This window comes from Oratosquilla oratoria, chromosome 13, assembly GCF_046742065.1.
Source record: "Oratosquilla oratoria isolate Oo_2021 chromosome 13, ASM4674206v1, whole genome shotgun sequence".
Classification (NCBI taxonomy): Eukaryota; Metazoa; Arthropoda; class Malacostraca; order Stomatopoda; family Squillidae; genus Oratosquilla; species Oratosquilla oratoria.
In genome coordinates, this window is record NC_134789.1 from 61,861,588 (window position 1) to 61,933,676 (window position 72,089).

General features: G+C 41.7%; 1 protein-coding gene across 6 annotated transcripts; it reads left to right on the forward strand.

Moving 5' to 3' along the window:
- The first annotated feature begins 9,977 nt into the window (after nt 1–9,977).
- Nucleotides 9,978–52,952, forward strand: LOC143032461 (membrane-associated guanylate kinase, WW and PDZ domain-containing protein 1-like). Of its 6 annotated transcripts, XM_076197282.1 has the most exons (18): nt 9,978–11,758; nt 12,664–12,897; nt 14,497–16,719; nt 19,066–19,423; nt 19,576–19,784; nt 21,681–21,812; nt 22,873–23,058; nt 23,419–23,607; nt 25,283–26,699; nt 31,708–31,855; nt 33,308–33,506; nt 33,923–34,042; nt 34,792–34,959; nt 35,161–35,195; nt 36,298–36,387; nt 38,343–38,510; nt 41,674–41,812; nt 51,503–52,952. In XM_076197282.1, exons 1-18 carry the CDS (start codon nt 10,117–10,119, stop codon nt 51,904–51,906), a joined length of 8,061 nt encoding a protein of 2,686 aa, XP_076053397.1. In that variant the 5' UTR covers nt 9,978–10,116; the 3' UTR covers nt 51,907–52,952. The 6 variants fall into 6 exon arrangements, with proteins under 6 accessions (XP_076053397.1, XP_076053396.1, XP_076053395.1 ...); XM_076197277.1 differs by lacking the exon at nt 14,497–16,719 and having other exon boundaries at nt 9,987–11,758; nt 21,684–21,812; XM_076197276.1 differs by lacking the exon at nt 14,497–16,719 and having other exon boundaries at nt 9,988–11,758.
- Nucleotides 52,953–72,089: the final 19,137 nt, after the last annotated feature.

Below are 72,089 nucleotides of genomic sequence, written 5' to 3' on the forward strand. Positions count from 1 at the left end.
ATATATATATATATATATATATATATATATATATATATATATATATATATATATATATATATAATTTATCAGCAGTGTGGCCACTCCTTGTTTTTTCCCAAGATCTTGGGATTTTTGCCACCGTCTTGGAATCTTGGATATAAATTGGAAAAAGAAAAATGAACAAATCTTTGCGAAAAAATCCAAGACTTATTATTATTATTATTATTTACAATTTATATCCAGAATTCTAAGATGATGGCAAAAATCCCAAGATCTTGGGGAAAAAAACAAGGAGTGGCCACACTGTTTATCAGTTTCAGTTCGTGGGATCAGACTTCCCCTTGGTCACGGTCCCCGGGGAAGATGAAGCTCGGTTGCATTGCGTCGTGTCCATAGGGAATCTACTGCCGTGTATTGGTTATTGTTTTATAGCCCGCGATCTGTGTTAAATGCCACTGAAAACACACCGTAAACACTGCATTTTCTCAATTTCATTCTGCCAAAATTAGCCTTATATGTTACTGAATATTTTCTAATGCAGATTTCATTGAATTGAGGGTTTTGTGGTTTTCTAACTTCATTGAGTCTGTGTGTACAATTCGGCAATATTTCTTTCATCAGCGGCCGATGATAGAATTTTCCTTCCTTATTTCATATACCTCCGCCAGCTTAAAATGAACAGGGTGCATAGTTGAAGAGAATGCCTTTTTGACCGGAAGAGTTGACATACTTCGGGGCTCGTTTTGAGGTTAAGCCGGCGTGTAATGGCAGCTGATGACTGTGTCAGTAATAGTAGTGGTAATGCCAGTAGACGTAGCAATAGGAGAAGTGGTGTTAGGAACAGCAACATTAGACAACGATTTCCTGGATTGTACCTGACCGTCATTGGTCTCCTGTGTTCAGATATAGTTTTGTTATGATGTAATGGTAGTGGGGGTGGTGTTGCTGTTGGAAATAGGGATGGTGGTGGTGGTGGTAATGGTAGAGGAATAGGATGAGAAAGTGATGGTGGAGGAGGAAGTCTCGTGGTGGCGTCGGCGGCTGGGGTAGTGGTAGCATAAAAATAGGTCAAATTTAGAAACGGGGACTAAATCTTTACCGGAACGTACTTGAATCAAAGAAACGAATAACGGAAGATGAAAAAAATACTTCTCGGTAATCTTGCTCACTCAGATTCTTAAACTTTGTTTTACAAGATTGGAAGAAAACCTGTTATTATCGTCCAATTAGATCATTAAATGTATGTATAGGAAGTGTTTTTGAAAATTCTTACAAATAGATCAAGTAAAAATTTAAAAGAAAAATCAACCAAGAAAACAATTCGGATTTCATAGAGGTTATGCAACGATAGACCATTTGCAGACAGTGAAATAAACTAATCGAGAAAATTACGGAAAGAACCCATGTATTTAGTTGTTATTGATTACAAAAAGATCAGTAGAACAAACGGCAGCACTAAACTATACGCAGACGGTGCAAAAAGAGATATACAAAACATTTAAAGAAAGGCACTACCTGAAAGATCAAGATCTAAGAAGGAGAACGGCAAGATAATACAACTTTGCCCAAGCTACACCTTGTTTTGCAGAAGTGGTAAAGGGGTGGAAATGGAATTGATCAGACAAGTAGCAGCCATAAGAGAGGATGTCATAAGGACCACGTGTGGACTGGATGCCTCACTGTGGAAGTAGGGGACGAGACAGGTGGAGAGACGATAGAGAAGTTCGCGGGGGTGGCTTTCCGCGACTCATGAAATATATTAGGAGGAACCTCTGAATGACTGATCGGTTCTGCACACCCGAATCTGACACCCTTGTTATATCAGACCTTCATTATGCAAATATACTTCTGGTTATTGTCGGATTGATATTATTTTCATGACAAAAAATTGTAGTATGAGAACAATAGATAATATACAAAGTACTAGATAACGAAATATATACCCGGTATATACTGTCTATACATTGTTCTCATGTGGATGGGGTTCGTGTGCCCTCGTTAATATGGAGACCTATATACAATCCCCCTGAGTGAATTTTCGGCGTCGGCCACGCCTGCTCGGGCCGACGAGGTCCCCGTGAAGTCCCTTGGGGGACCTACAATGTACTGGTTACGTGTAAGCAGGCAGTACCTTGCAGTACCACCACCTCGCTTCTGCTGGCGATGGGAGACTTCCGTTGACCGTAGGCGGGGCGTTTGCCCTCCGTGATTATGACCTAGAACATCGGTGCGCCTCGTTTTTCTAAATCGCTTTGCAGCCTATATTTGGCTTTTTTTTCTTTCTTTCTTTATTTTTTTTTACCGGCCTATGCTATCCACCTCTTCTGCCGCCACAGTTCTCTGGTTGTTAGGCCATGTTCTTCGACGTCTTTAGAATGTGCTAGAAGGCTTTCTCGTTTTTTAATGTTAATGCTGTTTGCATGATGTAGCAGAGTCGAGAATAAGTTGGCGTGGATGTTTGGTTTTCTCGTAAACACTTCTCATTGTTATATCCTCTTGTGTTAGCCCGGAGAGGATTATCATCATCATCACCATCATCATTATTATTATTTTCATCATCGTCATCGTCGTCGTCGTTGTTGATGGTGGTGATGTTGTTGTTGGCCGCATCACGGTCCCTCATTTTTTATTTATTCTAATTTCCTTGTAACATATTTTTCTCTTTTTCTCACTACTGCGGCGGAGTTTTTTTTTTCGCTCGGGTGAATAAAATCACCCGGCGGCAGCCAGTGATTAAATGCATTTCACAGACATAACAATTCATTTTTTACGTAATTGACAATTATGTAATATATTCGCCTTACATGTCTGTAAAGCGCGAAAAGCAGCAGAAAAGTCAAACGAGACTGGTTCCCTTCGCTGTCCATGGAGGGAGGGGTTCCCATTGGCTGAATAAAGTCGCCTGGTGGTGGCCAGAACCACTCGACAGCGATATTTTATTCTTTGATTTTGTATTGTTGGCTTCGGTTTGGCTGCCTCTTTCTTTTGTTTCATCCCACGGGAACGTATTTTGATTAATTCTGTTTTGACCACTGACTAGCCAAGACGATTCTGTTTCATTCAAGGCGCGTTGCAAAGGACCTTCCATCCTGGGTGATCATCCGTGGAATGGATCAAAGTGTTCAATGTTAACCAGAAGAAGTAAACGGATAAAAAGAATAAACTAGAGTGGCGATGGGTTTCTGCTCTTCCTCCATGCGTCGTCTTTGTTTTGTTTCGGGTCCGGTTGTCAGAACTCGTTCGCTCTCGTCTGTCTCGAGTTTTGAGTTCAGGGTCGGATTAAGGGTTGTGGTGTGTGGATGTGTGGGCGGGGGTTGCATGGGCAGCACACTGAATGTCCCCGAACCTTCCCACGGTTTTAAAACTCCTTTGTTGAGCTGGCGACACAGGACATTGTTTAATGATTTTCTACATGTTAAACGGTCACTATTCGGACCAGACTGCGAATGCATTAGTGCCTATTGATAAATTGAATTTATAACTATTACTGTCCAGTAATGTCGTTACACATTAGTAATTGCACTAAAAACCCACTATTATTTGGATTTAAGAAAAGAAGGAAATAACGAATTTCCGTATATTTCGATCACTTGCTGTGATCCTCTTCAAGCGGAATACATAGACAAGAGAACATACATATCTTATATACAGATGAGAGAGGTAGTTAGGGAACATGGACAAGACATCTCATGTGGCATCTATATTGTTGCGCGAGTTTTGTGGCAAATCATATATATATAGTGTTATAACTATTAATTTATTTTGTTCGTTTGTAATGTTTTAACTCGTGAAGACTGCTCTTGCGTGGGTCCTGGGTTATCACCCCTTCCCCATCTGGGTGGTCTCTATGGGAGGAAGTGGGGGTAAGCTTGTTATCTTATCTTGTGTGCCCGTTGGGCATCGTCTCCCACTGGTTATCCGCTCAAGTGTGATTCTTGGAACCAAGCTTTTGTTTACGACGTGGAGTTTGAATGGGCCGCGGGCGATTCTCTGATTTCGGTGGAGGCATGGGTGAACAAGTGAATGAATGAATGAGATGAAGGCATAGGTGGCCAGTGTTTTGCTTGACACGTGTTACAACTGTAATAAGTGGGTTTTTTTTGTGTGTTTTTGTTTGATGATAGAGTAATGTTTCAAAGTTGATTTTGGTGTGAATGAATGAAAGAATGAGTAAGTCGTAATTGTATCGGTCATTTCTATGTCTTTGTTGATTCATTGCCTTTGTGATGCTCAAATGGTTCGGTAGTATAGAAAAAAGGCTGGGGCTGATGATAGTTATGCCAGTGTATTCAGTTGAGAACGGGAACATATTTGGTACTACTACATAAACAAATAGATGCATCAAGTAACGTAGATGTCGTAACACAAGAGTAGAATAAAATTTAAACCCACTCTTCGTAACTGCTGAAGAGGACCACAGTTAGTGGTCGAAATATACGGTTTACTCTGTATCTCAGCTTATCTTTCTCCGAAAGTGGGTTTAAGTTTTAAATAGATGCATGTTTGATTCATGTACATGTTTGTACGCCAGTTGACAGTTGCAGCTGGATTTTTGTTAGTGTTTGCTGGATTTCCATTCGTACAAGATACGACAAATTAGCGTTTAAGAATTCACTGTAATTTGTATGTAAGGCTTATGATTAAGAAGTGCAGATGAGAATCCTGACCAACTAAAAATAGAAATGTAAATATACAGTGTTTGAAACGAAGAGATCTGAAACCTAGAAAATTCCGTTCCGAATGTGAGATTTCTTAGATTCGCATTAAAGAAAAAGATATGCAGAGAACGAAATCCCACAACGGAATAAAATCGTCTGTTTTTAACCAGAATAAAGCTTGGGAAGTCTGTCATCGTAGCCAACAACATTGGAACGCGTGCAATCAAATCGTTACTTTTGGCGATGTTTTAGGGAGATCATTTCATAGTCTCACCACAGTTAATCAGCTATCTATTGGAAGTTAATCGTCAATATTATATGAATGAGTTCACCCGGCGATTGTATGAGTTGAACATTTGATACGCGGTAGGTTGAAGGGATAAATGTTTTAAGGTCAGCATTAATTGGCAGTAATGGTATTGTCACTGCTTCCCTTGCTGACGACAGTGATTTCTCCAGTGCTGTCAGCATTAATCCAGTGCGCTGAAGGTCTCTGTCTAAGATGTAAGGGTGTCATCCTGACGCGGCTAGTGTTAACTTGTGGATGGGTTCCATGGAGCATCGTGCGTCGTTTGATTACAAAGGTGGAGCATGCCGACAGGAGACCTTTTGGTCCATAGCTAGGTCGGATGCGAAAAAAATATAATGATAAATAAATAAATGAAAATATAATATAAATAATAATAAATCAAATAAATAAATGCATAGGTATAGTTATATAATAAACGAACAGGTAAATAGTAAATAATAATAAATTGACATATAACTAATAATAAATTGACATATAACTAATAATAAATTGACATATAACTAATAATAAATTGACATATAACTAATAATAAATTGACATATAACTAATAATAAATTGACATATAACTAATAATAAATTGACATATAACTAATAATAAATAAGAATCGAGCAAATTATAATAAACAAACAGACAAATAATAACAAAACCGGGAGTATGCGCAGAAGTTTCTCGTACTTTATCTTGGTCAGTCATGCCACTAAACAGGTGCAGTCGTGCATCGTTTCATGGGTCGAGGAAAATAGATTCTCGCAAACACGCTTTATCGCATAGTTATCTCGGGTGGGGGTGGGGTGGAAGGATTTGTTGATTTTTTTTTTCTCTGAATGCCACGTGAGAAGGTGAGGGAGGTGGATTACACCGTGAACCCATTTTGATCAACCACGACCGTACCTGGCGGTTCTTGAACTTCCGGGCTGTTTGGTTTGTCACTGTGGCACTCCGTTCGGCAAGGAAGGTGTGCCACCCACCCGCTAGAATCCGGGACCATTTTATGGGCTGAATGGAGATGGGGCGGCGCCTTGATACCTGAGGGCAAACGGGGTGAAAAAATATAATACAAATTCGAGTTTTGGGGATGACAGATGGTAATAGGCGTCGAACTGCCTAATGTAGGCCTTATGGTCTCTTGCAGTCTCCTTCATTTTTATGTTCTTTTGTTAGATGATGTTATTTCACCACAAGTCGGAAGTGAGGCGGGAGGGGGACTCCGGGCAAATCGGTTGTGGTGGCGCGTTAATGTTCGCGTGTAGGGCGATGTGGATCAAGGTTCGAGTCGGACGGAATACCCCTCTCGCTCTCCCCTGCCATCCTGTCTGTCTGTCTGTCTTTAGTCTTAACACCTGGCAGTTAATATTCGGGTGAGGGAGAACCTTCGCTCTGGTGCGTGTTTGACTGATACGCTATGTTGTTGGTTAACTGTGTCTCGTTCTCTCTGCCACACTTCAGTTGCAACCTTCGCTTAGAATAAATTGTCCCCGCCAGTCTCCCATCCCATCCTGCGCTCCTCTCCGTATCACCGTAGAACGACAAGAGGACATAAGAAAAAATAATAAAGAAGTCTGACTGCCTGAAGGATGTTAAGAAACGTAACCTTTCGCATAGATGCTTTAACTAGTGGATCAAATTAAAATAAATATTATGGGTGGACAATATGGAAATATAGAAGCGAGACCTCATGAGCATAACTCTCGAATGTTAAATATTACAATTAGGTGAATGCATACTTAAGAAATACACGCAGGGAAAGTTCCGCTCTTTACTGAAGGGGTTAAGAGCACAACCACACACTCATCCAGAGCCACCACAATCACCATTAAAATCACCACCACCACCACCAACAACAACAACCAACTAACAGATCGCCACCCCACCTCCACGCTTCTCTCATCTCTCCCCGTCTCTTTCTGCACGATTCAATCTTCACCCTTCTTAAAAGTTTGTCTCTCCCCAAATTTCATTTGTATTTTACACTCTTCCCCAAATGAAAAAGTACTCAATTGGGGGGTAGGACAAATGTTCACAGGACAAAAGCTCACTGGACAAATGTTCACAGGACAAAAGCTCACTGGACAAATGTTCACAGGACAAAAGCTCACTGGACAAATGTTCACAGGACAAAAGCTCACTGGACAAATGTTCACAGGACAAAAGCTCACTGGACAGTCAGCCATTCCCTCACTTGCTGAGATGATGAGCGAATAACGGAAATCCCTCTGAAATGATTGGCTCGGTCAAGTTGCGGTCACTAGTTAGCCATCGAACGCGATCCTTTTCATCCGCGAATCGAGATGCTCGCCATGGTGGAAGTGCGGATTGGGCGGCGGGTACCCAACATAACCCTAACGTAATTAAACCTAACATAACATAACCTCGGGACAGATGTTTTGTGTGGGTATTTTGAAATGAAAATAAATAAATAAATTAAAAAGGTAAATAAAATGGCGTGTGCGTGGACTGAGAAACCCCGGACAACGTTTTGAGTGAGGTCCAGGCGTGATGGTCTGGTTGTGCCCCCGTGGGGCCCAGGTGACCTGTCGTGACCTCCGATGACGCTGTCTTGACCTCATTGTGACACGGCGACCCAACCCAGGTCTTGGGGATAATTTCCTTTACCTCAGGTAGAAAGCGCTCTCGTACAAATCCATGCGTCTGTACTTATGCACATCTGCACAAGGGTTAACTGTGCACTTGTATTTAAGTTAGGTCGAATACATGGTAGGTGGATATACACACATGAGCATGCGCGCGCGCGCGCGCACACACACACTTGATCACGAGTCCAACACGTGATCCAAAGACCAAGGTGAATCACACAAGCATGCGCGCACACACACACATGATAACTTAGAGAATGAGAGACCGTGCCCCACGAGCGTTGCTCCTTTCCTGTGTACTACAAATAGGTAAATACATACTCTACACAGTTTGGGTTAGTAAGCATCTTGACCTTCCACTGGGGAGGTCAGAGATCGAGCTCCGCTCAGAGCTTGAAAGCGTCACTAACACCACAAGCCTTTGCTGTGCCCTTTGGGTAACGGGATAGGACGTGTCGAATGTCAAAGCGCTCCCCGTAGATCTGTCAATGCACGAGCTTTAAGGGTAATAATTTTCAATCAGGTGGTCCGAGATCTTGGTGATTCATATGCGCGCACGCACGCACACACACACAAACAAACAGGGGTTTCTCGGTCTTTACACAACTCGTAGCGCAGTTGGTAGAGTTTCCGGCTGCCACTACGGCGGTCCGGGTTCGAATCCCATCCAGGGCTAGAATAATTTCAGAATCGTTGCGCTGCGGGTTGTTACTCCAACTCTTGTGGGCGGGGAGGTGGGTGCGTGTAAGGTCACAGCATTACCCATAGATCGGTCATATATGAGCTCTGAGCTCTTTTGCGGGAGGGAAATATCTGTCGATCACGAGTCCAACACGTGATCCAAAGACCATTGTGAATCACACACACACTCTTCATATATGAGCTCTCTTCTGGGAGAGAAATAGCTGTCGATCACGAGTCCAACACGTGATCCAAGACCATGGTGAATCACACACACGCGCGCACCTCATATATGAGCTCTCTTCCGGGAGGGAAATATCTGTCGATCACGAGTCTAACACGTGATCCAAGACTATGGTGAATCTCACACACACGCGCGTGCGCGCACACACACTTCATATATGAGCTCTGAGCTCTTTTCCGGGAGGGATATAGCTGTCGATCACGAGTCCAACACGTGATCCAAGACCATGGTAAATCACACACACACACACAGTTTAATGAGAGGGGGCAGAGACAGGACCACATAATCACTACTGCAACTAAGTGTTTACTTGCTGAAATATAACTAGGTAAATACACACGTTTTAATTTTATTTCAGGATAAAAGTCCACACGTGTATTTACCTAGTTGTGGAATACACGAAAGGAACAGCGCTTGTGGTGTCCTGTGCAATTCACGCATAGTCGTGGATCACATTTTGGACTCGTAATCGGCAGCCATTACTTCACGGATGAGAGCCGAGCCCATATATGGCCCTAATGTGTGTGTGTGTGTGTGATTCACTATGGTCTTGGATCACGTGTTGGACTCGTGATAGACAGGCAATTTCCCACCCGGAAGAGAGCTCAGAGCTCATAATGAAGTGCGTGCGTGCGTTTGTGTATTTACGTAGTTGTATTTTACGAGAAGGGGAGCTATGCTCGTGTGTCCCGTCTTCATATCTCGTTATTGTGTGTGTGTGTGTGTATGTATGTATGTGTGTGTATGTATATGTGTGTGTGTGTTTAGCTAATCGTAGTATACAGGAAAGGGGCAACGCTCGTAGGAATCTTGTGTGTGTGTGTGTGTCTATTTTCGTTCGTGACTACGAAGTATTAAGTTGCATTATGTGTGATGAAGCAAGAGGATGATTATGCTCTCGTCTCTGGTCCCCCGGTTCTGCAGTCAGTCGTTCAGTCCCTGTTGGCAACGAGGACCTGGGTTTCCTGCTGCTGGTGCGAGTCCTCGGGCTGATGGACTTCATTCCACTCCCCGACCCGACCCAGCCCCGTTGCCGTTGTGACCTAGCATGTGGTTACGTGCATTAGCCCTTTATGTGACCTCACTTAGGTCCAAGGTCATTACTGGACCACTTCCAGTCCGTTGGTCAGTCGCGTTCCTGTGCAGTTCGTGGTTGGATCGTCACCGCGAATTTCTTTGCGGTGACCTAGCCGGAGTGACCCCCCGCCGATTCTTCGGCCTCAGTCGAGTGGCAGGTCGGTTTCGACCACCCTTCGCGGGTCCGCGTTCGAATCTAACAGTGTCTTTATTTTTGCCTCGGGGATGCGAGTATATTGGGTGAAGGTGACGACTTTGGTCGCAGCTAAGTGCCTCCTGGGGTAAGATTCCCCGCCTGCAGACGAAGGCTGACTAGAAATTGCACGTAGTGTGCAGTGGTCAAAGCACGGTAATGTTGAGTATAGGTGTGTATCATATGCGGGTTGACAAATTTTGTGTGACGTGATGTCGGAATAACACTTGTATTATTGCACAGGACTTCAGAATGTCTGCGAATCGACCCAAGTGAGACTTTAAACTTCGAAAACTTTACGAGTGAGCCACTTCTTTGAGGAGGACTCTAATCGAGTGGCTCGGCGAGGAAGGACGGGCACTGGTGTGGGAGTACGATGCCCCTGGCTACGGCGAGTCTGGTGTGGAGGGGGGGAAGGAAGAAGAGGAAGGAGGCGGAGAGGGGAGGCGGCAGCGGTCTCAGCAGGGCCGCCACCTGCTCTGCGTTGTTTCGCAAAGCGACCTCCAAGGTGCACCTGCGTCTTCGTGGACGGAGCGAGAGCCCGACCAACGCCGGCGCCATCATCACCTGCTCCTCTTGCGATGCCCTGGACTCCCTCGAACAGGACGACGAGTTCGTCTTCCATGCGGGCACCACTGGCAAGTGGTCGACCGTTCCCGGATGCTACGATGACCTGATCTTCAATCAAGCGCTCAAGACCACCCGAGCTCGAGGGAGGAAGAAGAGCGAGACGCTCAAGACTAACAATCAAGTGAAGGAGAGGCAGTCTTGGCACGAAGACTATCGCTACCGGGGAGTACCCAACTCCTACGTCGATTATCGCGATCTGCCTTCGCCGGGGTGGCAGTTCCTCTACCCTACTTTACCTGTGCTGGGAGGGGCCGCCCGCAAGGCGCGTAGCTTGGGAGAACACGGGACCAAGACCACGCTCCCTGGTACCGAAGGGATGACCAAGGGGCAGAACCTTGATAAGGATCCCTCCCGCTCCAGTTGTGCTTCTCTTGTTCCGGCGGATTCCAAAGGTCGTGTTGCGAGTCTGGACCATCTGGAACAGGTTCCTACAGGATGCCGTGCGTCTCCTGCAGGAAGTGCTGATGAAGAAAGGGGTGATGTCAACCCGGAAAACGCATGCGGCGGCGGCGGCGGCGGGACTGAAGGAAGTGTTCGTCCGCCTTCTGGCACTCCTTCCATGTTAACTTCGTTACCGCAAGATACAGCATCATCCCATCCCAGTTCGGAATCGCCTCCGCCCTACTCGCAGCATCCCCCACCGACCCTGTTACCCGCTCTTGCCCACCAAGAAAATACCCCGAAAGAATCCGTTCAGCTGGACATGCATGCAACCAGTGGTTCCCCACCCCCAGAGTTACCACCTCGACGGCCCACGAAAGCTTATATTACTGACGCAGACTACTTGAAAAGTATAGACAAAGCGTCTCACATCAGTTGTGTCAACCTTTTCCCTCCTCCTCCCCCTCTGCCTGAGAAAGGTTTCAAGGATGTGGTTGGCAGTGAATTAGCCACACCTGCAACAGGAACACCGTGGACTGTACCCCGCTCCAGCAGCTTATGTTTGACTACATATCCAAATGTGGGTAGCCGATGTATGATACCCGGGTGTGTTATGACTTGTCCTGTTCCAGGATCCAGGATTTCATGTACTATGTGTGGGTCCACAGTTCCATATTATATATCTGGGCCAGCAGTACCATGTGCTCTACCTGGATGTGCTGTCAGCCAGGGCTCATCAAATACTCCCTCATCTTCGGCCTTGCCTCAAGATGGAGCAAAAAATTCTTCTGCACCATTATCCTTCAATAGAAGGTCTCTTTCACAATCGGAAGACCAAAGCGTTAGGAAAGTATCCGTCAGTAGAAGGTCTCTTTCACAATCAGACGACCAAACCATTATGAAATTCAAGGAACAAAAATGTCTAAGTAAGGATGCCCAGGCAACTGTTTTAGGTCCTCGTACTGAAGACCGCTGTAATACCAAATGGAAGCCTTTAACTATAGCAGGTAATGTGTGCCCCCACCATAACTTAATTATTTGTATTCATTGTTAATGCTAAACAAGTTAGAATGCATCAAGAACAGAATTGAATGTGGTGGAAGCAAGTGAGTGGTGTTATACATTTTGCTGGAATGTACATATTGTTGAAAAAAAAATGGCTCTTGAGATGTGTGTAAAAAGAATATGCAAGGTCACAATCTTGTTTGTGAGTCAGGCCAGTAACCTGAAAGTTGTGGTTAGAATGTGAAGTATTCATTTGTAATCCAGATGGCACAGGTAAGTATTTCCTGTATTCTGCAGTTAAATTCTAGAAGCAAAACCTGTTTAATCAGGAGATAGTGTATGTTGAAGGAAATGTGAGGGAGGGATTTTGTGTGTGATTTTAGCATAAGATTTTGTATTTTCACATACTGATATTATGGACTACAGTCTAGCCTTCATACCTTGGATATATAATTTTTCTACTTACCATACAGTAAATTGTTCAAATTATTCATCAGTGATTGATGAAGTTGCTTTCATATATAATATATATTATTCATCAGTGATTGATGAAGTTGCTTTCACATATATATATATGTACATACATACACACACATATACACATACATATACCAAAAGCTGTTTCCCACCCATTCCATCCCTAACATACTCCACTCCCCTCCACCCTCTTCCCTCCCTTTTACCTTGGCACGTCCTGGATGATGGGTCATCCCTACATCTTGTCCACTGCCCTGGGTCAGAAGCAGTGTCACAAGACACAGCACATCCGCAACAAGGCCTCTTCATTGGTGACTCCCCCCTTTGTCCCCCCTGTGTGTATGTGTGTGTTTATATATGGAGGCAGTTTTTACTAAACTACTTTTGCTGTGTGAATAAGGGAATAATTAAATTTTCTTTTTCCTTTCAGGCTCTCTAACTCGTGATCTACGGCAGTACCTGAACACACGGTTCCAGAAGGGTTCAGTGGACCATGAATTGCAGAACAGCATTCGAGATAATCTTTACCTGCGCACTGTTCCTGTAACAACTCGGTCCCCTCGTCAAGGTGAAGTTAACGGTGTTGACTACACCTTTCTCAGCGAACAAGAGTTCCGGGCACTTGAGCGGTCAGGGAATCTTTTGGAATCTGGTGTTTACGAGGGTGAGAATAATTGTCCTCTTGTTGTTTAATGTTGCCTTGCTATGTGAATGCTTAGGGTTTCTATTATGTGTTAGAAGAATCCAAAGGGTTGATATTCACTGGGTGCATGAATAAAGTGAACTTGATAGAATCTTGAAAAGATTGAGCTTCACTATATGGAATGGTTTATACAAATATTTGTAGTTATTAATCCTTTTGAGTGCATGAGGTTCCCCTAGCCAAGTGAAATCATCTTGCAAGATCCAGAATAAAACATTTAAGTAGATCCTCACTGAAAAAAGTTGAAATACATTATATAGTAATGCTCAGTCAGTCATTTCTCTGAAATGGTCAACAGTGATAGAAAATAGTTAACAAAATTACTTGCTGGGAGAGAATGCAGAATATCTCAGAACACCGTCAGTTAAAGAACAAGACTAAAACAATGTCCCCCAAGAAGCAATTTTATCACCAGTGCTCTTTAGTCTGTTTACACAATCTTCCCACCCTAAACTTTGAGCACAACACAAATTCACATGAAGATGACCTAAGAATAATAATTCTATAGTTGAGTAGTGCAATTTCAAAAACAGCTGAAAACAATGTACTTCAATAAGTTAAAGTTATGACTGATACAAAACAGAATATATCTCCTGAAGTCCAACTACCATGAGTCAAAGAAGCACATAGTGGTCAAATTACTGTAGATGGTCAATCTCTTTCAGTGGACACACCCTAAATGTATTTAAACATCTCCAGGCACAAGATTTAGACAGTACAATTTGAGAATTGGAGATATAGACACAGTACCTCATGAGCATAGTTCCAACCCTGTACATTATAATTTGGTAAATATAAATAACTAAAAACTGTATAAACTTCATCCACACCACAGTATCCAACAATTAGAAAATTGTTATTGCAATAGATTTCCCTTGGCTGTGTAAAATGACTTTCACTAACTGTAATGAGAACTCTGAATACTGTTGTAACAAAATTGTAGTCCAGGAGTTCTATGTCTGTAAGATAGTAAGATGAAAGAACCTGATGTTTGAGTCCAGTTGAGTTAAGCAGTAGATCTTGCCTATTTATTGTGTGTGTGTGAACTCAAAACTGTTTACATTGTAGAGAATTTGCTTTTTGTCAACTTGTGTAATCTAATATGTTAACTAAAGAAAATGGGGCACATATTTATAGTAAGTTGTGACATCACTGAGTGTTGTAGTAATGAAGGTGGCCACAATCTTATCTTGCTTCATAAGTGATAAGGCATCAGATAAGTTCTCTTGTTTTCCTGTCTGATATAAGTTGAATTGTTCTTGAAATTAACTCGGGATATATTATCTTCTCATTTCAATACATTGTGGTGATGGTAAGATTTCTAACTTGTTGACAATGAGGTTTTATTGAAAAAAAAAGGCTAAAAGATATAATCTTATATATATACATATATATTTTTTAGTTCCTTAATCCTTTTCTTTATCTGTGTTGACTAGTTTGGTGGTTCCCAGTACAGTAGTCATAGTGAGTTATCAGTGAGCACATGTGTAGCGTGAATGCAAATCTCCCTGATTTATGATGGGGGTTGCAGTGCATGTGCATGGCTATGATCCATTACAGGTTTTGAGTATGGAACACCTCTGCCATCTCCAACTTCTTCAGCCTTGCAACAGAGGCGAACTCTGGAACGAATAACACGAAGACACCCACGAACAAAACGGCTCATTGGTTCTTCAGCACCTCGAGAATTGAAATACTTTTGTGATGACAGACAGTTATGGGGAAGGTGTAGAAGTGGGGAGACTAGTAAAAGTAGATGGGAAAGTGAACAAGTTAGATTGGAAAGTCAGGCAGGCATCTGCCAGGATCATTATAGTGTGGAAACGGCTCTTGCCTCAGACTTACAAGATGTATTTGGTTCTGATGATCTTGTGTCTCCCCTAGAATATGAGAAAGATTTATGTCTTGATGAGCTAATAAGTAGGAGAGAATCAAGTAGCAGAAGACTTGGACTTGACAAGACTCGGAGGTGGATGCGATCATGGCTTCCCAGTGATGATATTCCTCCCAGTGAAGCCAGTGAACAGTGGAGTGAACCAATTGTTAAGGTGTCCCCTGAGTCAGATGAATGTGCCCTAGAACGCACATTGTCCCTTCCTATGAAGCAGGGCAAAGCAATGGGCAAAAAGCCAGATAAAACTAAAACACTTCCCATCAGATTCTTCAAGGCAATTCAGAGACCACCATTGAGAGAATTTGATGGAACCTATAGTGCAAGTGAAATAAAGGAATACTTCCTCCGTCAAGGAAGTAGTAGGTACAAAGGGGAATACACACTACGGGCAAATGCAGAAGTGGTTGACCATAATCAAGGTGAGGAAGTAGCAAATACAAACAAACATGTAGGAGCCAGAAAGAGAAAAGCTTGGCATCGTTGGTCCTCTCGTAGAAGAACGTCAAAGCTTTCTTCATTTGCAGTTGATCCTGTGTACAAATCAGTATCGAGCAGTAGTTTAGTAGCCCAGAAGTTGCTTTCATCACCACGACCCCTCCAAGAGAGGGATGGTGAGAGTATATCAGGAGAATCTGATGAATACTCAAGTGAGACTTGTAGTAGAAATAGTAGTTCCTTATTTGATGTTGGAAGAGAGGAATGCACAAATGCAAAATATTCTTCAAGCTCCTGTGGTATGCTAGCTCCTTTTTCTTTAGATAAAGATCAGGAATTAACTGATTCATGGTATGGTACTTCCTCTTGGCATAATTTTCCCAGCCAACTTCATGCCTATGAGATCTTGAGTGGTGAATCAGTTACTGATGAAGAAATATCATCAGTACACTTGGATGATTTTATTAAGGATTCTTCTATTGAATGGAGTAATCTAAGGTCACGAAATGACTCTGGTCTAAGCAAAAGAAAATATGAAATGAACAGTGCAGAATGTAATGAAGTTATCAACACAAAATACAAAAGTTTACAGAAATCTAAAAAGCCAGAGCCTCCTAAGAGATCCTCTTCACTTGTAAAAGCTCCTTGTAATGAATTTGGAGATCTAGATGAAATTTCTAACACAAACTGTGATAAGAATGTTATTCACATCAAAGAACCAGTTACAATGCATGAGCATATGCTAGAAGATTTTGTATGGGTGAAAAATGACCCACAAAATATAGCTTCATCAATGACAGTACATGGTTGTTCTGAATCTGAGAGTTTGCAAGTGGATTCTGATTTGATTACCAAGGATTTAAACTGTCAATCTGCAGAAGATGTACCAAGTAGTATCTGTTTCAGTGAGTGTACTGAAGGGTCAGAAATACTCCCAGTTACATTTGATGATGAGAGTCCAGGTATCCTTGCTAAACTTGCTGCCTTACTTTATTCAGAACAAGTGCAAACTACATCTAGTTTATTACAGCCAAATAAACTCAAGGAAGCTGGAACTCTTTTACCATTTTCAAAGAAAAAACCCATTGATGCATCAAAAATAAACATGATTGATAAGTATTCAAGGTCTCCAATCAAAAAAGGGAAAAAAAATTATCAAACAGTTTCTGGGCAAGATCTCAGGTTCTACTTTGGTTTTAACAACATAGATAATCAAGAAGCAGTTGAGATTATATCTAACAAAGTTGGCAGTGCAGAAGAAGCGCATAATGATAATGGAAGCGAAATGCCAGTTGAACCACCAGTCCGAACATTATTCATCAGTAGGACCTGTCCAGAGAGGTTTAGCGTTTTGAAAACTGATAGAGAGAGACATAAAAGGATTGTCAGGAATAAAGTGTCAGAAAATCAAAAGAGAATCTCTCCTTCTTTGCAGTATGAAAAGGTTTGCCATGGTATGAAACCAGTATTTGGATGTTATGGATAGAAAATGGCTCGAAAGAGAACCAAGGACTAAGAATTTTGAGTTGTTCCAGAAATTATATGTATTTAGGTCTTGGCTGTTGGTGCTTTGTCAAATACTAGTATACTTCATCTTCCTTAGCAAATTCTTTTTTAGTCATTAGTTTTGTATATACATAGTGGTACATAATTTTTTTAGCCATCTCCTATCCTTCTTTACTGCTACTCTCTCCTTTCCTACCTGTCTAACTTACAAAGGATTACAAAAGAGGAGCATACCGACAGGAGACCTTTTGGTCCATAACTAGATCGGATGCGAAAAAAAATAATGATAAACAAATAAAAAAAAAAAAAAAATCATATTAATAATAAATTAAAACTATAACAATGTAAATAACAATTAAAATACATAAATAAATGCATTGGTATAGTTGAATAACAAACAAACAGGTAAATAGTAAATGATAATAAATTGACATATAACTAATAATAAATGAAAATCAGACAGACAAATTATAACAAAACAAAAACAAATAATATAACATAAATTATAATAATTACAGCATCTTACTTAGGTATTTATCTAAATGATTCTTAAAGCTTCGAACTGAACTACATTGCACTACCTGTGCAGGAAGTTTATTCCATTCATTAACTACACGGTTGGCAAAGTTGTTTCTACCTACTTCCAAATTGAATCTATTTCCGGACAGTTTGAGACCATTGTTTCTTGTCTGATTCTCATTCAATGTGAAAATTTTGTCACTTTTGATGTTGTCAATTCCCTTTAGAATTTTAAAGACCTGTATCAAGTCACCTCTGAGTCTACGCTTTTTTAGGGAAAACAGATTCATGTGCTTAAGTCGATTTTCGTATGATTTATTTTTGATATTTGGAATCAGTTTTGTGGCTCGCCGTTGTACCTTTTCCAGTCTGTCAATGTCTTTAATGAGATTCGGTGACCATACGGAAACAGCATATTCCAAATGTGGACGAACTAACGATTTATATAGCTTGTTAATGAGTGATGGACTTTTGAAATCAAAAGATCGCGCAATCAATCCCAGAATCTTATTTGCTTTCTCAGAGGCTGAAATACACTGCTTGGATGATTTGAGGTCGTTACTGATAATTACGCCGAGATCTTTTTCACTATCCACTTTAACTCTTTAGATAGGAGTGCTGCCTATTAACCCATTCAACTCCGATGACAAGATGTCTTGTCATTTGGTCAAATAAAACAAAAAATCATAAAACACCAAAATGTTTGATCAAACACCAGAAAAATATGACGTCAGTCCTCGCTTCGCTGCGAGCGAAGCGAGGATTGACGTCATATTTTTCTGGTGTTTGATCAAACATTTTGGTGTTTTATGATTTTTTGTTTTATTTGACCAAATGACAAGACATCTTGTCATCGGAGTTGAATGGGTTAACCACTTCAGTATGACTCAAATTCTCATACACAGCATTGGCTGCCATATGTAATGTGCATCACACTAACATTATGAAAAATAAAGTCACTCCAGTATTACTCGTTCTCGGGGGGGGGGGGTAACTCGTGTACAATTACAAAAAATATTTATAATCAAGATGCCGATGCTGCCATCCTTGTGCACAGACTCAAACCTCATGATGCCTGCATAGGCATCATACTGAAGTAGTTAATGATGAAATACAAATACATGTTTTGTAGTCATTGTTGTTTTTACTCGGTCTTGTTAGTTCTGCTTACTAGTCTTCAGCCATTTAAGAAGTTGTATTTAATATACGACTTAAGAAGTTGTATTTAATAAATGACCGAGTTGCATGACCTGTCTCCAAAAGCTTTCTGCATGAATAGATTGAAATATGTGTAATTTGTTCTTAACTAATGATGTATTGATATATATATCTGAACAGAATTTATTATTTATTTTTGCCTGAAAGAGTCTAGTGTACAAACACTTGTTTTCTGTTAATGATTATTAGATAAAAAGTATGAATCAAGTCTTTACAACTATTTTGTTTTAGTTTTGGGTTTCCATAATGTGCTCTTTTTGTGCCTCAACAGATTGTAGTTGTCAATAAATTAAAATCATTGTAGACTTTGATAGTAGCAGAAGAACTCAGTTGAGCACTCAAATTTAAGGTGAAGGGTGGATAAGATACTTGATGTTATTATTTTATTTCATCCTTATGTCCAGTATTGAGTCTTAGAATTTGTTGTACATAGCTGTGGGTGATTTTAGTCAGATATGGTGATCTTTTTGACATTGTCATGTGAATTTAAAGTCCACAGGTAGGCTTTATTCTTGGGAAGATTGTATTTGAAGTAAATCTGATGTATTGTGATATAGGGCACCACTACGGAACTCCCAAACCACCTGCTGAACCCACATCATCTGGAGGTGCAAGTGGAGCTGGAGTTCTTCCTGGTGCACATCCGAGCTCAGAAGGAAAGCGTCGTCGTAACCGGTCCAATGTAGAGGCCATGGCTGCCAAAACCACTGCTGGCCCCATGCAGGAAATGGTGATGGCGGGCAGTGCACCACCCCAGTACCTCCCTCAGGGGTCTCCAGGAGATAACAGACCACCAAGTAGAGGGGAGGGCTCGGGTATGATGCCACCAGACTCCCCATCTTTAGCAGAGCTGGGACCCTTGCCACCCAATTGGGAAAAAGCATATACAGAAAATGGAGAACCTTATTATATTGAGTAGGTTTCTGAAGAATTTTCCTTGTTAAGAAAGGATTATTTGGTTTTAGTGAATAAACATATAGGTAAATATACTAGTAACTTTTCACCTGTTGATACAAGAAGTTGAATGTTATATTTAATTTTCCTTTTTTTTTTTGTTTGGTGTCCAGCCATACAACTGGTACATCCTCATGGCTTGATCCCCGTTTGGCACGAGTGCAAAAACGAACAGCAGAAGAATGTGCAGAAGATGAGTTACCATATGGTTGGGAAAAGATTGATGACCCTCAATATGGCACTTATTACATCGACCATGTGAACCGCAAGACACAGTATGAAAACCCTGTAGTCATGGCTAAGAGGCAGCAAAATAATGGAGGTAAAGGTTTGATATATTTTTAGCAAGTTTGGGAAACCATGACCAAATGAAAGTTAGGAGGAAATAACAAAGAATATGGAAGGCCCTCTAATATATAGCTAGTGTGCACATATGAAAGGAAGATTTACAAATTTATCTCATCATAATATCTTTGATAAACTCTTCATTTTCATGTGCCTCACCTTATTTCTTACTCTACCATCTCAAGCACATTTAGGCTACTTTAAATATTCCAAATCTGCTCATCATACTGCATGGGGCAGAGACTTGGAATTTAAAGGAGGCAAAGAGGAGCTGCCTGAATGTGTTTGAGATGAAGTGTTTAAGAAGTATATTGAGAATTATGAGGATAGATAGAGAGAGAATTGGGAAGGTGAGGCAGAAAAATTGGACGAAAACATAGCTGGTAGATAGGGTTGGTCAAAGAATACTGGAATGGTTTGGACATATGGAAAAAATGAGTAAAGAAAGACTAGCAAGAAAGTGTAGAAGGCAGAGATGGATGGCGTGAACCTGAGAAGACCAAGAATGGGATGGGTGGATGGATGGATGGGATGAAAGGGGCCTTGGTTACAAGGAGAATGTCTGTCAAGCAGGGAACAGAGAAGCTAAGAGATAGGTGTGAGTGGAATGGTTGAAAATGGATGAGAAGTTTATGTGGATCAGAGTGATTTCTTCTTGTCTACACTGTAATTTTTTGAATGGATGAGTTGGGGAGGGATGCCATGCAATGTAAGGTGGGAGTAAACCAGCTTTTGCCGTTAGGCCTTGGTATGGAGGTAGTATGTCTTGCTGCATTGGGTGCAGAACAGTGATGACCCTTCATCCACAAGTATATAAAAGAGAAAGGACAATAAATGGGTGTTGGATGGGTGAAGGGTGGCTAGGCTACATACCTTGTAAGGAGGAATGACCTCTTGGCATATGTATGTAAGTAGAGCTATATTTATGGGGGTCCCATCTCTGTCTCTATTTATCAAACTGCTATAAATTAATTTATGCTGTCCACCTAGATTGTATGATAGGGGTTACTAGGCTAGATAGAGTGAGAAATGAGGAGGAAAACAGGTGTGGAAAGGAAGTTGGGAGATAGGGTTGATGAAAGAGTATTAGGATGGTTTGGGCACATGGAAAGAATGAGTGAAGAAAGATTAGTAAAAGAGGTGTGGAAGGCAGAGATGGAAGGAGTGAACATGAGGGGGTGTCCTAGGATGAGATGGATGGATGGGGGTAACAGGGGCATGCAAAAGAGGAATGTCTGTTGAGGAAGGACGGGAGAGGACAGAAGATAGGGGTAAATGGAGAAGGGTTGTGTATGGATGATGCTGTGATGCATGAGGGGTAGTGGGTGAGGGATGGGGCGTGAGGTAGTATGCATGAGAAATAAATTGACGCAGCCCTGGAGGGATTTCTCCCCGTCTTCTTTTCTGCATAAGGGGACGGAGAGGGGGGATCGCCGAACTAATGAAGCGGCCTTGCTGTGGATGTGCTGTGTCTTGCGACACTGCTTCTGACCCAGGGCAGTGGACAAGATGCAGGGATGACCTGTCATCCAGGTGGTGCCAAGATAAGAGGGTAGAGGGGAGTGGAGTATGTAGGGGAAGAAGTGGGTGGGAGTGGATTTCTATGCCTTTTTCTTTTGGCTACCTCCCGTTTCGGGGGGGAAAAAAGCCTTTCATATATGTATGTATGTACCTAGATTGTTTCTTCTTATTTGTGAGTGTCAAGTAATTTTTAAGTCAAGGTTGATTGAATGCTGATAAAGTAGCCTTACTGTTGCTCATTCATTGGCCATCCAATGGTAGATAAATGGAAAAAAAAATATGGTAGTCCATATAAGCAAAAAATTAAGTTATTCTCTAGCTACTTTAAGTTAAGTTTATTGTTTTCTGACAGGAGGAAACGGTTCATCAGAGGGTGGCAACAATACTTTTCCTCGTCACAAAAAGATCAACAATGAAATGAATGGTACTGCAACATTGGAAGGGCCACATTTGCCACCACCTGTCTCTAGCAAGCGTGGAAACAGTAAGACTAAAGCATCAGTTGATTGTATGCTACTATATTTTTTTGAGAGTCCTAGGTTTTATGTTATATTTTTATTGTTTATTTTGGTTAATTATTTACAGGCTGTCACAATGCACTGTGGACAGCCTTCATCTTAGAAGGGAACCCTGAGGAAACCTTGAGCCTAAGGGTGTGGTAGGGAATATCATTAGTAAGTGTCCATGGGAATGTAGAGCTAAAGATTACGAGAGAGGTGGGGTTAAGTTGGGATCGCACATTGGTCTCAAAAATGCAGTGTTGTCATTGTTTGTTGTGACTTTTGGCAAATCATGGTGAATTTGAGGTTCCTTCAATTTTTGATGCATGCTTTTTGTCACATTTTTTAACGTGTGTGCGCATTGGGGTTACATAGAGTATTGCATCATTCATTTCTGTACATTGAGATTGTTTATTAATATCTTTAATCAGTGACAAATCACAGATAAGTGGAATTATCAACAAAGTTTCAAATCTTATCTATTGGTCAGAGTTTATCAGTCCAGTATTCAGATGTTCTGTATTGTTTATATTCAGCACTAGAGAGAATGTAAAATATTTAATTACTATCCTTTTTTTGAATTCATTTATGTTTTAGTGTTGTGTAAGATACTTTTACACAGTATAATACTGATAGTCAATTGTTCTTGACTGAATAATTTCTTGTATATTTTCAATTTTAATTAAATTCAGATTCACTCAAGCTTTTAACGTTAATGACCGTGGATTTCTTTGTTTATCCTATTGAATTTCAAACTGGGATTAAGATAAAATTTTGTTGTTTGGAGATCTTGGTTCATTTATTACAACTGTCCTTTCTAAATTGGATTACAAGTTATGCCTGTGGTCCACTATGAATCATTCTTTTGCAACATGTTAATTTATTTTGCAAAAGGGTAGTATGTTGAATAGGGTTAATGGTACTCTAAGTAGCCACTTCAGTTGCAGTGGTTTTTTGCGCCAACAGTTTTAGAATCACTAATGTGCCATCATTCAGTATTATGTATAAACGACATTGAATTATCTACTTTTCTTTCCTGTGTAGGAAGTGTAGTTTTCACTCGAAATCCAGCAGAACTGCGGGGGGAGTTTATACGAACAAGCTTGGTAAAATCATCACGAGGTTTGGGGTTCACTATTGTTGGAGGAGATGACAATGAAGAGGAGTTTCTGCAGATCAAGAGTGTAGTACCTAATGGGCCAGCATGGCAGGATGGGAAACTACGCACAGGTAAATGCTATGACATCTTGAATTTTTTTATTGATGATATCAGTATGTACCATCCCCTGCTGTCCAGATCATCAAAATATGCATATATACAAAAGGCCTTCTCCCACTTAAAGATGGTTGTCAAGTCAAAGTATATACCCACCATACACCCATCCAAAACACATTTGTTGTCCCTCCTGTTTCATATGACAAGACCTTATGTTTCCCCGTTTCCAATCCTATGCTAACAAGCAGATACTTATATTCATTGATTTTACTTGCTATACAGCTTTTTTTTTTACTTAAAGAACAACTTGGCATTTATGATAATCCTGTAATCACTTTATTATTGTTCATTGATTTGAATCTCTCCTGCTGCAGGTGACGTTTTAGTGTATGTTGGAGATACATGTGTGTTAGGATACACTCATGCAGACATGGTGCAAGTCTTTCAAAGAATTTCTCCAGGAGAAACTGTTTACTTGGAAGTGTGCCGGGGTTACCCCCTCCCCTTTGATCCCAATGACCCTAATACAGAAATTGTTACAACAGTTGCTGTTGCATCATCTGGTGAGTAGTGGAACAATATATTTTTTTTATCATAATTCATATGCTCAGTGTGACATTAATTTTATATAGGAGGGAATATATGTTTACCATAAATGCATGAGTAACTGCTAAGGCCACATGATAAGTGGTATTTGTAGGTGCTTTGAATCTTATACATACATATCAAAGGGCCTTTTTCTCCTGATAAAGGGGAAAAGGCCAAGTCAAACCACAGACTCGCCTTACACTCATTCCACAGCTGCTCAAAACCCAATCATTGCCCTTCCCATCTCAGTACCTTGTGAATGAAGGGTTGTTCCTGTCCCATGCCGCATTACTTGGATCAAAGGCAATGCAGTGTGATACAGTGGATCCACTGCTGAGTCTCACAGCTGAAACTGGTTTACCTCTTGACATCATCCTCATAGGTAGCAGCCTAAAGGGTAAACAAAATACTGGAGGAACAACTTGCCTTCCTCAGAACACAAACATGGGTCATACTTGATATTTTGAACTACTTCCCAATAAAGATTACCATAGAACCAGAAGGAAACTTAAAATCTATCTATACACCATGATCTTCTTCCTAATAAGGGAAGTAGCTACTCAAAACATGCATCCACTCCTACCCATTCCATGCCCGTCCACCACACACAGTTTCTCTCTCATCTTAGGGAGACAAGTCATCCCCATCTCCTGCCCCTTGCCCAGGTCAGAAGCCAATTGGCAAAACACAGTACATCCACAGCATGGCAACCCTTACTCTTTATCCACTCATGCAGAAAATAAATCCCCTTGGGCTGCATCAAAATATCATCCATACACAACCACTCTCCACTCAGACCTATCACCTGTCTTCTCCCTTCCCTACTCAACAGACATTTCCCTCTTGCTCCAAAGGCCCTTTCACCCAATCCATCCATCTCATCCTTGTCTCCTCAAGTTCACTCCATCCATCTGTGCTTTCTAAATTTTTTTTGCTAATCTTTTTTCACTCAATCTTACCAATTGCCCCAAACATCCTAATCTAGATCCATAAAATCTAAATTCAAGAAAACATTCATACATATACCTCCCTTACAAGGGAGGTAGCCAAAGTCAAAGGCATAAATCCACTCCCACATATTTCATCCCTACATACTCCACTCCCATTCACCACCCCTCCCTTGTTTCTTGTCTCCTGGATGATGGGTCATCCCTACATCTCACCCACTGCCCTGGGTCAAAAGCAATGCAACAAGACAGCACATCCACAGCAAGTCTGCTTCATTTAATCGGCGATCCCCTCTTTGTCCCCTCATGTAGATAAAGAAAAGACAGGGAAAAATCCCCTCAGGCTGTGTCAAATTGTCATTCACACACACTCCCTAACCCCCCATCCCCTACCCACTCCCTTCCATGCATCACAGCATCATCCATACACAACCATTTTCCACTCACCTCTATCATCTGTTTTCTCCCTTCCTTCCTCAACAAACATTCCCCTTTTTTTCAGGGCCCCTTTTACCCCATCTTTTGATAAGTGGGGCACATTTATGAATTTTTTACACCTGTCATGTTTCTGCAACACACATTATATTTGTTAGTATTAAGATACATAGAATAGTATCACAATTATGGGGGTGTGCTTGAGTGATTATCTGTTAAGTTATGCTATTTGCAAATGCTGATGCAGCTTTTTCTCTATTTTCAACAGATTCGAGGTCTTCCAAGAGTGTCTTTGCTGACAGGTTAGACAGTGGGCGTTCACGAAACAATTCTAGTGAAAGTATGAACACTGCTAAGTCTATGCCTGACCTTAGCAATCCTGAATTAATTAAACAAGTTCCACGGCCAGGAAGTGCAGACCTACTGAGTTCTGAAAATTTAGAACCTACACCTGATATATTAGACTTTTATCCTTCAGCATTAAATAAACCTGAATACCTTACGATACCCATAGTAAAGGGTAACATGGGCTTCGGGTTTACAATAGCAGATAGTGCATATGGACAAAAAGTGAAAAAGATTTTAGACAGAAATAGATGCAAAAACTTAAATGAAGGTGATATACTAGTAGATATTAATAATATCAATGTGAAAGGAATGAGTCACACTGAAGTGGTACAAGTGCTGAAGGAATGTCCCCAGGGGCAGGAGGCAGTTATTATGGTGCAAAGAGGTGGACTTAATTCGCCTACAAAAACAAGATTAAGAAAAGACCAATTGAGTCCCAAGAAAAGTGGGGGTGGGGGTTTCACTGGTTTGTTTAGAAGCAAGACACCCACTGCTGACATGTACAGCTCACAGCCAAAAGAAGTGATTCCGAACCGTCCCAAAACTCCACTCGTTGATACTCGCAATCGTTCCAAAACCCCAAATTTAGTCGGAACGGGGGATAATATAGGGGAAGGTGGAACTCGTAATAGTGAAGGAAATGTGGAATACACACCCTACACCCAACCTTATCCTGGTCCATACCCAGGTGCCTTTTCCTATATGGGTGGACCTTCAGGTTCAGATGCACAGTATGACGCAAAAGTGTCAAACATGTCGGCGCAGATGGGTCAAGTTAATCTTGGTCCAAATAATTATGAAAACTATGGTAATGAAGGTCAATCGGCACCCACTGAAAATGCAGTGGGTGGGTATAGAGGTGAGGATGGAGTGCCACACCAGTCTGGCTACGACTATACCAATGACTTCTATCAACATGAAAGTGGTGACATGTATGAGTTTGACCTGAAGCGTACTATGGCAAAAACACCAACAAAGGAATTCAGTCATAGTTATTCAGGATACCACTATAATTATAATAATAGTAATAATGTTAATACTGACAATAATAATATTAGTAACAACAATACCAACAGTAGCAACAATAATCATCAACACAATACAAGCTTAGAACAGAACTCTGGGTATGGGTATATGAATCCAAAAGATCCATATGACTTACCAAGACAGGATTCAGGCTACAGCTCGCAGGCACAGGTGCCCCCTGCAAGAAACCCATACCCTCCCTATTATGGGCACAATTCTTCAGCAGGGTATGTGCAGGGTGACAGCCTAGGACGTAAGAAAGAATCTACCAGTTTTGAGTACGAGCATCCAGCACCTGTCAGCATGCCAAGGTAAGATTCTTAAATAGAATAAATAGTTTTACTCTTGATTAGTGTTTACAAAGGAAGCAAGTATTGTTTTTAGATGTCAAGAAATTCTCTAGTTTGATAACTTTACTTTGCAGTGATATGATATGGTTTAATGTCACAAACTCCCCCCTACTGGAAGGTTAGGATTGTGCCCCTCACAGAGGGCTTTGTCGCTACAAAGCCCTTGCTTTGCAGTACATAATATTAATGCATCATTGAGTTGTGATTAAAGGTGTAAATGCACTTTATAAACCTTAGAAGTATGTATGTATTATGAATAGATAAATGTAGGAAGAGGAAAAGGACAGAAGTTAGGGAAGTGCTTAGAGTAAACTGCTTAAATGAGAAAGAAAAGGAGAACAAGAGGAAGCTGAGAGAAGATTGGGAGTGGATAAGGAATGGGGATGTTTCAAGGAGGGGTTCAAAAAGTGTGCAAAGATGGTGTGAGGAACAAGTAGGACAGGAGGAAATAGAAGGAAGGGTAGTGAGTGGTGGAATGATAAAGCAAAGAAGGTTGTAGAAGAGAAGAAATGGGTATTCACAGATTGGTTACAAAATAGGACGAGAGAAGCATATGAGAGGTACAAAGAAAGAGAAGAGGAGTAAAGCATAAGATAAAGGAGGCAAAGAGGAGATCAGATGTGAAATGGGTAAGAGTATGACAGAAAATTTAAAAAGTAATAAAAAGATGTTTGGAAGGAATTAAGAGAGGAAGAGTAGGCGAGTCAAGTAGAAAAGAGAAGGTAAAAGATGCAGATGGAGAGATGATAATGAAAGAGATGGCAGTAAGAGGAAGATGGGCAGAGATAAGGAGTTGCTAAATATGAAGGGGGATAGGGAGGGAAAGGTATTTGCATTGGGAAGTGCTAAGAAAATGACTGTAATGAATGAGGAAAATGGAGGAGAAATAAGGAAAGGTGAGGTGAAAGCAGTTATTAATGATGTGAGCAGGTAAGGCACCTGAGTTGGATGGGTGCCATGCAGAGTGTCTAAAAATGGGAGGTACAGTGATGGACTGGTGGGCAAGGTTGTTTAATGTTTGTTTAAAAGAGGGTAGAGTGCTGTAGGACTGCAGAAGTGCATGTATAGTTCTGCTTTACAAGGGAAAAGGGAATGTGTGAGTGTAGTAGTTGCAGAGTGTAGTTGGGAAGGCTATGGGAGGGTTTTGAATGAGAGGATTAGGAGAGGAATAGTGTGTGTTTAGGACATGTAGGGGTTGTGTTAAGGTAGATATGTGAGAAAGCTTTAGGAAAAGGTAAGAATGTTTTTTGGCCCTTTATGGATTTGGAAAATGGTTATGACAGGGTTGACAGGAAGGCACTGTGGGGGTTATTGCAGATACTGTATATGGGATAGGAGGAAAGCAGTGAAAAGTTTCTACGAGAGTAGTAGAGCCTGTGTTAGAATTAGAGAGTGAATGGTTTGAGGTAAAGGTGGGGCTTAGCCAGGGATGTGTTATGTTGCCTTGGCTGTTTAATTTATACATGGATGGGGGGTGGTGTGAGGGGTAAACAAAAGGGTAATGGGCCAGGTACTGGAGATGGTTAAAGAAAATGGAGGAAAATGGGAGATTAAAAAAGTGAAGTGTATGTATGTAAAAAGTGAAGTGAGAAATAGACATTTGGGAATGGATGCTAATAGGAGATTGTGTATTATACAGGAAGAGAGCTATGATCGTAGTGACCCATCTTTATATCTTTCAGCATCTAGTTTGTTCTTAAATTCTTGTATAGTTTTTGCACACTTTGCCTCATCCAGTTTGTTCCAGATACCTACCACTCTGTGTAGGAAATTCTTTTTCAGATCTCTTCTATAACTATCCTTTTAGAGTTTTTCATGTCCTCTTGTGTGAAGTAGTGATTATGCCAACAGCACTGTATAGGGCAGAAACATGGAACATAAGAGAGGAAGAGTTTAAATGTGTTTGAGATGAAATGCCTGAGAAGTATGGTAGGGGTTACTTGGCTACCTCCCTTGTAAGGGGGAAAAGCAGTTGGTATATGTATGTAAATAATTTACTTTAGGTTTGGCAGTGCTTTTGTAATGATTTAGTATATTCTTTTGCTATTTAATGAAGTGGTCAGAAACAGTGTATTGAGGTAAAGCCCTTTCACAATATGGCCTGGCAGCCAGAGCTGGTTTACCCTCACCACCTCATTTTATGGCAGATCTTCCCCCCTCATCTGTTTGAAAAAGTTTATGGAGCCAAAAAAAAAAGATTTAGGCAGTCATTTCTTCATCAAGTTGCAATCACTTTCCATTCACCCCTAACTTTTACACTCTCATTCTTGCTTGATAGACTCCTCTTGCAGCCAGTGCTCCCATCACTCTATAATTCACCTCCACCTTCACTCTTCCATTCATTGCTACATTTGACCTGAAATATTTCAATCTTCATTTCCTCTAGCCTCCCATCCTTCAAATTGGCCTCCATCTAACCATTACCATCATTTTATGTACATTTTATCACACCCATGTGTACTTTCAGCTTCCTTCACTCACATGTCCTTTTAACTTCTTGAATACAATAATGCCTATATGTGTGTTACGAGCTGTGAGTGGGGTGTATGAGAATGTCGGCATCAGCTTTCTGGTTATATTTATTTTGTAGTTGTAGCAGAGTACCCTCATTCTGTGAATATGCTTGATTGTGTTTTCTGTGATGTTATATTTATTCAGGGTGAGAGAATGAGTATAACAGCATTAACTTTTGATTCTGTAATGCACATATTGTGATGCATCATCGTACATCAGGCAGCCTGATGTGTGTGCAAATATTTGACTCATATTGAAGAGGTTAAACTCTGCCACTAATTGTGTATCCTTGGACTCAGCCACAAGTACAGTGTCATCAACAAACAACAACTGGTGCAACTCCCATTTCCCTCCACTCTCACTCATCTACAGACCCCTGCCTAGTACTCTTGTGTGTACCTTCCTTATAAAAACATCTGCTTACATGTTGAACAAGCAGTGCCATCACAAAATCCTGGCTCGGCCCCATCTTCACTCTCCATTCCCAACTTTTGACCACCCGCAACAGACGTCTCCCTATCCCTTATATATGCAACACACTCCACAATGCCGCTCTGTCAGCCTCTTTGCCAAAATCTTCTCACATATCTGTCTTACTAGACCTACTTGATTTCTGTACTTTCTCCCTCCCCTATACCCACACTTATTTTCCCTAATGTTCCGCTCCTAATCCATATCCCCCACCCACTATCTGGATGTAATACATATTCAAGAGTACTATGTGTGATTAATGTAGAAAAATAGCAATAAATAATGCATGGTGGGACAGAGAGGGGGGGGGGTCGCCGATTTAATGAAGCGGCCTTGCTGTGGATGTGCTGTGTATTACGACACTACTTCTGACCCAGGGCAGTGGACAAGGTACAGGGATGACCCGTCACCCAGGAGGTGCTAAGATAAGAGGGAGGGTGGAGGGGTGTGGAGTGTATTTGGGGATGGAATGGGTGGGAGTGATTTTATGCCTTTTCCTTTTTGGCTACCTCCCTTGTAAGGGGGAAAAAGTCTTGGTATATGTATGTATGTATGTAAAAATAAGACTAAAAGAAGACTGTCAAACATACTGTACTAAAACAGGTACCATTGTTTCCCTAGTGGTGTGTGAGCTTTCTGCCCTGTATGTTTGTACACGATTTTACTTAGATGTACATATATACATATACCAAGGGCTTTCTCCCCTTTACAAGGGAGGTAGACAAGTCAAAGGGATAAATCCACTCCCACCCATTTCATTCCCACATACTCACTTCCATTCACCCCTGAATTTACCATGGTCTTTGGATAACATGTTGGATTCATGATCGACAGCTCCCTCCCAGAAGAGAGCTTAGAGCTCATATATGACTGATCTATGGGTAATGCTGTGACCTTACATGCACACACACACCCCAACTCCCCACCTATGATAGTTGGAGTAACAACCAGCAGCACAGCAATTCTGAAATTATTTCAGTCTTGGGAGGGATTCGAACCTGGACCTTTGTAGTGGCAGCTGGGAACTCTACCAACTGTGGTTGCTGATTTAATGAAGCAGCTTTGCTATGGATATAGTGTCTTGTGTCACTGCTTCTTACCCAGGACAGTGGGCAAGATGCAGGGATGACCCATGGATGTTGTACACGCACCACAGCATCTATAGCATTTCAGCTTAGATGTCTAGACTTCTCCCTTTATTATTGCTTTACTAGTTATTTTATTATTGCACCAATGTTTCGTGAAAGGCTTCATTGAAAATTGTTGACATATTGATTTTCAGTGGTAAAGCAGAAAAGTACATTGTACATAAAACACTATTTTATCAACCATAGAAATCATTATTGACAAATCAAACTGTAAAGAAAAATGGCAGGGGATCATTGGTGTCATCATGTGTAATCACACAAGAAGTTTTGAAATCATGCTTAGTTTAATGCCTCCTGTCATCTACCCCCAAAATCATGAAAGCCTTAAAGTCATTCTTTTTTCCAAAAACTTCTTGCATATCGGTCTTACTAATAAAACTTGATCTATCCACCCTATTCCTCTCATTTCTCCAAAATTAGACTTTGCATAGTCTTTGTATATTTCTCCTCTTTTTGTCTTGCCTACTTCCAGCATAATTCAAGGCCCATATCACTCTTACATATTAGGCAGTAGTAATTCAATGTTCGTTACCTCTAGTTCTTTGTTAAAGATTAAATCCAATCTCATAGGTGTATCTTTGCCTCTGCATCTTGTTGCTTCCTTTACACATTGGGTCATTATATTCTTGCTGTGTTCAACAATGTTGCTTAACTTCCCCATGTTGTTTTCATCTTGATCCATTGTATAGTAACAGTATAAAGCTACAAGTATTATGAGGAACTGGAGATTCTGTTACCTTGGTTCTCATATGGAAAACGAGTAACTCCAAGGTGTCAAGTATAAGATTATGATCACTAACTTTTACTATAGCAATAAACTCATCTCTCATCCTTAGGTTCCCTGATGGCCGCTATAGTGTTAATCCTAGAATGCCAATGAGCGCTAATGGATATGTGAACTTTCACGAGTTTACGGTAACCCTAAGGCGTCAGGAATCTGGATTTGGGTTTCGGATAGTTGGAGGGACAGAGGAAGGGTCACAGGTAAGTGTGCAATTTGAATTTACTGGAACCTGTTATCTTAATGTCATAACATTACTTGCATTATTGATATAGCATTAGAAAAGAGTTTACTTTTTTAATATGGATTGTATTTTCTGCTTATATATTAAATTTAGGGATGGCAAGAGCTCTTTTGGCAAGTCAAAGAGTGCTGATGTGGTTTAGGTAAAGGGAAAGAATGAACGAGGAAATATGGAAATGTAAGTGGATGGAATGAATGAGGTAGATGTGTGGGGTGAAGGGGACTTTGGATGGATGGGGATAAGAGCGTGCAGAAGATGGGAGTGAATGGATGAAAGGGTGATATAGGAGTGAGGTCACCATATGATGAAGCAGTGGGGGTAAACCAGGTTCAGCTGTTAAGCCTTGCTGTGGAAAAGCTGTTTTGTTGTATTGGCCATGACCTGAATAGTGTAGAGGAGGACAAGTATGACTCTTCATCCATGAGGTGCTGAAATAGAAGCAATATTAAATGGGTTTTGTGTACGAGATAAATTTATTTTTTGGCTGAACCACCTTATAATGGAGAAAGGATCTTGGGTATTAAATTTACAAGAATAAGCTATCTTTATTCATGTTGTATTACTATTTGCATGAACAGTTAGTCTTGCCCAGATTTCCATTGCAGCAGACCCATGGCTCCCAAGTGGCTGGCAACAAACACCAGATTGGGTCACAAGTCACTCATGGAAGAGATTGTGTTGTCTGAGTAGGACTAAGTTAGACCAATGTAAGATGAGGTGTTCAGTGTCTTCTGTATAGAGATTTCATCGTAGGAAATTTGCATGTGACTAAGCCTATTCTGTGTTGGTTTGGTGTCTCCTGGTGGTGATTGCATCTGAGGACACCATCCCACATTAAGACAGTATCAACACAGAATAGGCTTGGCCACTGATTCAAGTTGCCCTGGATGCAACTACCAGGGGACACAGAACACCTCACATTACCATGGCACATACTAACAATCCACAGACAGTACAATATATCTTCCCTCAGTGACTTATAGTTCTGTCTGGAGGCTGTTGGTGGTTACCTGAAGGCCGCAGGTTTTGTTGTTGTAAGAAACCATTCATACTTAATGGGCCAATTACAAGGACATGCCTTGAGTTAAGATAATGATAATAATAATAAAAAAAAAAGGGGGGGATTCCTAGTCCCCTCATTCAATTTAATTTAGTTGCTTCATATTGTGACATATGCGAGAACACTGAAGACATTTTTACTCCACTGGGGATCAGAGAAGGAAGAGGTAGTCATATAAAAAATGAAGAATAGATTCAAGGGGATAGTAGTAATACAAAAGCATCTAATCATTCCATTATTAGTAGAGATTTTACTGTTAACATAGATGGACAATATTTGGCTGTGGTCACCATGCAGTCAGTACCACAGTATGGGATGTACAATTTAATTAATTTGATATAATGATTGCAGGTGTCCATAGGTCATATAGTACCAGGTGGTGCAGCAGATCAAGACAGCAATGTGGCTACAGGAGATGAAATCCTACGAGTTGATGGGGAAAGTGTCATTGGCTCAAGTCATCATCATGTGGTACAGTTAATGGGTCAAGCTGCACATCAAGGGCGTGTTACACTCACACTCAGAAGAAAATTGCCTCCAGCCTCGAATGGTAAGTGTAATGTGAATGCACCAAGAGAAGTTATGTTCCCAAGACAAGATCTTGTTTGCTTGAAGTTTGAAACATACTTAGGGCATTGATAGAATATTAGTGTCTGAGAAAGTGTTTGGGGTATAATTGGCCTTGCTGCGGATGTGCTTGTCTTGTGACACTGCTTCTGACCCAGGGCAGTGGGCAAAATGCAGGGATAACTGTCATCCAGGAGGTGTCAAGATAAGAGGGAGGGAAGAAGGGAGAGGGGAGTGGAGTATGTAGGGGATAGAATGGGTGGGAGTGGTTTCTATGCCTGTGTTTTTTTTTTGGCTACCTTCCCTGTAAGGGGGAAGAAAGCCTTTGGTATATGTATGTATAATTGGCATTACTTTCTTTGTATTTTATCTAATAGTACCATTACTGTTGTATTTCAGATATACACAATAGATCAATGGAAATTCAGTTTCCATATGATATAACAGTTATTAGAAGAGAGAATGAGGGCTTTGGTTTTGTGATTATTTCATCAGTCACAAAATCTGGGTCAACAATCGGTAAGTATTGTATTACTCATGAAGAAGGGTCATCATACATTTTCCATTATGAGATAGATGATTATTGTGTAATACAAAGTAGGTTGACTTGTATTGTGTTTAAGGGGAAAGGATAATAACAATTGTTGCCTCAAGTTTCACAAATGGAAAACCAGCAGCTCCACAGTGACTGGCAATTGTTCTCAGGTCCTTCCACAGATCTCTCAGAGAAAATTGTTGTCTGTGATTGAGAATAGATGTATGGCTTTTTTGTTACCAGCTGAAAGTGGTAGAGATCTTGTGCCCACTCTAAAGACTGAATGTCTGGCCTTCAGAGCTGCACCTCCCGATGGAGATGAAGTGGCAGCTTCACTGTCCATCTTGTAGGATCACCATATTCAAGTGTATCATCCTTATAGATGATATCAGCATAATCAAATTGTTTACCAAAATTTCAAAAAAATGTTGTCCTTTGTTTATTTTTTTTTATTTTTTTTCAGTGAGGTATAATTGGCCTTGCTCACCAGTAATGTTCAACCTTTTTCTTATTTTCTATAAGTAGGTGTGGTTGACATGATTGAAAAAAATATTTGCGGGTGCAAGTATTTAACATACTTTGTAGTGGAGTATATGGGGATGGATGAAATGGATGGGAGTGGATTTATGCATTTGACTTTGGCTACCTCCCTTGTAAGGGGGAAAAAGCCTTTGGTATGTTTATATACAAAACAGAATATGGAATTGATTATTGAAATGTATTTTTCTTTTAGGTCGTATCATAGAAGGAAGTCCAGCTGAGCGCTGCGGGCAGTTACACGTTGGTGATCGCATTTTGGCTGTGAATGGAGTAGACATAAAGAATTTACATCATGGAGACATTGTCAACTTAATCAAAGAGTCTGGATACTCTGTCACACTTACTATTGGCCCACCCCGAGGTGCGTTGTACACAAATGAAGTTGTGGTTTTCATCCCTTGGCTTGGTGGCAAGGTTCTTGATATGCTTATATTGTTATTTTCATAATATACTTATTATATTGGTTTTATGGTGGTTAATTTCCATCATTGACATGGAGAGCAATTATTTTATGATTTGATTTCTTCAGGAAGCCTTCAAGGTTTTGTTTATATCTTTACAGATGATGCCTCTAGCACCACCTCCACATCGCAGAGGGTAAGTGTTGATACTTTGTGGTCTGGAGTGATGTTGCATGAACATATGGTGGTGGAATGCATGGTTTGCTACCAGACTTGCTCTTCCAGTGGCTCTAATACCAGCATCTTGTTTGGGAAATGCAGTACATAGAAGTAACTGAAATTACAATTTTGAAACTAATTTATTTGTATACACACCCTCGATTTTCCAATGTGGTTTCATTTTGGATCAACTTTCCTATTTATATATAAAATAAATAAATAAATCAACAAACTTTTCAAACTTATAAATAGAGTAGTGTTATATTCTGATCATCTTGGCATGCATGCACACACACAAAAACCATACACGAGTTTAAGAACAATTTAGATACTGCAAGATACAGAGATGGGACACCACAAGTGTAGCTCCCCTTCCCATAAGATAGAACTAGGTAAACACACATACACAACTAGGTAAATACAACTCTTCCTGTAAGATACAACTAGGTAAATACAACTCTTCCCATAAGGTACAACTAGGTAAATATAACTCTTCCAGTAAGATACAGCTAGGTAAATACACACACACGCATTCATATATAGTATGTGTATATGTACTGCATTCCCTCTGAAATGATGCCTTAACTAGGTTAATGGTTTGGTTTTCAAGCACTAATGTGAATGATAATGGAATGAAAACCTGCTAGATCATGTACCAACACTTAAAACAATGCTTAGAGTAGTCTTTATAATGAACTGTAGAACTCTATATAAAGACTATTGACTGTTAGGCACAAGTTCTTTTGTAAAGACTTCTTGTATGAACCTGCTGCAAGTTGAATGTTTGGGAGAGTAAACAATTGTGAATCGAGTTGAATGCTTGACAAGCTCATGAATTGGGTGTGTGAAAGATGTTTGAGCACTTTCATTATCTGACCCATAATAAAATAAGTGGGATAGTGGACTGTCAAATACTTTATTCCCAGCTGATTCTAGTCATAGATGACTTATGACATCAAAATACCCATTCATGAGAGGAAGTGAGTTAACTTGGAATGAATGCAAGAGTTGACTTGTAAGTAAACGTACTTTGACCTGAGACTACCTAGACAGAGCTGACAGCAGTTCTCTCCTCACAGAGTTCACAGGGGTCGATGATTGTTGCTCAGGCCAAACCCACTGTGGTGCCTGGAACTACAGCCAAGCCCCACTCCGCGCACACACGCAAGGTGGGTGGACCCATTTATGCCACAGAAAGTTTGTGTGCATCAATGTATGTATACAGATGATGCACTGACACTAGTACCGGTTGTAGCGCACATTATCGCACTTTTTTTTTTATGTCATCATTGTTTTGCATTTTGATTGCTCCAAGTTGCATTTAGAAAGGTGTCAAAGTATTGCGGATGAAGTGTTAGTTACACAGGATGACTGCTGGTTAGCCGCAACTGTAGTTAAAAGCATTGCCGTATAAAGTGAAGATCTACTATAGATTACAAATATTGGTAAATTTGAAAGTGAATTTTGCAGGCTCAGAAGTGAAAATTTTTATCACTAGTGCAACTATAATTTATTAATGTATTACAATTTGTTTAAAAGAACATATTTTGACAAAGACTTTAGATGTCTAAAATTTGCCCTTGTTGCTCTGTCTTGACTCTTTCTTTGGTTTCTTTTGGTACTTTTGACCTTGCATGTGCTATTGCTTATAAAATGCCATTGCATGAAAACTTTGGGGGCACTGCACACTTGTGTCCAGGAATTTTTTTTTTAACATATAACAAGGAGTAAATTAGTGGGTCTTGATCTTGAGAAGGATCTACATCATTATAAGTTTTAGGGGAACTATTTTGATCATCTCTAGTCTTTCCAAATACAGTAGAGTAATTGCTTGAAATAACAAGAACCATTTTCTGAACATGGGTGGCATGACCTCCATCAACAGTAGTGACAGATCCTAAATTGATTCCCATATTAAAGGTTGTTGAGAAGGGGAAAAATAAGCATGAACAATAGACTAAGTAATTCTTTCTTGGTTTGTATTTACATAGTTTTAATTGAACTCCAGAAAGATATTTCTACTTTAAGGTCCAATTTAGAATTACGAATGTATGAATTTGTATTATGGCCTGTGCTTTGCAATTAAAGTATATGAGATAGTTACTGGATTGCAAATCCACATAAGCATAGGAAATGTATGAAATCTTATTTTGCAGTGTAGTGGGATCAGGTTACTGTTGTATCTTAAAAGAAAGTAATTCAAAGTTCTTGTTCATTGTTTTAGTATGGTGCCTATTATTAGTTAGGGTTTAAAGATGTGATAAAATGATGTCTCCCAGTGAGTGCATTGATGGAGCAATTGGAAGCGTGTAGATTTTGCACCTTCATAGTTACAGGATCAAGTCTCCCCATTTCTCAGCAGTGACTGTTAACTGCCCAAACAGTCCAGGCACATAGGGCAAAGGTTACTGCTTTGGCTCAAACTATGCATCTCTTGACAAATGCTCATCACTGTGACAGTCTCCCTGTGAGGAAAATAATTCATAGTAAATGTTATTAAGTTAACTTAGGACTGGTTGATACAAGTATCATTGAGAAATAGTTTAATAGGAAATGAAAGGATAGTAGTAGGATTGAAGAAGTGAAAATAGAAACTTAGCAAATTACTACAATATGGATTTGATGCCCATTTTAAAAATCAGAGATTGAACACCTTTTTGTCAAGAGCAAGTGTGTCCATGCAGATGATCAGCACTTGATTTACTAGTGGAGGGTAGAGTCACTGGATGGTACACCATACAAATGGTTTATACTAGACAAGTGTACAAGACAAGTTTTACATATTTCATGAAAAAATTATTCAAAGATAAAAAGTATATTTCCCATATATTTCAAAAGGGAGCTATTATCATTATACAAGCTCTTCAGGGGTAAAACCAAATTACCAAAAATATCCTGTAGCCTTAAGCTTTGTTGGATAATGGGCACTTTACCATACATCCCTTCAATGAATAGGATGCTTGAATTATGAATTACTGTAGAACATCCATATCAGAGAAAAGTACATTTTGGATAATGTCAGTTCAGTCATAGATTAGTTAATTCTTTTTATTCAGAGATGAATCATTACTTTCTTTACGTGAACAAATTAAGAAGAGATTTGGATTCTTTGTGTTCAATGTAGGCAGAGAGTGAGACAGGGGAAGAGGCGGAGTACTATAGCGTGGAGCTGTCCCGGGGCACTCGAGGGTTTGGCTTTAGCATACGAGGCGGCAGGGAGTTCCACAACATGCCCCTTTTTGTGCTCAGGATTGCAGAAATTGGACCAGCAGCAGAGGATGGCAAGCTCAAGGTGAGGCATTTATGATGGGGAAAAGACCACACCTCAGCTCTGCAAAACCAAAGCAAGGGTACTTCAGAATTTGAAAATTAATTTTGTTTGTGTACTGATGGATCAGCCCAAAATTGAGAACAAGTCAATGAATCAGTAATATTTTTGTATTAATGTTAGATCAGTGCAGGAACTTTGTTGATAATGTAATGTACCATGTATTGCTTTTGCAGTGCATTATTTGTGGAAACCAAATCCACGGTGAAATATGCTAGGCACAGTTATTAGATGTATTTTTAGGTTTTCACTTAAGTTAATATATTTCTAAATCATTATAACTAGCTTTAATAATTTGTAGAACTTACTTTCAATATTAGTCGTTGTATCCACAATGAGCTAAGATAAAAGGGAAAAGAAATGGGTGTGGGATGGGTGGTTGCATGCTTTGGCTGGCCACTTTCCTTATAAAAGGGAGGCCTTTGGTATATGGAAATGGTGAGGTTTTAAATTGATGCATGTTAGCTTTATAGAAGGGAAACTATTCAGGTGTGTGCCTATTTTATATAGATAGGTGAACTAGAATTAAGGGTTCCGATATTATAATGTTGAAATTAGAATAGCACAAGACCTTCTTTGATAGGTGGTAATAGGGAGTTAAATTACTAATGATTAGCTAAAAGAATACATAAAAAAACAAAACATTTCATAAAAGTTACACCTCAGGTGCATTTGGCAGTGTAGAACACTTGTAGTGTTGTTACTAATTCTCACAGTATGCTGGTTAATTCACTCTTTCTGGAGCCAGTGATGGGTGGTCCTGCAAAATGGACAGTAAAGAATCTTGCTGCCCATTTTCAAAACCCGTCAAATCTCGCATCAATCTGGAGACACAACCCCCAATGAGCTGGCACTTGGTCTTTGGTAGTATTTCCTCCACCTTACATAAGGAGAGCTGACAATGCAACTGTTTCTCTCCTACCATCAGTTGGTGACATTAGCAGTCACATACTAGTTCAAGACAGACAAGAGACCTAAGTTTCTTCCTAGGGAGGTCTTCAGGAGGGACTAAGGACCATTTGCTTGCCAGGCATTGTGGGGCTGTGGGTTTCAGTTGATGAAACTCAAAAGACAACAGTTATTACTCACTATTTCTAGCAATAACCCAGCACTAAGACCCAAGCTTTCTTATACACCTTTTTTACTCCTTACTCTGGCATATTTACCAATATTGAGATGATTTTTAATGGTTTGTGGCAATGCAATTTCCTTTTATTTTATTTATTTATTTATTTTTTTCTAAACAAAATACTCATGAATTAGGGCAATTGTTATTTGTAGATGACACTGCACTTGTGGCAGATTTTGGGAAGGCGTGTGAGAGGAGAAAGCTGAAAGTGAATGTGGGCAAAAGTAAGGTGATGAGATGTACGAAGAGTGATTATGGTATCAGGTTGGAGGTGACTTTAAATGGTGAGAGGCTGGAAGTAGTGAAGAACTACAAGTATTTTGGATTGCATCTGGAATTGTATGCATAAAGGAGGCAAGTAAATGTCTAGGGAGTTGGGGGATGAAAAGTGTTACAAGGTTGGGGATGATGAGGACTAAAAGAAAGTTGAATGAGGGAGTGGTTGTGCTCATTGTATTGTCTGGAATGAGATTTGAAACATGCATGGTAAATGTTATTGGGGTCAACAGAATGAGAAATGTGGCAAGGCAGAGAGGAGAGGTGGGAAGAGAACTGTTGGATAGTAGATCAAAATGCTGAGATGGTTTGGACATATGGAAAGAATGAGTGAGGAAAGACTACCAAAAAAAGAATGGAAACTAAAAGTAGGTGAAGTAAACTTTAGAGGAAGATCAAGAATGAGATGGGTGGGGTGAAGGGGGCATTGGATGCAAGAATAATATTTGTTAAGCAAGGGAGAAAGTGCAAAAGATAGATGAAGAAATTATGTGATTCTAAGGGATGTTTTACTTGTCTGCTTTGCAAAGTTGTCATAGCCATTATAGCCATCATCTTTAGTGGTAAACAGTATGAGTTTGATGGCCAATACATTTAATGAATTAATTGGCCAGAGGCTGGTGTCATCAATGTGTACAGTGATAAGATTGCTGTAATTTGTTGGAATCTCTTATTTTCAGTAAATAGCTGTAGCAGTGATCTCACTAACATTATGAAATAGGGCTCCAATTCTTTCTTGGGTATTAGTTTTGGCCTTCAGTGCACACTTGTACATATACAAAAGGGCCTTTTCCCCCTATTATGGGGGTTGGCAATCAAAGTACACACCCAGCCACCCCACCCTACCTATGAAAATCAGTTTGTCCTTCCCATTGGTAATTCAGTTTGAACAGTTCTGTTTAATGTCACAAACTCTCCCTCTGAGAGAGGGCTGGGATGGTGTCTCTATATGGAGGACTTTTTTTGAAGCAGGGAATTTAATGTAGTATGCATTTACTCCAAGGCTATTTGCCCCCATTCTGGGCCTCCACCTTAAGTAGGGACACTAAACCACTCGGCCAGTGAGTACCCACCCCAAGAGCATATTTAAGTAAGGAATTGAAGTTGTAAAGGTATCTGAAAGATGGATTGCCCACATTTTAATGTAAATCTTACAATTGTAAAGCTTTGGTGAATTGGAGCCCAGGATGGCAAAATCATTTGATTAGTATACTATTCAATTGAAACATGAAAAGCGTTACTTCATTATGGGGAAGTATTATGTAAATGTTATTAAACATTTACATAATATGTCATTGTCACACAGAACTAAATTAGGAAAATAGTTCACATTGATGAATTTATATTCGATGTAAGAAAATGTTACACACTGTCATGAATTAAGTTTTACTAAAACTGGAAAAAAAATTGTGCCTTGGATGCCAAGAGAAAGTGCTGGGTTGCATTCGTTTTTAATGCTTAATTTTGAGAATTATTGTTTAATGCAGTTAGTTCTTTTCTACCTGCTTGCACTCAAACTTGTCTCTCACACACAAGCTGATGCGGGTTCTCCAGCAACTTTTCTATCTTCTCAAGCTACTTGACACTTGTAACTTTGATGAAAGGATATTAGATACTAATTTCAGTTGTGATAGGAAAAGATTATGTACATTTGAGCAATGTTACCTGTAATAGTTGAAGCACTATTTATATGGTGCTATTTGCCAAATTTTGTTTTTGCAGGTTGGTGACCAGCTGATGGAAATCAATGGGATGTCAACCAAAGACATGACACATGCTGATGCAATTGAACTAATCAAGCAGTGTGGAGCATCTGTGAAACTCCTTGTCAAAAGAGGTGGCAAACTCCCACAGCATCTTGGTATGTATAGGTTACTGAAGCTTGTATTATATATATGAATAGGGAAGGTGACTGAATTAGTGTGTGGTAAGTAAGGTGTCAGGAGTAGAGAGAGGATAAGGAATGGAAGGAGTGGCTCAGCTAGTAAGTGCTGGGATATGTAAGTTTTATCAAGGATAACATGGGTTAAAATGAGAATAGGTTGGTAGGAATAGGTGTTTTTAAATGTATATCAATCAATTCAATGCCCAAAGTTGGTCTTACAGAAAACCCACATCTCTCTGGTAACTGCCATAAAACTACTGGATTGGCCCACAATTAACTTGGGTGTGTGATGGTTCTCAGGGATGACCCGTCATCCAGGAGGTGCTCAGATAAGAGGGAGGGTGGAGGGGTGTGGAGTGTATTCAGGGATGGAATGGGTGGAAATGATTTTATACCTTTCCCTTTTTGGCTACCTCCCTTGTAAGGGGGGAAAAAGCCTTGGTATATGTATATATGTATGTGTGATGGTTACATCTGGGGCAGTTTATTGTGGCCACACTCACCAACTGCCCCTTGTGTGAATATTTGGACCCAGGACATAAACCCACTTCGGGAATTGGCCCCCCAGGACATAAAAACACCAATTCCTGAATTGGGGTTATGTTCTGGGCCTAAATGTCCACACAAGTGGCAGATGGTGAGTGTGGGATTGAGACCAATGTGTATTTTGTTGGTATTGTCTCAGTGGTGAATCTTGACCAGAACACAGTCATGCTAATGTAATTCTTGCTTGTAAAGAATTTTTCTGTGGGACTAATGTCTAGAGGGGTTTGATGGAGAAGGGTGATTGGTGGCTGGTCTTGGAGTGCTTGTTATTTGTAGGTGTGAGAGTATTTTATGGATAGATTGTGTGGTGTAAATGGAAGGACATTCAAGATTTTGAATAGTATGCTGTTGGTGCAAATTTTTTATACATTTGGGCGAGTAGGGTTGAGGGCTTTTGCATAGAACTGTTTGCAGGTGTTCATTTTGTGTGGCTTGTTGATATTCTCAATACTTTGTATAGTTTGTAGCGATGATGCTACTGTGAGAAGAGAAGAGGTTTAGTGAGTTTGTCTCCTTAAGGTATAACTAAACTGATTTTATATGTAGTTAGGAGCCAACATATATACCACGTGGGTAGTCAACCATGGTGCATAATTAAATAATTGTATTGGATTAGGTTAGGTTGGGTCAAGCAGGGTCACACTGTCATAGGCAGGTGTATGTGGCTGGAACGTCAGGTCTAGCTGCACGGGTGACATAACACATGTTCCATGCCACTTGGTTATCATGGTTTGTCCAATCTCTTACCTCTTAAAATTACTTTGGCTTCAGAGGCATCCTGCGTGTGAGAATTTGGTGGGCAGAATGTCAAGGTGTGCCAGTTTTAGGCAGTCGATGGAGACCCATTCTGCCCTGCCGAGACAGATGTGGAAGGTCTTGTCCTTCTGTTCAAGGACAAGATGTGGGCCAGTGTAGGGATGGGCGAGTGGTGGTGTGCGAGCATCTGTCCTCAGGAAGACGTGTGTCGAGGTGTGGAGGTGCTTTGGGAGGTATTGCTTGACCTCCTTGTGATATGTTGGCATGCATGGGACAAATTTGCCAACAGTCACAGCTACTGCAGACTCTCAGGAGAATCCTGTGGAGAGAAGAATTCTGCGGCCATCTCTGCTAGAGACACATTGAGGCCATCCTTGATGGCTGTCCAGAGGCCAAGGAGTATTCACTTTAGTTGGGGTAGCCAGGAGCTGTTGTTAAAATGTTCTATAAGAGATGCTTTGAGTGAGCAGTGGGTTTGTTCAACCATGCCGTTGGCTGCAGGTAGTGTGGTGGGCTGTAGTACCCAGGTGTTCAGAGAGGGACTGCTACGGCCGTGACGTGAAACAAGTTTCTCAGTTGGAGGTGACGTGCTCTGGGAGGCCAAATCTGGGGATCCATCCACTGAGGAAGGCTTTAGTGCAGAATGAGGCAGTACTATCCTTCATGGGGATGGCCTCCAACCAGTGGGTTGATCTATCAATAGCGGTGAAGAGGTAGTGATGGCCTTCTGACAGGGGTGGAGGGGAGTGGGCCGACGATGTGCGAAGTGTTGTCAGGGCTTATGGAATGATCTGATGCCTGATTCAGTGTGATGATTAATTTTGCTTTGCTAGCAGGCAATGCAGGATCTGGCCCACTCCTTTGTGTCCTTGGAGATGTGCCACACAAACTTCTTCAGGAGCTTTGTACTGATGCGCCCTGAAGGGTATGACAGGCCATGTATTAAGTTGAACACTTGATATTGGAAGTGCAGCTGGGATGAATGGTCATGGGTGGCAGGTATTGGTGTTGCAGAGAATGGTGTGCTTTTCGTGGAAGGGAACGTCCTGCCACTTAACCCCTTCCATACGGTGCTGCACACGTAGGCGTCATGAGGAGCAAGTGGATTTGCGACGCTGCCATATCGGCGTCTTGATTATATTTATTGTAGTCGCCCCTGTGTTTTTACATTCTCCCTAATCTGCTCTTAATCCCATTCTCTGTGGTTTTCAAAATTCACGGGTGAAAGAGAGAACGATCGATATAAGCCGTGACTATATTTTATGATGCGAGTATTATTACGACACGTCGTACGGCTGGCATTGGCTGCTGCCCGCGAGATTTAAGTCCCGTAGTGAAGTGGTTAAGGGATGTGATGGATGACCTATAGGCAAGTGTTTTAGGATCCCCCCTTTGCTGTGGCAATGGCTTCATAGTCGAGGCAGAGCTGAACTGCATCGATAGCTAATCAGGAGAGGGTGTCAGCAACAGGATTCTTTGTAACAGGGAGCCTTATGGTGCAATTGAACTTGGTGATGGCAGAGAGGTGGCAGTGCTGACTGGCAGACCAGGCTTGCTGTTGTTTTGTGAAAGTGTGCACCAGAGGTTGATGGTGTTGATATAGGAGGGGCCTTCGAGGAAATGGCGAAAGGCGTGGTGGATGTTGTGGAGCTCTCGGTCAAAGGTGCTGTAGTTGACCTCGGCCTTGATGTGGCATGGACTTGTTTGAGCACACCCCCTATGGTGACATTGTTGGCATCTGTTGACAGTTGTAACTGGGCACCTGGTTCAGGGAAGGAGAAGGTGGTGGAATGGGCAAGGGCTTTTTTTTGACAATGAAGAAGGTAGCTCACATGGTGGGGTTCCACAGATCCTTTAGTTTTCCGTGAAGGGTGTTATATAATGGGTGCAGCATTTTCATGATGTTAGGGGAAATGGTGGTAGAAGTTGACCATCTCAATAAATTCATGTAGGGCTATGATGGTGGTAGGTTAGGGGAACTTGTCGACTGCGGCAACTTTATCCTGCAGGGGATGAATGCCATCAAGAGAAGTGAGGTGTCCCAAAAATGGGATGGACTTTTGTCTGAAGCTGCATTTGTCAAAACTGATGATGAGCCATTGTCCTGGAGATGCTGGTCAAGCTAGTCGGAGAATACCAGGATATCATTGATGAAGTAGACACAGAAGCTGAGTATGCCATCTATTAGGTGCTGGAAAGTTGCACTTCAGTTTCTCAAGCCAAAGCAGGAGTAATTAAAGGTGTACATTCTGAAGGGGGTGGTGATGGCAGTCTTCAGGATGTCGTCTGTATGTATGTACCAGAACTTGGTAGTAGTCCTTCAGGAGGTCCAGTGTTGAAAAGATCTTGGTGCCATTGAGGTATGTGGGTGATGTTTGGGAGTGGAGAGGGGCGGTGGTCTGCCATCATTGTTGTTTTTGTTGGTGCCTGTTGGCTGGTGATGCTGCTGTGGTAGTGATTTCATCCTTGGTGTCATTAGCAGTATAGACATCCTGGCCCCTAGTTGCAGCAGCATGGATGTCTGTGAGATGGTCTGCCTTCCATGAAACTTTGTTGATGGTCATGTCCTTGGCATTACCAAAGACAGATTGGATGGGCACTGGGAGGTGCAGGAACCACATTTGACGAAGCATATCAATGCTCCAGGTGGTTTTGTTGGCTATGGGTGATACACAGCATCTTGAGGTATCCTGTACATGGTTTAATGTCCCCTAGTGGCTATTGGGGGCTGTTAAAGGATTTTTGTGGCTCTAGAGGCCACTGATGGCATGAATTCCTGAGTCAGGTACTGCTTTAGAGTGTCATACTCAGTTTGTGGAGTGTGGTTGGCTTATGGGGTTTTGATTCAATGGATTAGGAGAGGAACAGTGTGGGTTTAGGATGGGTAGGGGTTGAGTGGATCAGATTTTTGTGGTAAGGCAGATATGCGAGAAAGCTAGGAAAAAGTAAGGATGTGTTTTGGGCCTTTATGGATTTGGAAAAGGCTTGTGACAGGGTAGACAGAAAAGCACTGGGATGTATTGCATATGTATGAGATAGGAGGAAAGCTGTTCAAGCATTCAACAGTTTTTATGAGAGCAGTACAGCCTGTGTTAGAATTGGAAATGGAGAGAGTGAGTAGTTTGAGGTAAAGGTAGGACTTCACCAGGGATGTGTTATGTAGCCTTGGCAGTTTAATTTATACATGGATTGGGTGGTGCAAGAAGTAAATGGGCCAAATCAGCTGGGCCAAAAGCTCTTTTCCCCCTTACAAGGGAGGTAGCCAAAAAACAAAGGCATAGAATACATTCCCACACATTCCATCCCCACATACTTCACTCCCATTCACCCCCCTCCCTCCCTCCTTCTTATCTTGACTCCTCCTGGATGACGGGTCATCCCTGCATCTTGACCACCACCCTGGGTCAAAAGCAGTGCAGCAAGACACGGCACATCCCACATTTATCTTCAAATTCCTTCTTTCGCACACCTTCCCAAACTCTGTCACTAACTTCCTGAATCCCTCCTGATCCTGCTACAAGTGAAGTGGGAGAGAGTGAAGGATAAAGTAGAACTAGGATGGAAGAGGAATGGGGATGGTTCAAGGAGGGAGTCACAAGTTGTGCAAAGATGGTGTGTGGGACAAGGAGGACAGGAGGAAATAGAAGGAAAGGTAGTGAGTAGTGGGATGAGGAAGCAATGAAGGTTCTAGAAGAGAAGCTAGCATTCACAGATTGGTCACAAAATAAGATGAGAGAATCATATGAGAGGTTAAAAAAAAAAAAAAAAAAAAAGTAAAGCATAAGATAAAGGAGGCAAAGAGGGGAGCGGATGAAATGGGGTAAGATTGTGACAAAGTAATAAAAAGAAGTTTTGTCAGGAAATTACGAGAGGAAGAGGAGGTGAATTAAGTAGAGAAGAAAAGGTAAAAGGTGCAGATGGAGATGATAACAGAAAAGAAGGCATTAAGAGGAAGATGGGCAGAGTATTTTAGGGAGTTGCTCAATGTGGAGGAGGATAGGGAAGCACTAAGAAAATGACAGTGATGAATAAGAAAAATGGAGGAGAAATAAGGACAGATGGGGTGAAGGCAGTTAAGATGATGAGAGCAAGTAAGGCACCTAGGTTGAATGGGTGTCATGCGGAATGTCTTAAAAGAGGGGCACAGTAATGGTGGACTGGCTGGTAAGGTTATTTAACGTTTGTTTAAAAGAGGGTAGAGTACTGGAGGAGTGCCTGTATTGTTCCACTTCACAAGGGAAAGGGGTACAAGTGTGACAGTAGTAGTTTCAGAGGGATCAGTTTGTTGAGTGTAGTTGGAAAAGGCTTATGGGAGGGTTTTGATTAAGAGGATTAGGAGAGGAATAGAGGGAGATTTGTGAGGAACAGTGTGGGTTTAGGACAGGTAGGGGTTGTGTGGATCAGATTTTTGTGTAAAAGCAGATATGCGAGAAAGCTTTAAGAAAAGGTAAGGATGTTTTTGGGCCTTTATGGATTTGGAAAATGCTTATGACAGGGTAGACAGGAAGGCACTGTGGGAGGTATTGCAGATATATGGGATAAGAGGAAAGCTGTTAAGGGCAGTGAAGAGTTTCTATGAGAATAGTAGAGCCTGTATTAGAATCATAAATGGAGAGAGTGAATGGTTTGAGGTAAAGGTGGGACTTTGCCAGGGATGTGTTATGTCACCTTGATTGTTCAATTTATACATTGATGGAGTGGTGCATGAGTTAATGGGTTGGGGATTGGAGATGGTTCAAGAAAATGGAGAAAAGGGAAAGATAAGCCAGTTGTTGTTTGCTGATGACACTGTGCTTATGGCAGGATCAGAGGAGGGATGGAAGTTAGTGACAGAGTTTGGGGAAGTGTGCAAAAGAAGGAGATTGTATGAAGGAGTGATTGTGCTGATAGCACTGTATGGGTCAGAACCATGGAACATAAATGAGGAAGAATTTGAATGTGGTACAGATGAGGTGCCTGAGAAGTATGATAAGGGTTACTAGGCTGGTTAGAGTGAGAAACGATGAGGTGAGGAGGAGAGCAGGAGTGGAAATGAAGTTGGGAGATAGGGTCTATGAAAGAGTATTGGGATGGTTTTGATACAGAGAATGAGTGAAGAAAGATTAGTAAAAGAAGTATGGAAGGCAGATGTGGAAGGAGTGAACATGAGGGGGCGACCAAGGATGAGATGGATGGGGTAAAAGGGGCAATAGGAAAGAGGGGAATGTCTATTGAGGAAGGAAGGGAAGACCGAAGAAAGGGGTGAGTGGAGAATGGTTGTCTATGGATGATGCTATGATGCATGGAAGGGAGTGGGGTGGGGGAGTGTATGTGAATGATATTTTGATGCATCCCTGTCCTTTTTCTGCATGAGGAGAAGGGGGGGGGTCACTGATTGAAGCAGCCTTGCTGTGGATATGCTGTGTCTTGGTACATTGTTTCTGACCCAGGGCAGTGGGCGAGATGCAGGGATGACCCATCATCCAGGAGGAGCCAAGAAAAGAGGAAGAGAGAGTTGGTGAATGGGAGTGGAGTATGTGGCGATGAAAAGAGTGGGTGTGGATTTATGCCTTTGACTTTGATTACCTCTCTTGTAAAGGGGAAAAGGCTGTTGAAATATGTATGTGTGTGTGTACATGCATATACCAATGGCTTTTTCCCCATTACAAGGAAGATGGCTGAAGAGGAGATTGTATGAAGATCCACTCCCACCCATTTCATTGCCACATACTCCACTCCCATTCACCCCCCTCCCTTACTCTTATCTTGGCTCCTCTTGGGTGATGGGTCATCCCTGCATCTTGCTCACTGCCCTGGGTCAGAATCAGTGCAGCTAGACACTGCACAACCACAGCAAGGCCGCTTCATTTAATCAGCGACCCCCTTCTCTGTCCCCTCCTGCAGAAAAAGAGAAGACAGGGAGAAATCCCTTCAGGCTGTGTCAAATTATTCACACATACTCCCTCACCCCCCATCCCCCACCCATTCCCTTCCACGCATCACAGCATCATCTATACACAATCATTCTCCTCTCACCACTATCTTCTGCCTTCTCCCTTTCTTCCTCAACAGACATTCCCCTCTTTTCCAATGCCCCTTTTACCCCATCATCCATCCATCTCATTCTTTGTTGCCCCCTCATGTTCACGCACCTCATCTCAAACACATTCAAACTCTTTCTCTCTTATGTTCCATGTTTTTGTCCCATACAGTGCTACTGGCACAATCACTCCTTCATACAATCTCCTCTTAGCATCCATTCCCAAATGTCTATTTCCCATTACATTTTTTAATCCCCCAAGGCATTAACTTGGCTCTCTCAATCTACATTCTACCTCCACCTCCACGACCCCCTTCCTTGCCACATTTGCACCCAAGTATCAGAAACTATCCACTTCCTCCAATCTCACTCCCTTAATACTTACTTCCAGTTTGCTGCCACATTCTCCCCTTGTACATCTCATCACCTTACTTTTACCCACATTTATCTTTCAACTTCCTTCTTTCACACAGTTTCCCAAACTCTGTCACTAACTTCCTTAATCCCTCCTCTAATCCTGTCAAAAAAAGTGTTGTTAGCCAACAACAACTGGCTTATTTTCCACTTTACACTATTTTCTTTAACCCTCTCCAATCCCCAACCCATTACCCTTGTATTTACCTCATGCACCACCCTATCCATGTATTAATTGAACAACCAAGGTGACATGACACATTCCTGGCAAAGTCCCAATTTTACCTCAAGCCATTCACTCTCTCCATTTCTAACAGGTTCTACTACTCTCATAGAAACTCTTCTGCTTTTAACAGCTTTCCTCCTATCACTTATATCTGAAATACCTCCCACAGTGCCTTCTTGTCTACCCTGTCATAAGCATTTTCCAAAGCCATAAGGGCCCAAAAAATATCCTTACCTTTTCCTAAAGCTTTCTCACATATCTACTTTAACACAATCTGATCCACACAACCCCTACTTGCCCTAAACCCACACTGTTCCTCACCAACTACTCCCTCTATTCCTCTCCTAATCCTTTCAATCAAAGTCCTCCCATAAGCCTTCCCAACTACACTCAAAAAACTGATCCCTCTGAAACTACTACACACTCACACTTGTCCCCCTTTCTCTTGTAAGTGGAACTATACAAGCACGCCTCCCGTCCTCCGGTACTCTACCCTCTTTTTAAACAAATTATAACCTCACCATCACTACTTTTTTTTAAGACATTCTGCATGACAACCATCCTAGTGGGTATTAAGGGAGGGAAAGTGATAGCTTTAAATACTTGGGTGAGAATGTGATGGGAAAAAGAAGAGTGGTGGTGGAAGTAGAATGTAGATTGAGAGAAGCACCACCTTGGGGGATTAAAAAGTGTAATGAGAAATAGACATTTGGGAAGGGATGCTAAGAGGAGATTGCACTGTGTGGGATAGAACATGGAACATAAAAGAGGAAAAGTTTAAATGTGTTTGAGATGAAATGCATGAGAAGTATGGTAGGGGTTACTAAAGCTGGATGGAGTGAATAACAAGGTGAGGTGGATAGCAGGAGTGGAAAGGGAGTTGGGAGATAGGGTTGATGAAATAGAATGGGAATGGTTTGGACACATGAAAGAATGAGTGAAGAAAGATTAGTAAAAGAGGTATGGAAGGCAAAGGGGGAAAGAGTGAACATGAGGGGGCAACCAAGGATGAGATGGATGGATGGGGTAAAAGGGCATTAGGAAAGAGGGTAATGCCCTTTTTACCCCATCCATCCATCTCATCCTTGGTTGCCCCCTTATACTCCTTCCACACCTTTTACTAATCTGTCTTCATTCTTTCCATGTGTCCAAACTATCCCAATACTTATCAACCCTATCTCCAACTCCCTTTCCATCCCCCTTCTCCTCCTCATTTCTCACCTTACCAAACTAGTAAACCCTACCATACTTCTCAGGCAATACATCTCAAACACATTTAAACTCTTATATTCCATGTTTCTGCCCCATACAGTGGTGTTGGCGCAATCACTCCTTCATACAATCTCTTCATCTATTACCAAGTGTATTTCTCATTACACTTTTTAACCCCCCAAAGGCATTTACGTCTTCTCTCAATCTGATTGAAATAAAGAAGAAAACCTACTATACACTAGATAGCCTTCCTCATGAAAGAGAAGTAAATGTAATGAAATTATCATATAATTCAATAAAAAAAAATTTAGTAAAAAAGAAAGTAGGGTATTTCCAAGATATGTGTATACATCTTTTAGATTATTCTGTACTTTTCTTTTTTATCTATAGAACATAATGTATTAATTTTTTTCTTTACATCCTAAAAACAATATTTGGAATATTTTCAAGGCCAGAGATATATCGAATGACTAATCACTTACGTTCTTTACAGAATCTCTGAACCCAACGAGTCTTGGTTCGCCAGTGGGCCCTCCCCCACCTGGAACCAACATCCGCTCAACATCATCACTGCCACATCCTTCACCAAATTCATCTTATCCACCACCACCGGGTCCTCCATACAATCCCCCATATCATCCCCCACCTTCAACATCGTCTCCTATGTACCCACCTCCATATAATGGGCTAAACAGTCGGGTCATGCAACAGCAGCAACAGCAACAACAACAGCAACAGCAGCAACAACAACAGCAGCCGCCACCACCGCATCCTTCCCAAGTAGCTTCCTATCCACCTCCGCTTACTCCCAATGGGCCCTTAGGTCAATCATCTCCTCGTGTCATGGCAGGTGACAATGTTTATTGGAGCCGCTATGGCCAGCACCGACCTATGTAAACTATTCCTCCTTTTTCCTGTACACTGTCCCTTAATTTCTTGACCACAGAAGAGTCGAGTAAAAAGGGACTGGTGTGACAGGTGTTTGTTAGTGTAGTGAAGTTGACCCATGACCCTGGCCACCTCTTGCTACATTTTACATCCTCTTGACCTTACTGAATGTTTTCTTTTGCAAAATGCTCAGCGTGAGGTGCAGAGGTAATTTCTTTTAAAATCTATGCCATTGTGTGAGACAATGAATTGCTGTAATTTGTATGTAAACCATTTTATAAAAGGACCAAAATCTGTGATGTTTACAATTCTACTATCCAGGCCATAGATATTTTCAGTGTTCATTCTATGTGTAAAGCTGCCTAAAATTTTTATTCTTGTGCTCAATATTTAGTTTTATATATAGATGTTTTATTCTATCCAAAAGGTATGTGGTCCAGATCTACTATGTAGGTTAGACAAAAAATCCTCACCTTAGAATTAAACTTACACCTGCTGACTTGTTAATTTCTTTATCATTAGTTTTATCATTACCCTCCACATATTGCTTGTTTGTGTTAGCAGTCGTGGCAAGGGTAAAACAACTACACTTTCCCGCCAAATGCATCTGTCAATATTTCCTGACTGAATTCAAGTCTTGTCATACCTCATTGTTTATTCTGTAACACTTTCAGTGTTGCATTATAAATTATACTGATAACTTGCAAGGCTTATTTACATTCAAGGCAATGTATTCCTGGTCTCATTTTCTACCTTTCCCACATCCATTGTACACATCCTTGATTCTAAGGTAAGGAAAAGCTGGACCCATGGCGCGGTGGTGTGCTGCTGAGCCCAAGTGTGCCAAGGACGCTGTGCCTTCATTGCGGCCTTGTCTTCATCATCTGCATTGCTCTGCTCGAAGGAACCCATTGCAGATCAAAATAAAAATGGCCTTAATATGTAGAAGACAATTACCAGAGTAATGTATGTAATTTTGTTAATTTTTACTGTCATACTTTTTCGTGACAGTTACCTTGTACTATATATATATTGTTAATAAAAATTCAGACAATTGGATTTTTTTTTTCCAATTACACCTGATAACCATCTTAATTTTGATAATTTTTTATTCACTTTTAAGATGGTATATTATCTGCCCATCAAAATTAAAATGCATTAGTTTCTCTTTCCCTTTTCTTTTTTGTGTATAGCATGGTTTCTGGAAACTGTCTTAACAGGCCTAACAATTAAATCAAGTCATTCAACCATACATTTCAACTCATCGTATTGTCACTTTTCTTTTTAAAATGAACAAATTAGGTTGATCAAAAGTTAACAAGTTAATACCTGAATATATGCAATAAGTGTTTCCTTGAGTTTCAATGACTGGTATGCTGTAGTTCCACAATGACCAGCAATGGTTCTTGGGCCCTTGTAGACCTCTCCGATCCAGGGCAGTGGGCAAGATGCAGGGATGACCAGTCATCCAGGAGGAGCCAAGATAAGAGGGAGGGAGGGATGGTGAATGGGAGTGGAGTATGTGGGGATGAAATGGGTAGGAGTGGATTTATGCCTTTGATTTTGGCTACCTCCCTTGTACGGGGTGGAAAAAGAGAGCAGATGTGAAATTGGGTAAGAGTATGACAGAAAATTTTGAAAGTAATAAAAAGATGTTTTGTCAGGAAATTAAGAGAGGAAGAGGAGGCGAATCAAGTAGAGAAGAAAAGGTAAAAGGTGTGGTGTATGGAGAGATTATAATGGAAGAAACAGCAGTAAGAGGAAGATGGGCAGAGTATTTTAGGGAGTTGCTAAATGTGGAGGATAGGGAGGGAAAGGTAGTTGCAGTGGGAGGTGCTTAGAAAATGACAGTATGAATGAAGAAAATAGAGAAATAAGGAAAGATGAGGTAAAAACAGTTATCAAAATGATGAGAGTAGGTAATGCACCTGGGTTGGATGGGTGCCATGTGGAATGTCTAAAAAAGGGAGGTACAGTCAGAGGTGGGTGGTCAGATTCCGAAGTCCAATTATCCTGGTGCAATTCGAAAAAACTGGAAGTCCATATATGTGTGTGTGTGTGTATATATATATATATATAAATAAATAATGTGTAATAAAACCACATTTTGTGAATCACGTGTTTTTGTGATTTATTCGCATATATATATATAATGTATATGTAACTTGGATTGTGATTAGGCTGTGTAAAAGGTACTCTAAAAATAGTTCAGGTTTATGCATCAACTTCACAGAATTCAGACGATGTAATTGAACCTTTCTATGATGATTTCAGTCAGGTAATGGATCAAGAAAAAAGTAAGTACACATTGGTGCTAGGCGACTTCAATGCTAAAGTGGTGAAGAAGATGGGAGATGAGTTGTGCATTGGGAAGTTTGGAGTAGGTGAAAGAAATGACAGAGGTGAGATGTTAAGTTAATTTTACAGAGAACTACTACATGAGGATAATGAACACTTTCTTCCAAAAGCACGTTGGTCGTAAATGGACCAGGAGAAGTCCAAATGGAACAACATAGAATGAAGTAGCTTTCATATTAGGAGATGAGAGCAAGAGCTTTAGCGATGTTACAGTCATAAATAAAGTCAACATAGGTAGTGACCATAGAATGGTAGGTTGCCCAGCTAAATTCAATTCCAGACCCAAGAGAAATAAACTAGTCTTAAAAAAGAAAATAAGCCTTGCAAAAGTTAAAGACAATAAGAAGGAATATAAGAAATTAAAAATAGATTCAAAGCTCTAAGAACTAGCGAGGACACTGTCAAAGATATGAATTTGAATTTAGTGAATATCATTAGGGAATCAGCAGAGAAAGTAGGAAGTACAAAAAGTATTAGAGAAAAATACTCCAAAGCTGCAAATGACCCAATTAAAAGAAGAAGAACCATGCAGATAAAAAACAGGAGAGATGAAATAGAAAGAGTAGAACTGAACAAGCTTATCAACAAAGGGCAGAGATTGGAAAAAAAGAAAAACTTGGATGAAATACAGGAAACTATTTGAAAAGGTACATACATATACCAAGGCTTTTTCCCCCTTCCAAGGGAGGTAGCCAAAAAGGGAAAGGCATAAAAACACTCCCACCCATTTCATCCCTAAATACACTCCACACCCCTCCCACCCTTCCTCTCATCTGAGCACCTCCTGGATGACGGGTCATCCCTGCACCCTGCCCACCGCCCTGGGTCAGAAGCAGTACATCCACAGCAAGGCCGCTTCATTTAATCGGCGACCCCCCCTCTCCGTCCCCCTTTGCATATAAGGCGAGGACGGGGAGAAATCCCTTCGGGCTGCGTCAAAATTTACTCACACACACTACCCCACCCCCCACCCCCCCGCCCATTCCTCCTCATGCAGTCACAACATCATCCATATACAACCATTCTCCACTCACCTCTGTCTTCCGTCCTCTCCCTTCCTTCCTCAACAGACATTCCCCTCTTCACCAAAGCCCCCTTCACCCCATCCATCCACCTCATACTTTGAAAAGGTAAAAGTATTAAAGGGACCGAGTGCAGACATGCTTTAGGAAGACAGCATATGCAAATGATATGTTGCAAAGATAGAAATGGAGAAATCTTTAAATGCAGAGACAAAATGGTAAAAAGAATAGAAGAATTTTCCCAAGAACTTTACTCATTGAAAACCATAGTTGGGTCAGTAAATTCATCTGTAGATGTTAGTAGTGTACCAGAGATTACAAAGTAGAAGAATTTGCTCTAAAAAATATGAAACAAGGAAAAACACCTGGGGGAAGATGGTATATTGATAGGTTTCTTGAAAGATGCAGGGAAAGAAGTTCATATTAAGATAGCTCAGTTGTACATCTGGTGTTTACATCAAGAAAGCGTGCCTGAATCGTGGTGCAATGCTATAGTGATTTTACTTCATAAAAAATGAGACCAGAAGGACCTTAGTAACTTTTAGCTGATTAGCTTGCTATCAAATGTATATAAAATATTCTTCAAGATCCTTACAAATAAACAAAGTCAAGTGTTAGATGCAAACCAAGTGAGAGAACAGGCAGGCTTTAGGAATGCATATTGGACTCTAGACCATTTGCAGGCGATGAACCATCTAATCGAGAGAACGACAGAATATAACGTACCTCCTTGTTTAGCTTTTGTAGATTATGAAAAGGCCTTTGACTTGGTAGAACAAATAGCAATACTAAACTCGCTACACAAGCAGGGTACAAATGAACAGATTGTAAGGGTTTTAGAAAAGATTTATGTGAAAGATACGACTATAATTTGACTACATAAAAATACAGAAAAGATCAATATCAAGAAAGTAGTGCAGCAAGGCGATACACTTTCACCCAAATTATTTACAGCTTGCATGGAAGAGATTATGAGAAGGTTGAATTGAGAAGAGAAGGATTTGATGATTAATGTTGAATATTTGAACCACCTGAGATTTGCAGATATTATTCTTATTTCAGAAAGAGCAGAAGACTTAAAATAGGTTTAAAAATGAATAAGAATAAAAACCAAAGTAATGTTCAACATGAAAGCTCAAAGTAAAGAGATTATAATTGACAGAGAGTCTTGAAGTTGAAGAGTATAATTATATAGGCCAGATGGTGAAAATGACAAAAGATCATGATAATGAAATGAAAAGACATTACAATTGGTTGGAAAGTATTTGGTAAGTATAATAAAATCCTGAGAGGCTCTCTGCCTTTTATGTTTGAAATGTAATGTTTACAATCAATGCATTCTGCCAGCAATAATCTATGGATGTGAGACTTGGAAACTGACGAAAGTAATGGACACAAAGCTGAGGACTGCACAGAGGAGAATGGAGACATCAATGATGGGGATAATGTTGAGAGACTGAAAGAGAGCAAGTTGGATGAGAGAGCAGACTAGAGTAAAAGATATTGTGGTGGCGGTAAAAGAGAGAAAGTGGAACTGGGCAGGTAAGTTAGTGCAAATGACTGATGAGCGATGGAGCAAGTGTGTTAGTGAGTGGACGCGGCGAGATGGGAAGCATGGAAGAGGGAGACCAGACAGAAGGTGGAGAAATGAGATTGTGAAATTTGCAGGAGCAATGTGGCAGAGGTTGGCACGGTCGTGTGAATCATGGAATGCTATGAAGGAGGCCTTTGTTCAGCAGTGGACTCAGGATGGCTGATTTGATTTGATCTGTCAATGATCTTCCAGCCTCCTATCCAGAATATAATACCAAAGCAGATGCTTTCGTGACGGAAATAATCAATGTAAAATTGAGATTCCTTGACTATGGATGCGTGTGCATAGTTTCGATGTAAACAAAGGGAACCTGTTTATACTAACTACAAAATAGCAGGTAGGAACACCAAAGCTAGAATAATTGTTCAGACAGAATTGAAACCTGAATCCAGAAAAAAATCACACACCCAACAATGAAATTAAACAGCCAAACCCTTCCATTGGAAAAGAACTAAAATTCCAAGCCTCACTTGATACTCACATGACCCTCAGCCCACACATAAAAAAATCTGACAATATAAATCAACAAGAAAATAACCTTACAAAAGTAAATCACAAGCATGGACTTTGGATAACAGAAGGAAACTCTAATCAGTGTACAAACAATTAATAAGAGTCACACTCAACCATGGTTCTGCAGTTTGGTTCCCAACAACAGAAGGAAACTCTAATCACAGTGTACATACAATTAAGAAGAGTTACATTCAACCATGGTTCCACAGTTTGGTTCCTAACAATCAGCAAAACGATTACAAGTCACCTCGTACTCTAGTCAATTCATAACCTGTCCAAATCAACTAGTACCCAACTACAAGTCAGTACAGGACTCTTCAGGTGCAATTGTTCAATGTAAGGAATGAATATACTAGCAGAAAAAAAAAGGTCATAGGTGTGGAAATATGCAACATCACTCATTTACCTCACCATTTTTGTGTTTGGAATATGTTTGTAAATGAACCTATTGTATATCTTGTATTATCTCCCAAATTGAAGACCAGGCCTATTTATTAAAATTTACATTATCATGATATGAAGCTCCTGTTATTCATGTCCTGTCAACCTGGTTCTGAAAGGACTGACTTTCCATACATACAAAACTAAGTTTAACTGAGTCAGTATAGAGATATCATTTACCTCGTCATTTTTGTTTGACATGCGATATATACATTGACTCGTGGTTGGGGGTACAGTTTGCATGCTATCCTGCAAGCAAAGGGCAACAGTGAAACTCAGGGTGGCGGGGAGGGACGGTTTACGCGTTTATTAATCAATGGGTTATGGGTACATGAGAGCGCTAGGTGTGCATGGGAAGACAGACGGGTATCGACTGGCGTGGGGACAGCATCCATCGCTACACAGGGCGAAGACTGCCACGCCTAGTATGAGTATGAAAAGGGGCCTTGTCGGCCGTATGAAAGGGGTCCTTGTACGGGAAGAGTCACTGCTGGTCAGGGCACGCCACAACACCACGGTACCCTGCACATACAGCACCCCCCGTCCCCAACCGCGCTCGGAGGACCATCGCGAGAGGAATTCCTATTCGCGAATCGGGGTGAGCGGGGGGATCCACGTAAGAGGACCGCAGGTCCTCCACCGAGGGATGGGACGCGACGGGGACGGCGTCTTCGGGGACCGGTGGGCGCTTCCGTAGGGCGGCGGAGACGATGCGCTGGCCGTGCAGCGCCAGTTCTCCGTCGGTGGAGAGGGCGTTCCAGAGGTTCCAATACGGGAGGACGGAGTTGGGTAGGGCGAAGCGGTTGGACGGGAACCCGGAGGCCATGCAGGTAAGCAGGTGGTCGTAGGCGGGGTTTATCCGTGCCGCGGCCCGGAGTTTTTGCAGCATCCTGTCGGCGTCGGCAGCGGGTGACGGGTCGTCCCCGTGAAGCGCCGGCGTTGCCGGTGACGACGCTCCTGACGTGAGGATGGGGATGAGCGGACGATAGTCCGTCATCAACATAAGTGGGGCAATCCAAACGGATATGGTTTGCGTTTGGACGCGGCCCTGGTGACAGCAAACATCTCTAGTGTTAGTGGCATATCAGGTTTCAGCGTCCGCCAGAAACCGCGAGCCACATTGGACGAGACGTAAGTACCCCTGATCGTGGTCTTGGAGGGTTTATCCGATGCTGTAGAGGTGCGACGCTTACGTCCGCAGGGCGAAGTCGAAGGGCGCCAGCACGGCCGGCGAGGACAGAGCTCGCCTCATTGACAGACGTGATGATACTTTGCTGCACTATTGAGTCAAGTTCTTCCTTCACTTGATCCTGAAATGCAAACGGTATCGGCCTGGGCGTGTGGGCGGCGAGGGGCACCGCGTTGGCATTCAGGTGGATTCTCATGGGGGGGGGGGAGGCGATGCGGAGGTCATCCTTGGAGACCAGCACATCGTTAATTCCCGCAGGAAGTAGTCGCAAGCGGTGGCCGGTGAACTGTTAATGGGTGGTGTCAGCTCAGCGCACCTGTTCGCGTATGTCACCGCCAGGATAGGCTCCGGGAAGTCGGGCGGGACTATGGCCCAACTGAATGAGAGGAGGGGTGTTTGGACCTCCACATGAACCCTTATGTCGGCAGTGCAGTCTGTGTCCGAAGCGTCAAAGTGGCCCGGAAACATCCCGTTGTGGGGGGCATGCGAGATATGCCGGCCACGTACTTCGGCGCCAAGAGCGGAGGCTGTAAGGTGGCTCTGGATATTCTCATCATACCTAGGTGTCGAGTGACTATCCCCGTGATGTCCGCACCTGTGTCAGGCAGCATAGGCGAGCTCGAGGACACGCAGATGCTGACAGGTGGCAGAGGGCTACCCGTCAGACACCTGGCGGCCGGTGCTAAGCCTTCCCAGGGCAAGTTGCGGGGGCAGGGAGCCACTGGGGAGGGGTTGCGTGCGCCTGGTGTGGAGCCCTTTGGCATGCCGACACGGCGCATGCATGCGGATCCTCTGTGGCATCCGAGACTGCCACCCTCAATGCCTCATATGAGCGGCAGTTGGTCACTACCTCCTGCAGTGACGCATTGCAGGGAGGGAGGCGTTGTACGAGTTCCTCGGCTGGGTGGGCGTGGCCTGCGTGGGTCAGCTGGGCTCCGTGCACGGGTTGCGCTCGCGGCGGGTAGAGCTCGGCGGGGAGGTTCAGTATCCAGGGGAGTGGGATGAAAGGCCTCTTTGTTCGCGTCACTACGTGTCCACGATGGCGCGTCACACTGTCGCACGGCATTTCACAGTCCAGCATGCACACTGTTGCTTGGCACTGCACTTACGGTCCAGCATGCACACTGTTGCACGGCACTGCACTCACAGTCCAGCATATACACTGTCGCCTATTTGTCTAGTTTCGACAATGCTTCGTTCACGTACGCACCACCAATTCACGTGTCGTCCCATGTTTCACTGTTGCAAGTTGGAAGCAATTGCAAGCTATCTCACTGCGCCATGTTTACATGATTTCCTGCAAGCAAAGGGCAACAGTGAAACGCTGGGGGGACGGTTTACGCGTTTATTAATCAATGGATTATGCGTGCATGGGAACGCTAGGTGCGCATGGGAAGACAGACAGGTATCGGTTGGCATGGGGGCAGGTCCTTTGCTACACAGGGCGAAGACTGCCACGCCTAGTATGAGTATGAAAAGGGGCCTTGTCGGCCGTATGAAAGGGGTCTTTTTAAGGGAAGCGTCACTGATGGTCAGGGCACACCACACTGTAGTACCCTGCCCTATGCTAGTACCCTATGCTAAAGCATATACCATAGGTACGAGTTGACTTGGAACTGGTTACGAGTTGACCAGGTACGAGTTGACTTGAAACTGGTTATGAGTTGACCAGGGTGTTGACGCCAGCAAAACACTTTATAAGCTATACTAGAATAAAGAATTGAGAATACGATACACCAAAACCACCCTAATAGAACATCTACACTGAGAAACCAAAATCCTCTGTAAGATATGAAAATGATAGGTTACATAATTCTATGATAGGGCCCTCAACCCTACTCACCCATTCCATTACATCACACAAGCACAGCCAGCTGAACATGAACAAGCACGCCAGCAGCATACTAAAACATATAAAACCTACCACTTGCACCATACAGTACATCCACACAAAAATCATTCACTCCCAGATCACAAAACAAGCTCTTCAAGACGGACCGCCCTTGACATCGGCCCCACAGAAAAGTTTCTCTCAAGACAAACAAAAACCACACTAACAAGCTTGCATTCAGGACACCATCTACCTCTAAGACCGTACCAGCACAAAATAGGCCTGGTCACATCGTCAAACTGCTCTAGATGCAACCAACACTTCGTCTTACACTGCCATTCATCAGCTATCCCTAGACAGCAACACAAAATTTCTTCCTTGAGTGACCCATTTGTTAGTCCAGTGGCCACTGTCAATTAGCTGAGAGCTGTTGATTTCCTACAAGATATATGTGGGGTAATGGACTGATTAATTCATTGATGGGTTTGTGCTTTGACTTGGCTACCTTCTTATAAGAGGTAAAAGGCCTTTGGTATATGTATATATATATCACCACCTGAAATATCTGGGGCCTGTAGCATAAAAAAGACAAAATGTCAATCCAACAATATGAAAAGAGCACATATGATTTCCATCCTGAAACCAAACAGCCAGAAAACCCACCACCCTACAGACCTATGTGGTATGAAGATGAGAGGGAGTAGGACAGGTGGCAAATGGTGGAATGAAAGGGTGAAGGTGGTAGCAGAAAACAAACGAGCATAAAAGGATTGGTTGCAAGGTAGAGCAAGGAAGTATACGAGAGGTACAAGAAGAGAAATAAACCAAATCCCAAGGAGGGGGAGGTAAAGAGGAGGGGGAAATGTAAAATGGGTAGTAGTTTGACAAAGAATATTGAAATAAGAAAAAATAGTTTGAAAGGAAGCGAAGAGAGTGAGGGGGGGGGTGTTGATCCGGTAGAGAGGAAAAGATAAAAGGGATGGACACATGTTAATGGAAGTAAAGGTGGTATGAGGGAGGTGGGTAGAGTATTTCAGAGAATTGCTGAATGTGGAGGGGATAAGAAAATGTTTGTGGCAGTGAGAGATGCTAGGAAAACGACTGTGGCGGGATAAGAAAATGACAAGGCTATAGAAAAAGATAAGAGGCAAAGAACATTGAAAGTGATGAAAACTGGTAAGGTACCGGGTTGGATGGGGGTCATGTAGAGTGTCTGACAAAGGGAGAGACTGTTGTGGTGGATTGGTTAGCAAGGTTGTTTAATGTATGCCTAAGGGAGGATAATGTGCTACAGGACTGGAGGAGTGATTAGGTTCACTTTACAATGAAAAAGGGGAGAAATATGAATGTAGTTGTTTTAGAGGGATCTGTCTGTTAAGTGTAGTTGGATAGACATATGGGAGTGTTAATTAAGGGAATTAGGAGGGAAACTGAGGAATAGGAGAGGAACTGTGCGAGTTTAGGAAAGGTAGCCTAGTAACTCCTCCCATACTTCTCAGGGTTGTAGACATTGGAAATGGAAAATTTTATTTATAGACCATCACTGAATTATTCTATAGAAAGAAAAATTATTTCAAGGGCAAATAGAGAAAAGGCCTGGAAGTGTTGATTAGGGATAACCTGTCACGTGACAAGACCATTAGGTAAATTCGAAAAAAAAATATAAATAAATAATTGCACATTCTACTAGATAATTGTAACCAGACCCTCTAGGTAACAAACGAAATCTCAAACTTTTTGTAGCATGCCTCTTGTTAAACACATCTACCAAAAAATAAAGACCACCAAATTATGCTTCACATAGTTTCTCACAATAAAGGCTAAATTATTAACTAACCCATGTGCAATAGTTATTTCAAAGTTCTTTGATACTTATCGACAGGGATTTTTTATAAACTGTTTTATATGGTGTGCATCTACACAATATTCTTTAAAAATCGACATTACTTGCGAAGTGCATTACAGGGATTTGTTTTTTTTTATATCCTGTGACTGTTTAGTAAGTACAAAGTAACACGTGTTATCTCAAACCCACGGTCAGGTGTTCGTGACCTCGCGGAGACACCATCACTCCCTCTTCAGAGAGGGTGGGGTCTCAAGGGCGAGGCCACGTCCGCACATCGGACGCAGCAAACCCGTCGACCTTGAGTCGCATCGTGCCTCGGGCCCATGAAAGCTCTGCGACCCCTACGGGAGCTCATCTACTCCTCCGCCACCCCCTTCCCCCCTTTTTTATTTATGTTTTTTTTTTACACACCTGCTTCGAGTACTGCCCGAAATACCTTGTTACCAACATGTATATTTTGGTATTCCACGTACTTCATCTTTGTCTTTATTAGCCACCTCCGCTTTCTTCTGCTATGGGCTGTAGATGGTGCAGGCTCTGGTCTTTAGATGTCGTATGTATACACGTTCATTCTACAACGATCCCACATTTCACTTCCATCAGTGCAAAACAAAGGGCTGTGGACGTTCACATTACGTAAACGAAATGGGAAGGAGTGGAATATCAGAGGAGGCGAGTTGGGGGGAAGGGACGAGAGGAAGGAAGAGTCCGTGGAGGTGCGAGAGGAATGCTGGCAGTTGGCAATGGAAGTGGGAGGGAAGGCGTGGAGGAAGAAGATGAGGGAGACTATGCAGTGGAAGATGAGGAAGACCAAGGTAAAAAGGAAAGGAGGGAGGGAAGGAGGAGGGAGGTAGGTAGGGAGAATGGAAAGAAGGGAGGGAAGGAGGAGGGAGGTAGGTAGGGAGAATGGAAAGGAGGTTAAGAGGGAGAAAGGAAATTAAGAGAGAGAGGGGAAAGAAAGTAGAAAATATAAAGGAAGGAAGGCAGGAAGGAAACGAGAGAGGAAGAATGAAGAATGGAGGGAGGGGAATAAAGGAGAGGGAGGGGGAGGAAGGAGGGAAGGTAGATAGGGTGAGAGGTGGAAAGGACGGAAGAAAAGGAGGCGGAGAAGAAAGAAAGGATGGGGAGAAAAAGGGCACGAAAGAAACGTGAGGAAGATAGGGATGAAGGAAAGGAGAAAGGTAGAAACGGAGGGGGAAGGTAAAAAAGAATGAATAAAAGAATGGGATGAAGGAAGAAAGAAAGGGATGAAGGAAGATAGGAAGGAAAAGAGGAAGAAAGGAAGTGGAGAAGGGAAAATGAAGAAAGGGAAAAAAAGAAGAGAGGGAAGAAGGCAAGTAGGGAAAGGGGAAGGGTGGGAGAGAAAGAGGGGGAAGGGTGGGAGAGAAAGAGGGGGAAGGAGAAGGGAGGGAATAAGAGAGGAAAGAGGGAGGAAAAGAGTAAAGAAAGGGGGGAGGAACAGAGAAAAGAAAAGTATGGAGGAAATTCGGAAGGAGAGAAGAGAGATGGAGGAAGGAGGAAAGGAAGAGTGAGGAAGGCGAATAAGGTGTAAGGCAGCGAGGGTAGGGAAAAAGTTTGGCGGTAAAAACTAAGGTTAAGCGGGGGAGGGGGGGGATCTAGATTGTGTCTGTAGAAGATACCAACACATACCCTGCTAGACGTTTAGAGTAGGAGCAGTCACTATACGTGCTAGCGGTAGACGAATGGGTAGATGGGTGTGAGAGATTTTAGTCGGGTGATATTTGTTGATAATTTTCGATAATGTGACAAATGTAAAGTAGGGGTGTATTGGAGGGGTAGGTGCTGTGACTGGATGAAAGTTGTCAGTTGTTTTTAGTGTGGATAGCAAGTCCGTCATTCTCATGGCTTAGGGACGTGCACAGTGCGGGCATCTGTCGAATCCTTGAAGGGTTGATGGGTCGGAGAGTATGTGAAAGATTGGGATTGAAAGGAGTCCTCTTGATACGGTAGAAATATTTCAGTGATAACAACGAACGATGGATGTCTACAGTGTCCTTTTTTGGCACATCAGGTTTTTATGATTGATACTGCGGAAGGCACCTGTGCCGTGGTGCAGGCCGAGAGAGCGTATGGGGTCTAATATTCGGAAGGCTGTTGATGTGGCAGAGCAGAATTGGCATCCATAATCAGTTCTACTTTGAGGGTTTAAGTTATATATAAATGATATAGACCGTGGACTAAAATCGACTGTTTCCAAATTTGCTGATGATACAAAACTGTGCGGAGTGGCAAATGATCACTCAAACCAATTAGATATTCAAGAAGATTTAGATAAATTACAGCAATGGTCTGAGAAGTGGCTAATGAAATTTAACACAAGTAAATGCAAGGTAATGCACATAGGTAAAAATAACAGTAAGTACGATTACAAGTTATTTGGAAATTCGTTAACAAAAGTGGATAGTGAAAAAGATCTTGGCGTAATTATCAGTAACGACCTCAAATCATCCAAGCAGTGTATTTCAGCCTCTGAGAAAGCAAATAAGATTCTAGGACTGATTGCGCGATCTTTTGATTTCAAAAGTCCATCACTCATTAACAAGCTATATAAATCGTTAGTTCGTCCACATTTGGAATATGCTGTTTCCGTATGGTCACCGAATCTCATTAAAGACATTGACAGATTGGAAAAAGTACAACGGCGAGCCACAAAACTGATTCCAAATATCAAAAATAAATCATACGAAAATCGACTAAAACATATGAATCTGTTTTCTCTAAAAAAGCGTAGACTCAGAGGTGACTTGATACAGGTCTTTAAAATTCTAAAGGGAATTGACAACATCAAGTGACCAAATTTTTACATTGAATGAGAATCAGACAAGAAACAATGGTCTCAAACTGTCCGGAAATATATTCAATTTGGAAGTAGGTAGAAACAACTTTGCCAACCGTGTAGTTAATGAATGGAATAAACTTCCTGCACAGGTAGTGCAATGTAGTTCAGTTCGAAGCTTTAAGAATCATTTAGATAAATACCTAAGATGCTGTAATGATTATAATTTATCTTATATTATTTGTTTTTGTTTTGTTATCATTTGTCTGTCTGATTTTTATTTATTATTAGTTATATGTCAATTTATTATTATTTACTATTTACCTCTTTGTTTATTATTTAACTATAACTATGCATTTATTTATGTATTTTATTTGTTATTTACATTATCATAGTTTTTATTTATTATTTTATCATTAATATGATTTTTTTCGCATCCGACCTAGATATGGATCAAAAGGTCTCCTGTCGGCATGCTCCGCCTTTGTAATCCTTTGTAATCGTCGCTCAGTGCCCTAGCTTGTGTGGGCTAATTATTCTAGGAGACCACAGAACCATGTAGGGCAGCTGTAGAAGGTCAGACCCAGAAATAGAGTTTGTTCAAACACTAACTGTATTGATGGAATGTTCTTGGATCAGGATGGTGACTGAGGTGAAAAAGTGGAATCCGTGTTCTTTGCGAATACGATGGAATAGGAAATGGAATATGAAGATTGCCAAAGCTCCACAGAAGACCAAGAGGAGTTTACGTAGGATCCACCATTTCCAGATAGTGTCATATGCCTTTTCCAGGTCGAAAAATACAACACAGACGCATCTGTTAGCAAACGCGGTATTTTCGTTCTTTTGTCTACCAGAATAGGTGATGCTGCGACTTACTTGAAAGCCTGTATGGAAGGATGGTGCTCTGGTTGTGAAGAAGAGTCTGAACGAGACTTTTTTCTGAGTTTGTAGAATCAGCTTGTGAAGGCAACTGGACAGGTAAATGTTTAGGTAAGTTCTGTTTTTCCCAGGTTTGGAGGAATGGAGAGTGATAGGTTCTCTCCAGGTGGTTGAAAAGGTAGTTTTCCACCCAGATTCGGTTGAAAAGACTTAGTGTAGAGAATGCTACACTTGGACGTGGGTATCGTATATAGTGAATGTTAGTCTTGGCCCGTGGCTGTTGCTCTGTAGCTGAAAAGGGAAGTGTGGTATTCTGTTTACTTATTCATTTGTTTATTTATTTGTAAATAGTCGATTATAGTTTCGGAAGGGGAGGGATGTAAAGCCTGGTGGTAATTGTACAAGTGGAAGTCGACTTGCATCAATCACTCAATCAAATCGGCCATCTTGAGTCCACTGCTGAACAAAGGCCTCCTTCATAGCATTCCACGATTCACACAACCGCGCTAACCTTTGCCAAGTCACTCCTGCAAACTTCTCAATCTTGTCTCTCCACCTCCTGTCTGGTCTTCCTCTTCCACGCTTTCCATCTCGCGGCGTCCACTCGGTAACACACTTGCTCCATCGCTCATCAGTCGTTCGCACTAACTTACCTGCCCAATTCCACTACCTCTCTTTCACTGCCTCCACAATATATTTCACTCTAGTCTGCTCTCTCACCCAACTTGCTCTCTTTCGGTTTCTCAGCCACTTGTATACACACTGGGATATTAACACTGACATTTGAAACAGCGGCGCGGGAGTAGTTGATATCTTGTCTTATATTAGGTATTCAACGTATGGGCGAGCCAGGTATTGGGATCTATCAAGTGAATATCAACGTGGGCATCATCTTTGCACCGTTTGTTGCCTAGTTCATTATACTCCTATTACTTTTCGAGATGTGTATTTTGGCTTGTGGGTTTGTCTGTATACTCTGCAGTTGTGAGATACTGATCACTCCCACGCTATTCTTGAATGCTGCACATGTGGTTTCGTTCGGGCTTGGGCATCAGCAAGGGTTGAGAGGGATACAGCTTTTGTATTGGGTTCTTGATTCTAGTTCCAAATTTTCCTAGGAGACACATTAGGTAGGGTTTTCTACCTGTACTGATGAAGTCTTTGTTTAACTCCAAGGGACATTTTGCTGCAAGAGATTGTCCACTGGTAGTATTCAAGACCAAGAATCTTGGATAACATAATCAAAGTCAGTATCCACTTCGTCTCAATATGGGTCGAATTGACAGCTGGTAGACAGGCAGACTTGGGAATGCAATCTCGCTTAATGGTGTTGGACTGGTTGCTCCTGGTTCCGGTTCTGATATCGTTCAGTTTCGTGGGTGGCAGCGATTACTTTCCCCCGTGAGAGGGGTGGGCGATTGCCACTGCGTTATCATAGTAGTTTGTTTCTGGGTTTTGGGGGAAACCTCTTCTCTCCGTTCATAGGAAGGTGTCCCGGGGCGGGGCGGGGATGCAGCAAGGGCTGCTGTACCTTCCATGTTATTGTAGTTTTGTTTTGTGACCTTGCTGGGGGCGCCACATGAAGGTTAAGGTGTTTTAATGCACTTTTTCCTCCCCACCCGAGGTGTGCAGAATGGCTCCTGAATAGGGTTCTTCAGTAACATAGACTACTGCCGAGCTGCAATGTCCACTTAGCTCGAATACAGGGCGACCATTGGGGCTGCACCCTCTGCCGTGTGAATTTTGACAAGGGGGTTCCAGAGATTACCTCATGACCTCACCGTCAAGCATAATCGCCAGAGAATCAGAGAATTTTGGTTGTTCATGGGAAGATTGAAGTTATTGTTAGTTAACTAGTGATTATTTTACATTGGGGGCTGAACCTATGTGGAGAGGCAGTAGCTGGTCTTCCTCCAAGAAGAAAAAATTGGAGAAAGTCCTAGCTCCTGAGGAAAGAAGGAAGGTAGGTAGGTAGGAAAAAAGGAAGGAGGAAGAAGGAAGGAAGGAACGAAGGAAGACGGAAGGAAGAAGGGGGGGAGAAGAAAGGAATGAAGGAAGATGGAAGGAAGGAGAAAAGAATGAGGAGGAATGAGTAAGGAACAAATAAAAAAGAGAAAGGGAGGAGGAGACGAGAGTAGGACGAGGGATGATCATGAATCCTTCAGTGGTGCGACGCATTTAGTGGTTTTTGTTGATACACAGCATCAGACAATTTGCTTGCAGATGGGGTGCGGACATCGGCCTGAAGGGAATTTCAATCCATCAAGACTCATCCAGGCCAGTGACCATCACTTAAGAGACCAAGTTGTTACTACTTTTCCTTAACCTACTAAATTATTATACCTCTTGTTTTGTTCTAGTTAACAGCAGACCATTAGTGGTCCAAGCAGAATTCTACATAGTGCATCCGGGTACTGAAAGGGGTCAAGTACTTGCCGAAATCTCTGCTTGACGACAAGGGATCTTTCAGTTTACGACCTCGGAAAGGCAATGCGACAGATCCCGCGGCCTTGAAAAGTTACCAACCTTACAGTCTGTACAGCAACACCGGGCAGTTCGCGCGCTCCCACGAAGCGAGCGAGCCGGTACGAGGAACGAACGGATGGCCGTCCGTTGCATTCCGGCAAAGCATTCCGTTACTTAACGGGCCCACAAAATGATAAAAGACAAGCTGTCACCTAAAAGTCATATCAATAAGATTGAGAGAGACGAGACATCTAAATGATAGAAGACAAGCTGTCACCTAACAGTCATACCAATGAGATTGGGAGAGACGAGACATCTTGGAGTCTAGTCCGTCCAAGCTTGGAATACGTGTCAGTGGTATGATCCCGACACAAAGTGAAAGATATAAGCAAGTGCGAGAGGATACAAAGGCAGGCAACCAAACTGGTTTCCATGCTGGCAGATATGCTATACGAGGAGAGACTAAAAACACTGGTTATGCCAACATTGAAAGATAGGAAAGAGATGACTTGATTAGTGTTCAGGTCTCTAAAGGGGTAGGCTACACTGAAAGAAAGAAATCTTTATTCGGGATGGGAGGGTTTTAAGAGGTTAGAGGAAAAAACTAAGAAAGGTTATATATATATATATATATATATATATATATTATATATATATATATATATATATATATATATATATATATATATATATATATATATATATATATATATATTATATATATATATATATTATATATATATATATATATATATATATGTATATATATATACATAATGTGAAGAGGTAAAAAAATTCTGTACATATGTATCAAATCAAATCAGCCATCCTGAGTCCACTGCTGAGCGAAGACCTCCATCATAGCATTCCATGATTCACACGACCGCACCAACCTCTGCCAAGTCACTCCTGCAAACTTCTCAATCACGTCTCTCCACCTGTCTGTTCTCCCTCTTCCACGCTTCCCATCTCGTGGCGTCCACTCAGTAACACACTTGCTCCATCGCTCATCAGTCGTTCGCACTAACTTACCTGCCCAATTCCACTTCCTTTCTTTCACTGCCTCCACAATATCTTTCACTCTAGTCTGGCAAAAACGGGAACTGTCCTGGTATGTATAAATGCTTGAAATAACTTAGAAGTTAATATAGCCCCAACTGGAACAATACATTAATTTAAATATTATGGTAATGGGAGACTAGGGAATATATAGCCAAAGCTGGATCGAAATATGAAATTCAAGCTTCTTATAATTTGAAAGTTAGAGACAGAACCCCACGAACGTTACTCTTTCCTGTACTGTATATTACAATTAAGCAAATACTATTATGTAAATACACACGCACACGTACATGAGTACAGGCAAGGAAATTTGCGCGCGCGCACCTAGGCCCCATAAAAACACCCACACACATACACAAAAGAAGGTGGACTGCTTTTGTCCGATGACATTTGGCTTATGCGAGGTGATGTGACTGGCGCATCTTACGTGACCTGGTTACTCCAGCAGTTGTGCCTCGGTGGCAGAACCTCCCGTCGGAGGGGGGTCCGTAAAGGGGCGCACAGTGGGAGAGGGAGGGGGGTAAGTTGCTGAGGCGCCCACGAAGACGAGCAGTGAACCCGAAGGAGCGTCGGACTTGTTGAACAACCACCGGGAACATTTCTGAAAACTTTTTTCGAAGATGAAGGATGGGGGGGGGGGGGGAAACACGGCGCTTTGGGGTCGTTGACGACAGTTTTCAGTGGTCGTCATTTCGAACAACGGGATGAAATGGTGTAAAGGTGATCCCCACGCCAGACGGCTTCACGCTGTCGAGAAAGGTTCCTTTGTCTCAGTGGACTAAAGAATATACCGATCAATTCCACAAGTACAAAACCCTGTGACTACTCTATTGATTTTGGTTTGGTTAACGCTAAATCATTCTATTTAATTTCAAAGGAAACCTCAGCCTCGGAGGGGTAACCTGTAACACAAAACTATGAATCTATAACAAAAAGGAAACAGGAGGGAACGAGTTTGACTTTGATGCTGCACACTATAGGCAACACACTATCCATGATGGAACAAGATGTCAGGAATAAAGTCTACTACTCACAATAAGAAACAGAAAGGGAAAAGGGGGAAAAGAGAGAGAAAAGTAACTATCTAATAACAGATACTTTGCGGCGACAACTGTTAACTCGATTCCTAATGGCACTGCCCACAGAGGCGGTCGTCCTTGAGGGATTTTAAGCGGGAAGGGTGGGGAAGTGGGCGCGTCTATGCAGATGGGAGGAGGAGGAGGAGGAGGAGGGGTCTGAAAGGGTGGGACCCCAATCTGCGCGCGGGAATGTGCCCGTGGTTGCGTTACAAATCTAGACAGATGGACAGTTAAGACGCTACGCACGCCTTGTAGCATCGTTGATGCGTCGCTGGCTGAGCATAAGATTTAGTCCCTTTCATACCGAAGGGATGCCGCGTAGCTGAATCAAACACCAGCCACAACTATCCATCCTTTAATCGTCTTTTATTCCAAATGAACGTATACTGCATTATCCACTTGTTCTTTGTATTCAACAGTCATATTCCTCAACGCTTTCCACATTTCCTACAGTACTTGTTTTTCCTATAAGGGTCGCGTCTTGCAAAAAACACGATTGAAAATATCCTTCTCCCCCATATTTCTACTCCTACTCTGGTTTGTTTTTTATGATGTATTACAGGATTTGTTGAATTGCTACGCTACCATCACAGAAACCCCCTCCACTATCTCCATCTTGCTACCTCCATCTTGCCTCCAAATTGAACCAGTTACTTCTCTACCCCTACTTACACATGCTCTACCCTCTTCACTGTTCTCAGAAAATCTTCTTTCACTCCACATCTTCATAAAGGTCCTTTACTACTCGCAAACATCTTTGACCCTAGGCCTTCTCACAATCTCTTTACTGTTCTCGTATCATGCATTCCCATTCGTACAAACTCTTACTGCCCTCAGCAGCTTCTCTTTCATCTCAAATATTCATATTTTTTCTTCTGCCTTCAACACTTTTTTCTTACACCACGTCTCCGTACAAGTTCTCCAATGCCCTCACTAACTCATTCCTCACATCATAATTCGATACCAGCGTTTTAGTGACCTTGGCAGCTCTTCTTTCGTCCCATATCTCAAACATTTTCCACACCTTATTCCTGTCCACCTGAAGATACATGAATGTGACATAAATCCTTCTATAATCTGCATTTTCTTTTTTGCTTATTTGTTTCAGGGTA

What these genes read in the sequence shown, in the direction of transcription:
- LOC143032461 (XM_076197282.1), top strand. Translation starts at nt 10,117, where the DNA reads ATGCCCCTGGCTACGGCGAGTCTGGTGTGGAGGGGGGGAAGGAAGAAG. An exon ending in GCACCTGTCAGCATGCCAAG is followed by an intron (nt 26,700 to 31,707) that starts GTAAGATTCTTA and finishes TCTCATCCTTAG; the next exon opens with GTTCCCTGATGGCCGCTATA. An exon ending in ACTCCGCGCACACACGCAAG is followed by an intron (nt 36,388 to 38,342) that starts GTGGGTGGACCC and finishes TGTTCAATGTAG; the next exon opens with GCAGAGAGTGAGACAGGGGA.